Raw genomic sequence first — 72,089 nt, forward strand, 5'->3', positions numbered from 1 at the left:
AGACTGTTATAGAGACACAGAGGTCACCGAGAAGGTTTTTAGAGAACAATCGAAGAACAGAGTAAACAAAAGAGTTTACCGAGTTACTATATGGGTTAACGAGAATTTCTATAAGCAAGGTAATCTATTCTAAGCACATAGAATCTACTATAACATTTCAGATGTAAAGTTGCAGATATTTGTAATGATTTTATTGTAATATTGTGAAGTTGAAAGAGAAACCTTTAAGAGGGTAAAAGACTCTAATCAAGTCTATAAATTGTAAAGCCTCTAACCAGGTGCAACATTTAGATTAAGTGTTGTAAAATCCTTTAGCAAGGTAGATCTAATAGATCTTGTTACTCCTAATAGGGTAAGCTATCAGAAATAGCTAAACATGTAGCTCTAACTGAGCACTCTTTATTATTGCAGTAGTGAAGTTGTGGGTGCCATCCCCACCACAGTTTTTCTCTCTAACCAAGAGTTTCTGTGTAACCAAAATATATGTGTTATGGAGTGAATCATGTATGATTGTTATCTATTTGTTTTAACTTTATTTTATGTTACTGCACTATTTGGTTTATGCATAATAGTAAAGTTATTATTCAAGAAAAGTTTTGGAGTACCGATTCACCCCTCCCCTCTCAGTACATTAGCTTTCCATATTGGGCCTAACATTTGAATCTTATAAACATAATAATGAGTTATTACAATTATTAAGATCATAATTTATGACTTATAATGATGTGGGAGGTAATAATTTTGATTTCATTGCGAGATAATGATTGGGGAATATAAAGCATGAAAAACTATTGTCAACTAACCAAAAAAGTGAGTGAGAACTTGATTTGCTGAGAAAAATATAATTGGAAGCCTTAATTGGAAAGAAATTTTCCATATTTGAGTTGAATTTAACATTCGTACAGAGCTATCTTCCTACATAGATATGCCAAATCCTACAAGTGTGAATCATAATTAAAATTTGAATTCTTGTACTTTATTGCCTCTCATAATTAGATTTTTTGTTGAATGCCATGCTTGATCGATAGAAAATCATAGAATTGATTAGCCCTTTGAATGGTAGAAAAAGTGCTTTATATAGGGATCATGAGGTTAATTTCAAGTATGTGTTGATAAATAATAATCAAGTGCAAATATTGAAGCCGTATTTCAAATTGTAAAGGCCGACACTTGCAATCCAAGATTTTTATTAATATTTTAGATAGGACTAAGGAGTTAGGCATCCTAGTCCTCCCAAAATCACCTCTCAAAAAGAGATATGTGAATATCAAGATTTGTCATATTAGATTTGGTTCTAATTTTAGCATTTAATGATGATTAAGTCACAAGATTAATGATGAAGTTATAGGACTCTGAGCGATGGCAATCGTTTGTTTCTTAGAAGGACACAAGGATCCTAGGGAAGAAATAAGGTTTCAAAGGCCCATAAGGAAACCATGGCTATGGTCATGATGAACACAGGATTTTCAAGGAATTTGTGGTTTTGGTGAGCTAAGTGTTTGCATGATCTTCTAAAATGGGGGAGAAATTACCCCGTAGGAAATCTTAGAATCTCGAAAGATTTGCATAAATATTTCAAAGTAAAAGATACTTTTTACTATGAAACTCAAGGAACCTTAGAAGAAATGGACAACTAGAGAAAGAAAATGAACAAATAATTTCAAGGGATAATAGAATCATGAGGGTGGGTTTTGGAAAACCAGTGCAAGACTCGGGAGGGTATAAGGAGAAGCCTCAAATGATAATACGAGCTAACGATTGATCTGGAAGGAATAAATGTTGTGATCTAAGAACATTGAGATGGTGGGTCAATTAGTGTTCTATCAGAATGTATAGTTTTTAACTTTCTACACCATGCAAGTATGTATTGGTAAACAAATAAGCATATAACAAGAAGAAAATAAATCATGCACATAAATGAACACCATAACACATAGAATTTATACATGGAAAACCTTAGTGACGAAAAACCACGGTGGGATTTGTGACCCACAATATTAGTTTACTGGCCATATGAAAAGATATTACATAAACAAGGGCCTGCACTTGCAGGAAGTCATACTACCTAGAGCATACTGCTCATCACTAAAGAGCCTCACTGACTACAAGCTTTCTGCCAAAGTAAATTACTGAAAATGAACTCAAGAATGCATCTACTATGCAAAATAGAGTTCCTGTTATGCTTCTGCTCTGTACCAATTCACAATCTTGAACTATTACCGGTATTACTTCTCCACCAAGAGTTCTTTCCTAGCTATCTATAGATCATTGCATGATACAATGTTTGCATACAAAAATGATCCCATACATATATTTCACATCTCACAATTTTGCTATATGTTTATCTCTACATCATAAAAATACCATCATCAGTACTATATTTATATTGACCTAGCAGACTAACTTATATACCTATTACATATGATATGCCTTATTTCGGCTTACAATGCATTTACAAATAATATTGAATGTTGGCCTCGACAATAATTACAAAATGATTTACTACAATAAATCTTTCTTGATATCGGCTTCCTTGAAGTACTGATGTCGGGTGCTGGTGTCGGTGCCAGTGTATCCCTGAATGCTTCCAATGCTGGTATCTGCTAGTATATGTCTCCTAGTGTTGGTTTGTGACTTCTGTCAAGCCTTGTTGCCTTCTATTTGATCTTGTTGCCATCAATGACAATAAAATTAATCCAATGAGTGTCAATTGCCAACAATCTCCCCCTTTGGCATTGATGGCAACACTCACATGAAAAATGGATTCCTTGCCGGTGTGCTCCCCCGAAGCAACACACTTCAACTGATAACATATTCCTTGATATTTTTCACATATGTACATACTCCCCCTTTGACATTAATTCCAAAAACCGGTGAAGGAAAAAAAAATTAAAGAATATTGTTAGAGTCATTCAAGCTTAATCATCTTCAAAATTTCTGGGTATGCCTTTTGCAGCAACTAAAGATATGTGTCCCAACCTGATTTGAAAGTGTTTGATACCGATGCAAGTCCACTGAACAAGTGGGCAAGTGATTCCTTCTCTTAGGTATCTACCGGTGTGGGTTTGGCTAGCATGTCCATGCATTATCTCTTGTGAACACCCAAAGAGTCAAGTCTTGGACTCCCCAGTCCTCTTAAATTTCTTGCTCTCCTCAGTATTTTATCTATTTCTTTCTCAAAAGAAAAAACTTGGTTCTCCAAGGACAAAATTTGTCCATCAACAGATGTATTTAGTATAGTTTTCCCATCAAAAGAATTAGCAATAGTAGCCATTTTGTCATATAATTCTTTCAATCTGTCATTTACATTGGCTGTTAGACTTCCTAAATTACAACATACTTAGTAAATATTGGTGCATTTTTTCAAACAAACCTCAATAGAGATAAGTTTTCCCTCTATCTTCTTCTTCCTAGTTTCTATAAGCTAATCAAAAGTTTCTCTTTTAGTTGCAGAGAAATTGTCCAAAGCCTGTTGGTCTAAAATTTGTCTCAAGGATTGATAGTTATTTGATATGTGTTTTGTTAAAGATTTGAGCTTACCGAAAGGGCTTGCTCCATCCTCTATCTTACAGTCAGGCATTATTCTATGTAATATAGAGATCGATTGATCAATTAACACTTTGTCTATAGTTCGTTCCTTTAACAATTTATGAGTGGCCATCATCATTAGTTCTGTTGGACTTAACTCAGAAACTAATTTCTTCTCGACCTAAGAAGTGTCAATTGCCAGGACTCTTGCTGGTGAATATGTTTTGCCTGCTTGTATGGACTAAGCTAATTTAACCTTGTCCATCTCAATATTTTTTGCACCAGTGGCTTCGCCACTTGGTGCAGTGTCCGTTACCGCCGGTGGAGTATTATCCACAGTGTTTCCAGTGTCTTATACATTGTCTTGCTCAAAATTGGTTTGTCTCAGTATAAATTTTACACTCTCTATAACTGCTAGTTATGGATGTGTGCCTTTAGTTGCAACTAGTTGTGATTGTGTCAAAATTGGAGTAGAACTAACTAAAATACCTTTTTCTTTTGATTTGTCAGGAATTGTAGGGGATGTTGCCTTTGCAAATTATTTCTGAGATATGAGAAAGTCTGGGTTTTCTGAAAGAATTTTGTCCACTCCTTACTTGTCTCATTTACCACCTCATTCACTCTATCCATCATAAGACTTTTTTGCCAGTTTTTACTACTAAAAATTGTCCTATTAGTAGTATCTATACATCTTTTCATCTCTTCATTATTTATAGTGCCATATTGTTCCAAAAGTGCAACTTCCTTGATTTCCTTATCCCTCTTGATAGCATCAAGTCTCCTAGCTTCAAGTTTATTGTATAGAGATAAAGGTATTTCTTTCAAAATTTCAACTAATGCCTTCTTATAGATATCTACATACAATAAAATAGCTTCCTCTAGCTCCTTATGCTCTCTCTCTTCAAAAACTTCATAATATTTTGATATATTTTTTAATATCCCATCTTTCATTACTTCATCAATAATTTCAGCATAGGTCATTGTTGTCTTACCAGTTTCGATATCATCACCCTTCTTCTTTTTGCTTGTTTTTGTCAGTGTGACTAGTTTCCTCTTCTGCATAGGCTTCCTTAACGATGGTGGAGGTGCAGTAGGCTAAGCTTCCTTTCTGACAAGTCTCCTCCTTGGTTCTACCTTTTGTTGCTATACTAGTGGTTTTACCACATCCATCCTTTGCACCCTTCTGAAAGCTAGAGGCTCATTATCCTCAAGGTCAAAGTTAGAAGTGATTGGGGAAATGTGAACTTGTGGCTTCTTCACTTCTTCAGTAGCAACCTCTGTTGGTTTGACTACCTATTTAGATTTGGAACCTAGGTGAGCATCTATCCTGTAAATCACATTCTGCACATATGCAAACATTTTATCAATTTTCTTCTCTCTCCTTTTTCTATTGAAACCTGTTTTCACTTCAAGAGCCTTTTCTCCTACTATACCAAAGTGCTCTATCTTATCATCTAATGGGGCATCTAACAACATCTTTGCATAAAGATAAAAAATATTATCATCTACCTCATATCCAAGCTCAGTAATCCAGATTTTTCTGGGTTCAACTACTTCCATGAGTGTTTCATCAGTTTTCACCATGAAACATATGTCAGTGGAGTAATTCTTCACAATGTTCTTAGGGATTCTTTCCCTTTGCCTCATTTTATCCCAAAATTTATTGAAGTAACCCCAAAACTTCTCATCCCTGCCGGTACCAAGACCGGTGATAGCCATCTCAGTTTGCATACCTACCGGTATGTCATGAGCCCATTGCTTCTTTCCTAAACTGGGTAGCTCATTCAAGAAATAAAGAATTAAACAAACAATTAAGTTTCTATACCTGAATGTGTCTTTCTTGGTTCCTTTGATCTTAGTAAGGTTTAACATTAACTCACTCCTCATCTATTCACATAAGTCATATTTCACATTATTTCTTAACATTTGATATGCAACATAAATGCATGAACTTGCAACAGAATTCAAGCAATTTGATTGAGTTACCTTATATCCTATGATCATGCTTGCAAATTTTATGTCTGAGTCAGTTATTGTGCTTATCCTCATTGATATGTTATCTAGTGTGGAACCAATGAGTTTTTGAACCTCTGTGTTGGGAATTTTCTTACCGGGTTCTTGTCCAACCCTAGGTAAGCCGTTGACAACTTGAATAGCTTCCTTTGTGATCATGTAGGGTCTGTCTAACTAAATGAATTCATTATGAACCCTTCTTAGGATGTATCTGATAACTTCATCCTTGAATTCTGATAAATACAGAATACCGGTTAACCCTAGATCATCAATTGCCTTAAATTCTGGTTTAATGTTTTCGGTGTCTCCCAGTATCACTGATTGATACATGATTATTATGTCTTCGATGCCCAGATCCTCAAGAGTGCATTGGATGTATGCCCTCACATCTTCAACATACATTACTCCTTCAGGAACCCTAGAAAACGCTCTTTGCAATTTTGGGAACCTCCTTAAAGACTGGCCTTAACCTATCCTTAATTTTGACGATTGTCATATTTACAATAAAAGTAGGAGCAGAAGATCCAGATGCCATGTTGGAAAATACCTGAGTGAATGTCGGTCGGTGATTTGAGTGCTTCGGATAACTGCTTTAAATCCTTACTCAATGCTTTGCTTGCTCTTATTTCACCTTTACTTCGCTTTGATTGCTTGAATGCTCAGCGAGTGAAAATGAATTCACTTAGCTTCTTTTATCAGCGAATAAAACCCTATTTTTTTCTCATTAATGTTTCACCAACAACCCTATAGATTTCGGTTTCACAGTTAAGTGCCAAGGTAACCTTCATCGATGATAAACACAGTTCTCTAGATTTCTTTCTAGATCTCCTTAGATCTCTTTTGGGTTAATATGCAAAATTTAGCATTGACTTTGCCAACCCCTAAGGCTTTTGCCTTAGTTACTGGTGGAATTTCCTACCGGTGGAGGATTACCCCATTCTACCAGTGAATTTGTCGGTATAGATCCATCTCCACTTTGTTCTTTTGATTTTCTAACCCATCTCTTGGTATGATCTTGTTGTATTTCATCTACCTTATGCTTCCCTTTCTCATTTTCTTTATCATTATTGGTCGGTTGAGTCTTGCTTCTACAATACTTAGCAATATGACCTATTTTGTTGCATGCATAACATGTGACATTGTTCTTCTGAATTGCTTTGACATATATGGTATTATTATTATTTCTTGACCTAGAATGTTTAGCAAAATGTGCAAACTTTCCACATGCATGACATTTAACATTCATTCTCCTCTTGATTTATGACCATATTTCTATCAGTTTGTGCATTGATCGGAACAAAATTGTAGTTTTGATTAGCCTTATTTCTACATTGTTTAGCCATATGCCCAAATTTATTGCAAACAAACATCTACCATTGATTTTTTAAGCATTAGATTGCCTTGCCCATTTCCTGTGTTCTGATGAGCTCTACATACCAGTTGTCTGATCTTCATTAGCAGTACCGAAGTTTTCACCTTGTACAGATCGAAGTCCTCTAGAATCATCAATCTGTCTTTGTCTTTTCATTATGTCATCTAGTTGTGTAGCACTGATCCTAAACATTTTTTTATATTCACTTGTAGTAGTCAGATCATATCTCAAAGTAGTTATTTGCCTTTCAAGTTCTTATTCATTGTTATAGGAGTGTGCCAAATCAATTCTCAATAGATTATTCTCATGAGTCAATCTTCCACATTCATCAAATTTGTTCTTCAAAGATAAAACAAGATTATCTTCCTTCTTCTTTATTTCCTCAATATCTTTTGATAACCTCATGGTCAGATCTTGCATTTCATTCTTCATGAGCATATTTTCTTGAATTAGTTTCTAACATTGTTCCTTAAGAGCATTCTTCTCCTCATCATCCAATTGTTGCAAAAGTTCTTTTCTTTTGGCTTGAGAAGATGACAACCTTTCTTGTAGAATAGAAATCAATTTATTTGCAAAATTCAGCTCTTCTTCCAATTTCAAGTTCTTCATCCTTTTAGTATCATAATCCTTAAGATCCATCTCAAGTTGCTTTTCCATAGCCATATTCAAAGATTCTGGTTTCAGGATCTTCCTCAAGTTGTTAAACTTCTTCCAAGGTACCAAGATTTGATATCAATTGTTGGGATCTAAGAACACTAAGAGGGGGGGTGAATAAGTGTTCTACCAAAATGTATATTTTTTAACTTTCTACACCATGCAAGTATGTACCAGTAAACAAATAAGCATATAACCATGGTGGGATTTATAACCCACAATATCATTTCATTGGCCATATGAAAAGATATTATATAAATAGGGGCCTGCACTTGCAGGAAGGCATACTGCTCATCACTAAAGAGCCTCACTGACTACAAGCTTTCTGCCAAAGTAAATTACTAAAAATGAACTCAAGAATGCATCTTCTATGCCAAATAGAGTTTTGGTTCTGGTTCTATTCTATACTGGTTCACAAACTTGAACTATTACCGGTATTACTTCTCCTCCAAGAGTGCTTTCCTATCTATCTATAGATCATTGCATGATACAATGTTCGCATACAAACATGATCTCCATACATATATTTCGCATCTCACAATTCTTCTATATGTTTATCTCTACACCATAATAATACCATCATCACTACTATATTTATACTGACCTAGCAGACTGACTTATATACTTATTATATATGATATACCTTATGTCTGCTTACAATGCATTTACAAATAATATTCAATGTCGGCCTCGACAATAATTATAAAATGATTTACTAAAATAAATCTTTCTTGATGTTGGCTTCCTTGAAGTATTGATGCCAGGTGCTAGTTTTGGTGTCGGTGTATCTCTGAATGCTTCCAATGTTGGTATCTACCAATATATGCTTCCTAGTGTCCGTTTGTGACTTCCATCAAGTCTTGTTGCCTTCTATTTGATCTTGTTGCAATCAATGACAACAAAATGAATCCAATGAGTGTCAATTGCCAATAATAATCAAGGTCAATACAAAAGGAAAGGGTCTCCAATCCAGTTTATTCCACATAGGTGGAAGGGAGGAAAATAAGTTGATCTATATCCACAATAGGGGAGCAAGGAAAATGAGAACATGGGGTCAAATTTATTAAAAGATAACATGGAGATGACTATGAGACTCTAGAGGCTAGGGTTTAAATGGCCAAAGGAAAATATATCAACAAGACAAAAGTGGAAAGAACCTGCAACATGAATAAATAGGAAACCCATTGGAAAAAACCCTAGAATCTACAATCAGAGATTTAGTGTTAGATACTTGATCAATCCCAATGACACTGAGAGAGGGGGGGGGGGGGGGGGGGCGGGGGTCAATCAATGTCTAACCGGTAAATAAAATATTTAAACTTGTTTGCAACTTTACAACCCAAATTAATGTACTGATAAAAAAGAAATAGAACGATAAAGAAAAATAAGAGAGACAACATCAATGCACACCCTAACACAAGATATTTTGGCAAGGAAACCCGGTAGAGGAAAAACCTCAGTGGGATTTGTGACCCAAAATATTTACTCACTGGCCAATTTGAATAAATATTACTGATACAATAGGGCCTTGCACATGCAGAAAGGCAAATGCCTAGAGCTCACTATTGAATCACAAAAAGGAGTCACACTAACTACAAAATTGGATGATTAAATCCAATGACAATTTGCTGCTCAAAATAACATCTATAATACTTGATTGAGTACCTGTTTAAGCTCTATCAAATACCTCAACCACAAACCTTTCTTTTCTCTTCTCTACTCTTCTTCGCTCATCAAAATATTACATCAAAATGCATATACATATATTATCTCTCATAATCCACTTGCATTAATTACGTATGCATACCTATCAAACTTTTCACTTACCTATGTCACTTAAAAAATGACCTACAATATCTCATACATATGTGAGTCTTTACAATACATCATGTCAGCTATATAATATAATTATAATACAAAACAATATAATTTCCATGTCGATTGGGGTGCTGGTAAGATCTTCTATTGGTGTAGACTGGGTGCCGGTGTGAATAATCTTGTTGTGCCTGCCGATGTCGGTAGATTATGTTTGTTGCCGGTGTAAGCTCTAAACCATATTACCAGTTGATTGCCATCAATGACAACATCAACTATTCTCATCTGAGTGTAGAATGCCAAAAATCTCCCCCTTTGGAATTGATGCAACACTCATGAGAAAAATCCAAAAACAAATATCAAAAAATAAAGTCCAAAATTGATCCAAAAAATAGGAGTGCTCCCCCTGAGCAAATGATCTCATCTGTACATTTTTCTCTATACTACTACTCCCCATTTGACATCAATGACAAAGGATATTAAAAAGAATCAAAGAATTCAAAATTCTACCTCATAGGCTATATCCGGTTACGTACAATTTGAAAGATATCCGCCAAAATTAGATTAAGACTTTGCATGAATTTGGTGCTATCAGAGATAATAGTTTCAGTCTGCTAGATCATACTGGTCAAATAATGCATCTATTGCTCTGGTGATCTTTCTCCTTGAATTTTTGCTTTAGACAACTCAATCCATTGAGTTATAAGGTTGTCCAATATAGGACAAAGTTTTTTTTTCAGCTCATGTGCCTTCATCCTTATCCTTGGTTTTTCTTTTTCTAGTTTCTCAATATTTCTCTCAAAAACTGATGTAAGTTCTGAAGAACCTATCATATTGTCTGCTATATTATCAATCTCTTTTTGTGTTTTCTTTATCTCTTCCTCAATGTCTTCTGTCACATTGTGAGGTTTGCATGATTCCTTATACAATTCTTTATATTCCAGAATGGTGGAATTAAGTATCGGTGATAAGCAATCAATGTGCTCAGTGCAATCCTTGATAGTTTTATTTAAGAATTCATTTTTCTCCTTATTTACCATTTCCTTAATAGTCTCCTCATTAATCTTATCTACAGTTAGCATATTTGAAGTAATGAATTTGGACAATGTGTCCAATTTACCTAAAGATCCATCAATATGATCTATCTTACAAGCTGATGCAATCATCTTCAATATAGGTAATGTGTCATCAATGGCCTTAAATGCTAAGGTGTTGCAATCTGTGATCCTCTTAATTGAATCCAAAAGTACATCAATCACATTTGTAGGCCTAAAATTCATGGTGGAAGTGCTAGGCTCGGCTATAACTTTCTTTTCTTCAGATAATTGTCCAATGGCCTTAACCACTTCTTCCTTATTTCCATCATTGACCTCTTCTTTATTCATTGTTTCTACCTTTTTCTCATTATGTATTTCAATTTTTCTTTCAATCTTACTGTCATCCTTATTCTCTGTCTTGTTTATTGTTGGTTCAGCTATACCCTGTTCAGGTTCTTTCTCTGTTAGTTTCTCTACCTTTTGTTGATTGTCAACATTTGTAGGTTCAGTTTGTGCTTTTACCTCTGCTTCTACTTGTGATTCTGTCAGTTTCTCAATGTTAGGCTGAGTAGCATCTAGGATGGTATCAGGTTTCTCAACTTGTGCTGGTATCTCAATGTTCTGAGAGTCAACAATGTTGACCAGTGACTTAGAGATTTCAATATTTGTTGCATCAGTTTGTTTTACCTCTGCATTCTCTTTGTCCATGATAATGTTGAAGTCTTGTGTGTCCACATTCAAGGTAAAAAGATCTTCAGATTCTAGATTGGTGTCATCTCTTGTTATTTCCTCTTCCTTCTCTTCCTGTTGACTGTCAGTTTGTACTGGTGCCTTTGCAGTTATTGGTGGGGTGTCCTATGTCGGTGGAGGAAGGTTATCCTTGATCGTTATATTAGATACACTACCAATTTTACCTTTACCTTTATCCTTTTGATATACCTTTGAAAAAGACATCCATTTTCTATCTATCCTTTTCTTCTTTCTTTTCTCTTTCCACAAATAATATGTCCCACTTGTCTGTTGTTTCATCTACAATTTCCTTAACTCAGCCTGCCATAAGGCTAACCTGCCAGTGACCACTTACAAAAATTGATCGGTTGGCTTCTGCAATCAATTCATCAATCTCCTGTCGGGAATTGACAAGGTGAACCGCCAACAATACTTCAACTTTTAATCTCTTATCCAATTTCATAACTGACATCCATTTAGATTCTAACCTCAAATACAAATCATTGGGTAGATCATCTACAACCTTAATGAGAACTTTCTTGTAGATATCTAGGTGGAAAATAATGCTTTCCTCTATAGTGTTTTTATCTACATCCCTGAAAGAATGATACAGTTTATTTATATTTCTAAGGTTACCTTCTTGTGTGATTTCATTTATCAGTTCCTCCAGTGTAAGAGTGTCCGGTACCTTAGGTTCTGATTTCTTCTTGAGACCACTGGCCTCTCTTACATCCTATTGCTTCTTTCTTTGTTTCCTTGACTTCTTTGGAGATGGGGCAGGTGCGGGTGAAGGTTTTCTTTTCTTCCTTTTAACTCTTCTAAATTTAGCTGCTTTATCACTTTCTGTCTCAGAAGAAGAAACAATCGGGGAAAAATGAGCTACCGATTTCTACTCTGACTGACCTTCTTTTATACTAGCACCGATACCGCCAAGACTCATTATCCCTTCTATAACTTCTTTCACCATTTTAGAAGCATATTTCATGAATTTGACTCTTTTCTTTCTTTCCTTCATCATGGCTACATCACTTTCAATTGTTTCAGCACTACCAAATATTTTCTCTAATGGTTCCGGTAGAGCATCTAGGAGTATTTTTTCATATGATTCCAGGATATGAGAGTCCACCTCATATCCCATTTTAGTAATCCATAGTGTTCTGGGTCTAACTTCTTCCATCCATATTTCATCTCTCTTTACTACAAAGCATATTTGTTTATCATATTTGTCTACAATGCTTTGGGAAATCCTCTCTCTTTGTTTCATTTTGGTTTGGAAATTCTTGAAGTAATCTTTGACCAACTCATCACTATTAGCTCCCATACTAGTGATTGCCTCCTTTATCTATTTTCCAATAGAAATATCAGGCAAAATCCTTATTACCTATGTCAGGGATCTCCTTAGAAAAGTAAAGCATTAAACATACCAACAAATTTCTAAATTTGAATGTTCCTTTCTTGTCACCTTTTATCTTATCCAAATTTTTTAGCAATTCATCCTTCAACCATTCACAAATATCAATCTTTGCATTGTTTACAATAATCTCATGTGCACTGTGAACGCATGAACTTGACATAGAATTCAATCTATTTGTGTGACTAACTTTATGTAAAATTATCATGCTAGCAAATTTAGTATTTTTATCCCTTATGTCATTAACCCTAAGTGAATGGTTGTCATATGTAGCTCTGGTTAAGCTCATAATTTCCTTGTTAGGGATTTTCTTCTTCTTGTCAGGTATAGAACTGGTGGAGGGTAAACTAGTAACAGCTTTGACGGCTTCCTTGGTAATCTTGAATACCGAGTCCAACCACATAAATTCTCCATGAACTCTGCTAAGGACATAACGGATGACTTCATCGGAGAATTCTGGCATATGGAGGTGTTGGCAATATAGCATTATAATAGACAATGAAGGCTTGTTGACATTTTAATAAGGATATTGAGAAGGTTGTTGATGATTATGGATATAGCTAATTAAGGATGTTTACTGTCTTGATATTATTATTTTGTCATTGATGTCAAGAAATTGATTTTCTAATTTAGTATGATATTGCCATATCTTGAGAAGTATGATTTAAAGAGTATAAAGATGTCGGTAAAAGAAACAGGAAAGATTATGATGAATAAGAGGATGAATAAGGTATTCAATGGGCAACTATTACCAAGTCAGACAATGATGAGATCATGATGTTCAGATTGTTTTAACATCATACATATGTTGTAAATTGCAAGGTTAATACTATACTATGTTACCAAGCAAAGAACCTAGTTGGTAAACCCTAAGGAACCTAGTCGATAAACCCTAAGGTTATCGCTATCGGTTAATGAAGGCGGAATGTCTATCATGTGAATTTTAGTATTTACCAAGTTGTAACTGAGCCATAACAGAATGCATTAAATGGTTACAAGCATTAATTAATGAAGGAAGCTGATGAGTTAGAACTGATTAAATGATTGGTATGTCGTAAATATAGTTTGTTAATGAATTTCTGGCAAAGGAAAGTTGGCATGAAGATCTACAACACACATTGAACCGCAATACCCTAGCACAAGTTCCAAGAAATATATGCAAGTTCCTAGGCGAGGTAAAATATTTTCAGATCGAAAGATGCATTGAACCTGGATAAGATTGAAGATCTGATGGCTATGATTGATCATGGGAAATTTGATCAAGGAGATTAAGCGGTTAGCTGATTATTTATAAATAGGGAACTGTTGATAAACAATGAATGCGGGCAAGTGTATGAACAAGGATGCTACATAGTGATTACCAAGCACAAAAGCTTGAAGACATGTTTGAATAACAAAGTATAGAAGCCCAATAGATGGACAAGATTAGTTCTATGTCTAGATTGTATTGAACAAATAAGAATCTTCTTTAGTATTTTAGATGTGAAGTTGCAGATAGATTTTTATTAATGTTATTTTGTGAAAGTGAAAGAAAATCTCTTAATTGAGTGGACTTAACAGTCTTATTTGTAAAACCCTCTAGCAAGGTGACATTCTGATTCAGTGTTTGAAATCCTTTAACAAGGTCACTTCTAATAAGGTGAAGATCCTAACAGATCTGAGGGAAATCCCTTAACCGAGTCACATCTAGCAATGTGTTTGTAATCTTTAATAGGATTTGCTTTTAACCGAGCATACTCTAGATGAGTATATTTCTTAGTGGGTCCGAAATCCTACGGTGGTTTTTCCCTATTTGGGTTTCCATGTTAAATCTAGTGTTATGAGGTTTATGATGTTTATAAGCTTTTGAGTTTGCATGTTTAACAGTTCTGGTTATATTATTAAAGTATATGTTACCAAGGTTGAATCTGATGTTTTTATGGAAGATTAAGTTTGTATGATTTACCTCCCCCTCTCATCTTATTGGCTATTGGATCTATACTTACATTAAGTATCAAAACTATCAACTGGTATTAGAGCCTTGGACTCTAGAAGAAAAGTTTAAAGGCACTTGAGTTAAAGATCCAAAGATGTATAAGAGGGATGCACCGAAGCTGAACAAGTCAAGTTTCTCTACATGGCAGAAAAGGATGAAGCTGCATCTATGAGGAATTGGAGAATATGTTGTATACTATCGGGAGAATGATTTTGTTACACTGAGCACCTATCCATTGACTATGAAAGAGATAAAGGCAAAGCAAGAACATATCCAAGCAATGATTGAAATAACATCTGCATTGACCGATTCAGAGTTTAATGACCTAGAAGGCTGCAATGATGCAAAGGTAATGTGGGATAAGCTCATATCAGTATATGGAGGAGATGAACATGTTCAAAGAGAAAAAGTAGATAGTCTAAGAGGACAACTTGAATCCATGAGGATGAATGAAGGTGAGAACATAACTCAGTACAGTACAAGACTAAAGGAGATTGTCAATCAAATTAAAGGAGCAGGTGGAACTATTGAAGAAAAGGATATAACATGTAAGTTGTTAAGAACTCTTCTACCAGCTTATGCAATCCAAGTCTCTGCAATCAATGAATTGAGGTCTATACCTAATATGCCAGTTTCTTTAGATGCTACTATTGGTAAACTACATGCATTTGAGTTAAGTAACTTTGATAACAGTGGATCTTCGGTAAATAAAGTTGAATTTGCATTTAGTTCTTTTCATCTTGATGAATCTAATTATTTCAATGAAAGAAAGTATAAGTACTCTAAAGGAGATCACAGTGGAGCAAGCGAAAGATTTCTTAAGAACATGGAAGAAGTACACAAACTGTATGAGGAAATCAGAAAGCAAGAAGAGTTTGAAGCACTATTAGCCAAAAGGTTACTGAGAGGCAAAGGTAAGTATAAAGGAAAACTACCTTTGAAATGTTTCAATTGTGATAAAATAAGACATATGGCTTCTAACTGTCCTAACAAAGATTCTACTGAAAAGAAAGATTACTGAGATGACAGACAAAAAGATAATCATTACAGAGGACACTGAGACTTCAGAAGAAGAGATAGAAAGACATGTTTAATAGCTAATGAGAAATCTAACGATGATAAATTAGATGAAACCGATACAAAGGAAGTAGTTTATGTGGCTATCAAAGATTGATCAGATGAAGAAAGGTGTGAAGAAAAAGCCCTAATATCTCACATAAACACTAATGATTCTTGGATCATGGATAGTGGATGCTCACATCATATGACAGGAGATAAACACAAGTTTGTTATATTAGAAGATTATGATGGAGGCTATGTTAGATTTGGTAATGATGCACCATGTCCGGTGAAAGGTAAAGGATCTATAACACTTCTTGACAATGCAAGATGAAATGATGTTTATTGGGTTGAAGGTTTGAAATACAATTTGTTGAGTGTAGCACAACTAAACAACACAGGTTTCCGAATAGAATTTCAGAAAGGAATTGTCAAAGTTCATGACAAGAATGGAAAGTTAGCTGCTACCGGGACACAAACAAAAGGTAACACATTTCACCTTGACTCAACTCATAACAAGTGTTTGTATGCAAAGATAGATGATACCTGGTTATGGCATAAAAGGTTTTGTCATGTAAATTTTGATAATCTGATCAAAATAAGTAAGAAGCACAGAGTAAGAGGTCTATCGAGTCTTGAAAAACCTGAGAATGCTATGTACCGAGGATGCCAGATGGGTAAGATGACAAGATCAAGATTTACAAGTAAATATTACACTTCTAAGGGAATTTTAGATCTTGTGCACACTGATCTTTGTGGTCCTATGAAAGTTCAAAGTATTTATGGTGATAAATATTTCATATTATTTGTGGACGACTATTCAAGGATGATGTCAGTAATTTTTTTAAAAGAAAAATCAAAAGCTTTTCAAATGTTTAAATGGTACAAGGCAAGAGTTGAAAATGAAACAGGAAGACAACTGAAATGTCTTAGATCAAATAGAGGAGGAGAGTTCACATCTGATGAATTCAACTTATTCTGCAATGATCATGGTATTAAAAGACAAGTCTCTGCACCGAGAACTCCACAGGAGAATGGAATAGCTGAGAGAAGAAACATATCTATTGTGGATTGTGCTAGAACACTGATGATTGAAAAGAGAGTGCCACAAACATTTTGGAGAGAAGCAATAAGCACAACAATTTACACCCTAAACCAAGTACAATTGAAGAAAGGTACTTTGAAGACACCATATGAAATCTGGTATGATAAGAAACCTAATGTAAGTTATTTTAAAATCTTTGGAAGTAGATGCTATGTTCACAAAGATGATAGAAATGGCAAGTTTGATCAGAAAAGTGAAGAAGGAACATTTCTAAGTTATTCTTCTAGAAGAAAAGCATTTAAAAGCCTGATCAAATCATCTAACAAAATAGTAGAAAGTGCAAATGTGAAAATTGATGAATTTGCAGAAAGAAATGATGAAGGAAATTCCAAGGAACTAGAAGACTATGATGAATTTGTCTATGTTCAACTAACAAGTCTTACCGAGAAGACTGTTGAAGAAAATGAAGAGAATATCCAGTTACCGAGTGATGAAGAAGATCATATAAAGCCTACCGAGCCTGTATTAGCCAAGTATGTCAGAAGACATTATGCACCAAGTCAGATTATAGGAGATAAAAATGATCCAGTGATGACAAGGAACAAACTGAGACAGAACACATGTCTGATATCTAAACTTGAACCGAGAATAGCGAAAGAGGCATTTAATAGTGAAGAGTGGATAAATGCTATGACAGAAGAGATTGATCAAATCAAGAAGAATGACACATGGACACTAATCCCAAGAATAAAGGACAAAAAAGTAATCAGTACAAAGTGGATTTTCAGAAACAAGCTAAATGAAAAAGAAGAGGTCATTCGAAACAAAGCAAGACTAGTTTGCAAAGGTTATGCTCAAGAAGAAGGAATTGATTATGGTGAAACTTTTGCACTTGTTTCTAGACTTGAAGGAGTAAGAACATTGTTGGCATATGCTGCTTTCAAAAACTTCAAGGTATATCAAATGGATGTCAAATCTGCATTTCTGAATGGAATATTAGAAGAAGAAGTTTTTATTGAACAACCTGGAGGATTTGTTGAAGACAATAATAAAGATCAGGTATGTAAATTGAATAAAGGTTTATATGGTTTGAAACAAGCACCTAGAGAATGGTATGAAAGATTGCACTCTTATTTGATTAAGATTGGTTTTATATGGACAAGTGAGAACAACAATATGTACATGAAGAATGATGAAAATGGAATACTGATCTCAGCCATATTTGTTGATGATATTATATTTGTGGAAATGACTCTTTATGCAAGAACTTTGGAAATGAAATGAGAAAATAATTTGAGATGTCATTAATCGGTGAGATAAATTATTTTATAGGTTTACAGATACTGCAAATGAAAAATGAGATTTTCATTACTCAATCCAAGTACATAAAGGAAATCTTGAAGAAATTTGGAATGGAGGATTCAAAACTAGTAAGTACTCCTATGACTACCAACTGTAAATTATCAAATAATGATGAATCTGCATCTGTTGATGAGACACTTTACCGATCCATGATTGGAAAACTACAATATGTTGTTCACAACAGACTAGACATAGCACATGCAGTAGGTATAGTTGCAAGATTCTCTGCAGATCCTAAAGAAACACACATGACAACAATCAAAAGATTTTTTAGATACTTGAAAGGCACTGAAGATTATGGCTTAGTATATCAGAAAGGAAATGATTTTGATTTAAAAGTTTATACTGATGCTGATTGGGCAGGCAACATTGATGACAGAAATAGCAAAAGTGGAGGAGCTTTCTTTTTAGGAGAAAGACTAGTGAGTTGGCTTAGCAAGAAACAAGGATGTGTTTCACAGTCAACAACAGAAGCTGAATATGTTGTTGCAGCATTGAATTGTACCAACATTGCATGGATCAAACAACTGTTGGAAGGTATAAATGAGAAAGTTACCGAGCAAGTAACTATATTTTGTGACAATACTAGTGCCATTAATATTTCAAAGAATCCTGTTATGCACTCTAAGACAAAGCACATCTCTATCAAATATCATTATCTTAGAGAAGAAGCTCAAGAGAAGAAAGTGGTGTTGGAGTATGTTAGCACAAAGGAACAAATAGCAGATATCTTCACCAAGCCACTACCAAGGGACACTTTTGAATATCTCAAAAGTAAGTTAGGGGTCCTACCCCTATCTTCTACTCACTAACCAAGTTCGGTGAAAGCATCAATCCGATGACTCTATCGAATATCTTTTAGGAGTTGATGTTGCATTACACACTTTAGGATGTTTTCTAAAGGTGTATAGGAAATATTATAGGAAACGATATAGGGAACATGAATTGAAGACAAAATGCTCTGACCGAGACTGAATTGACACATTACAATAGAAAATCACTTCATACAGGAAGAAATTATGTTTTAGTTCTTTACTTTTTGGCATTGTTGTCAAAGGGGGAGAAAACTAAGAAAGGGGAGAAGACTGAGATTGGAAAGAAAACTGAAGAAAATAGGAGAAGTCTAATGTATGGGGCAGAAAATCTGTTGACAGTAGGAGAAGCATTTCAGCATTTCAGAATCACAGCAATCCGAATCTTTTAAGGTCAAATCAATTGGTTTTGCCATCAATGCCAAAGGGGGAGATTGTTGGCAATATAGCATTATAATAGACAATGAAGGATTGTTGACATTTTAATAAGGATATTGAGAAGGTTGTTGATGATTATGGATATAACTGATTAAGGATGTTTACTATCTTGATATTATTATTTTGTCATTGATGTCAAGAAATTGATTTTCTAATTCAGTATGATGTTGCCATATCTTGAGAAGTATGATTTAAAGAGTATAAAGATGTCGGTAAAAGACACAGGAAAGATTATGATGAATAAGTGGATGAATAAGGTATTCAATGGGCAACTATTATTGAGTCAGACAATGATGAGATCATGATGTTCAGATTGTTTTAACATCATACATATGTTGTAAATTGCAAGGTTAATACTATACTATGTTACCAAGCAAAGAACCTAGTCAGTAAACCCTAAGGAACCTAGTCGGTAAACCCTAAGGTTATCGCTATCAGTTAATGAAGGCGGAATGTCTACCGAGTGAATTTTAGTATTTACCGAGTGGTAACCAAGTTGTAACCGAGCTATAAAAGAATGCATTAAATGGTTACATGCATTATTTAATGAAGGAAGCTGATGAGGTGGAACTGATTAAATGATTGGTATGCCGTAAATATAGTTTGTTAATGAATCTATGGAAAAGGAAATTCGGCATGAAGATCTATAGCGTAGATTGAACCACAATACCCTAGCACAAGTTCCAAGAAATATATGCAAGTTCCTAGGCGAGGTAAAACATTTTCAGATCGAAAGATGCATTGAACCTGGACAAGATTGAAGATCTGATGGCTATGATTGATCATGGGAAATGTGATCAGGGAGATTAAGCGGTTAGCTAATTAAAAATAAATAGGGAACTATTGATAAACAATGTATGTGGGAAAGTGTATGCATAGGGATGCTACATAGTGATTACTGAGCACAGAAGCTTGAAGACCTATTTGAATAACATAGTATAGAAGCCCAATAGATGGACAAGATTAGTTCTATGTCTAGATTGTATTGAACAAATAAGAATTTGCTTTAGCATTTTAGATGTGAAGTTGTAGATAGATTTTTATTACTATTATTTTGTGAAAGTGACAGAAAATCTCTTAACCGAGTGGACTTAACAGTCTTATTTGTAAAACCCTCTAGCAAGGTGACATTCTGATTGAGTGTTTGAAATCCTTTAACAAGGTCACTTCTGACAAGGTGAAGATCCTAACAGATCTAAGGGAAATCCCTTAACCGAGTCACATCTAGCAATGTGTTTGTAATCTTTAATAGGATTTTCTTTTAACCGAGCATACTCTAGAAGAGTATATTTCTTAGTGGGTCCAAAATCCCATAGTGGTTTTTCCCTATTTAGGTTTCCACGTTAAATCTAGTGTTATGAGGTTTATCATGTTTATATGCTTTTGAGTTTGCATGTTTAACAATTTTGGTTATATTACTAAAGTATATATTACCGAGGTTGAATCTGATGTTTTTATGGAAGATTAAGTTTGTATGATTCATCCCCCCCTCTCATCTTGTTGGCTATTGGATCTGTACTTACATTAAGTATCAGAACTATTAGGAGGATGTCTATGAAACCTAAATCCTCAACTACCTTATGTTTCGATGTCACTATCCCATCCTTGCACTAGTACATTTGGGGCTGATATCCAATAGCTCATTGTCGGAAGTCCGATGATAGCACATCGGACTTCCAAAAAATGTAATCGTCAAAAACTCGTCGTCGGTCTTCCCAACGATGCCATTTTGTGTTGGCAGTCCAACAATGTTATAAAATCTTCTGACGTCTGCTATGTTTGCTCCTCCGACCAAAAATGTCATCGGATTACGATCAGAATTCCGATGCTCCCCCACTACCATGAATCGACGACTGTCCGACAAGGAAGGGACGTCTGACATACAATATCCTTGTTGGATGTTTCTTTGGTTGTCGTTAGAAATTATGACGATATCAGATGTTGTGGGTAAGATGGCCTGGTCGTCGATACATGAAAGCATTGAACGAGTTCTACTTATAAAAATTGCATAAAATATTTTTAATTTATTTCATTCAGTGTTATTTGCAAAAAAAGATTATCAATGATGTTTCCTTTCTCCAAGAATTGTCTAGGATCTTTCTGTCATATAATATGTAACATCCAATGACTAAATATTTTCTTTACAAATGCTTATTTTATTGAATTATCATCTGAGCGTGAATTATAATTTATATTTGTGTAGAAGCTACAAGCTGAAGACTCATGTCATGCAAGTAAATTTCATAAAATAAAGGAAGCAGAAATTATCTTGAATGACATGGAAACAAGCTCATCAGCTTCCTAGAAGAGAGCAATTGGAGAAAACCAGAGGAAGGTGTTAAAGTGTGATAAATACATAGAGACTATGCAATACAAACAAACAATGTCTAGAGTGTGTGATGTGACGTCTCTAATTTATGTCCAGAGGGACTAACTAGTTTTGGAGTTCCTAGGAAACCTATTGGGCCACATATGGAGGAAATCAATGTGTTCATGCAAGGGCCACCTTTTTCTATTATGAGAATGATTCTTTTGCACTGAAGGATATTTGGAAGGCAAAATCCAAAAATTTGTATAGTGTGGAACCAGAGTTGGTGGACTTGAAGTACTTTTTAGCTTCTAGAAGACCAAGATGTTATGTACACAATCTCCCAATAGAAGGGAGATTTCAAGCATTACCTCTCCCCCCCATGACTATTCAGGAAGCACTTCCTTAGACAAAGGACTATTGGCCTCCATGGGATCAAAGAAAAAAATTGAAGCATAGACTCTAAACGATGTGGTGGTGTCCTTTGTGAAGAACTCTACACTATAATTGAAAATTCATGAGGGAAACTGTAAGATAGTGAACAAAAATACATTCTTGAAAAGTGCGAAGAATGAAACTTGGTTTGGGTGGGGCCAAGTAAAGTGGCTCCTCTAGAGGTTGACGAGATAGAAATTATATTAGGATTTGAAAAAGATCACACTCGTGGAACTTCGTGAGTGACTAATCGATTGCACTGTTTGGGTAATGCAGTCCAAATAGATACAGTTGCATACCATTTATCTATCTTCCCCTTACGGATAGGACTAATCTTCCTCCTAAGGAATATCCTCAACCTATTCCTATGGATGTGATTATGCCTTCTCCTAAGAAGAACAACAATATTCCTACTAAGGTTAGATGTGTACCTCCTCCTCATGATGGACCTGGTCTCCTTCCTACACCTAATATTCCTCCTTTATATGGTGTAGTTCCACATCCTTCCTCTTATAGAGAGATGACGCCTACTTCTCCTCTTATCCAACCTAAAAGACCTAAACCTAAACCTTCAACTATCAAAGAGTAAAACATTCCTACTTTAACAAATGTTCTGCCTCCTTCTCAGCCTTCCACTAAGACTTGACGAAATTGTTGTGCGTGAGAATGTTGACGGAGACATCGTGCTTGAGCTCATGAAGTAGTCCCTCAAACTATTCAATCTCCTAAAACTCCAATAGTTGACATTATTCCCTTTTCTCCTAAGCAAGATGTTGAACCTAAATCTCCAAAGCATAAGTTGAAAAAAATATGTGATGGTTTTACTTCTATTCATGTGCGAGCTCCTCTTTCTATAAGTCTTGATGAGGAAATAAGTAATGATGTTATTCATGATGGAAATCTAACTCCTAATGCTTCTGATTATGATTATGTTGGTGTTGACATGCATTTATCAATTGAATTCTCAAAATCCCTAATCCTAGCTCCTAGAGCTGAACAAAGTGACTTACCACATGAGCATAGTCCTTTTTTGGATCTTGGAATAGCTCCATCTACTGTGCTCGATGTCACTCCTTTGGTATGTTTCCCATCTTCCCAAAATAGTGATAAGCTAGATTGGGAGGTGGATGTCATGCTAGATTAGTAACATTAGAACTGTAGATCTCTTCTCCCTCTTCTTTCTTGCCCTTTTGTGACCATTCTTCTATGTGTATCCCTATTCTTCTATTGTTCCCTTAATGTCTATTTGAGGATGATGCAAAGCATTGAGATGTCTTTTTGTCTCTTTCATGTTGACTCAAAGGACTCTTGTCTTTCCTTTTCTTTCAAGGGAGTTTCCTTTCTTTGGGGAATGATGATTATTATATGCATATACATATATCATATACATAAGTTATCATATAACATACTGACCCCAAGGAAGGTGAGACTACTTCGTGTTTTGTGTTCATTATCCTTGGGTTTATTCCTCTATTGGGGGCTAAGTCCTTGCGATAGCATGCTCCATCTCTTCTCTCTCACTTGGGTGTATCCTACCTTAAAGCAATCACTCTCGATAAGGCATGTGTGATCGCTTTAATATGGGGGGCATAAAATTTACTCATATTTTTCTTCTTGATACTTAGAGTTACTTAGTGAGCTTTGTTTCACTTTATAATCTTTGGTATCCTTGCTTTCATGACTCATAGTGAGGGGAACCTTGCTACTTGCAATCATGGTTTTCCCCTTATCGATCTTCCCTTTTACTTTGTCAATCAAAGTCGTGAGATTCTAAGTTCACTGGGGGATTGGTGCATCTTTCCTTCTTGATGTGGTAGAAGTCTTTCAATCTTGTTTCCTTGTACTTTACTGGCAATATTGGTGTATGCTCATACTCTTGCTAATGTGGAGGCAAAATGTAGTGTCATAAAATTGAGACCCTTGTAATTTTTGACAACATTAGGTTCCTCACACATGCGAATCTAATCCTTAAGCTTGATCAGAGATTGAAGACTTGCTTAGCACTTGAAAAAATGCATCTTCCTTGCCCTCTGCACTGTCCGAACTGTATTCTGTCCTAGAAAAAAGGGTAGTTTAAGGGCGTGGCACCCCTATCCCTGCTCTATTTTGGGCAAGAACCTTCAAATTGTAATTGGTGGTTGTTCATTGCGTTGTAAAACTCTCCCAATGTCAAATTGTGAGGGAAAATCAGATTAGTAACCCTAATTGACAAGTATATAAGTTGCATTCACTTCCCATTTGGCATAACAGTAAGTTTCATAAGCGAGAAGTTCAGGAGATCAACCATTCGAGAGAAATCAAGCATTCAAGCATTGAGCATCTCAAGTCTCCTTTCAAGGCTAGGTGTTGCATTGAAATCAAGGATTCAACCATTGAAGAGGAGATCTATTTCAACATTAAACTTCATACAAGAAATTCTATCAACATTTCTATCACAACCTCCCTTGAGCTGATTTACATTTCAATTTTTCGTTTACATTTACTGCAAGTACTTTCTTTCATCATTTGGTTAATTCAAAAACTGGGGTTTGACCTGAAGGCGAACCCCCAATCCCAACCCCTTTTCCTCTCTTTTATGTGTGCAGGATGTAGGTGGGCAACTATATTTTCAGATTTGGACTCCATTTGCAAAGGCAGAAAAACCCTTTTCATTTCACAGATTTTTTGGAGGACCCTGTAAACTTTCGCCAACGGTCCGGGAAACTTTTTCTCGAATTCGTAGGGCAGCGTCGTCTCGACATATTATTGTCGGATCCAAGTGTACAACTTCATCCCACGCTTCTATCTCGAGTTATAATCGGATCTTTGTCACTTTTTCACTTAGTCTTAATACCCAATTTAATCAATTTAATCCCATTAAAGAAGAGGGGATTTCCAATATCACTCAGAATTCAATCTCCTTCTTTGGAGGTTGAATCTAGTGCATTTTCCCCCCTCTTCTAATGTAATGCATGAAAAGTGTTTGAAGGGAAATCCGAAGTGAAAATTTCATCTCTCCTCGGAGGGAAGAAAAGCTTTCCTCTAGATCTCTCGTTCACCATTTTTCACCCACCATTACAATTCATTAAAGTCCTTTACTTTCAAATTAATTTTTGTTTGAAAGATTGAGTCATTTTAGCAATTAGAATGCATCAATTTGCCTAAGGAATATAACAGTTTGTTTTTGTTTCTCAATTAGCTTATAATTTATTACATTAGGTAATATGTGATTTTAATTACACTTAGCATATTACAAATAGATAAAAAAGTTTATTTAGAAAAAAATTCTCAAAAATAAAAAAACTTAAAAAATATAATCTAAGTTGAATGAAAAATCATATAAAAATAGTGCTGCGAGAATATAAGTAATTCGCACTTTATTTTAGACATAAGAAGAAAATAAATAAATTAGATTCTTTCTACACATAATAGTCTTAGTTACAATCTCACTACATTCAAGAAGAATGCAAAACAAAATTTTAGAAGCTATCAATTCCATCATGAGACATTGAACAAATATTCAAAAAAAAAAAAAATAAAACAAACATTATAAATTTTAAAAAGTAAATAACCATGCTAAAACTACCTTGCTTCAATTTTTTGATCCCATTCTATACTTATTTTATGTTAATTGTGTCTAAAAATTAACCTTTCATTAATTTGGTGTTCAATAAAATTAAAGAGAATATTATCCTTCTTAAGCACACCACAAAAGAACATGAATAAAAATGGACAAAAGAGAAGAATCTTCGATAAGAGAGAAACTTCTAAACATACACATTACACTTCTCAATGCTAAAATCATAACTATAACACTCCAATTAACCATTAGAAAATAACTAAATGCACTAACAGTTCTTCATCTTCTTCATCCAACTCTATTGAATAATACCATTAGACACTCCTCCATCAAGGAGTGAGTGGAATTATTGCGATCCTTGCTTCAAGACATCATATCATTATCACTTGCTATGCTTCACTTCCACACGAAGAGGATAGTTCATTTGATGTTTTCCCCTTTTTACTAGTTTTTATTGTGAAATAACAAATAATTTAGATTAATTTGGTGTTGAAACTTCAAATATTTTACTTATTCGTTTAAGACTAGCATGTCCGTGACACCACGAAGTACTAGCGTGCTTCTGACACAACCCACTCAAAGTCAAGGGACCAATAAAAGCCTCGCAATATGGAGTGTTTTGGCAACACTTCTTTGGTTAGTAGGTTATATAGAGGTTCCCCCAAGTTTAGAGACACCTCCAATGTTAATAACGAGAAAATTTGGTAGAGTTCCTTTTTGACTAGCAATAATTATTTTTGACAAGACCTTTGAATTTGGTAGTAGGTTTTCCAAATTTGGTAGTGATATCATCATGATATCAGCGAAGACCTTTTAACTTCCTTTTCTCCTCCACCATTATTAGTTTTTCTAAAATAATTTTGCTTGAAGAAATTGTGGTTAAAGTCTTTTCTATAATATATGTTATTTAAAGAATGAAAAATTTGATATTTAATCATTAAGACCATATATTGCTCAATATTTTTGTAATGAAATAAAAAATAATTTTACAAATGTAAATGATTACATAGAGCATTACTTAATTGGAAAGCATATCATAAATAATTTCATACATTGTAAATTGCCAAAGACTATTTTATAAACATGATTATGCCTAATCTAGAAGGCAAAATTGAAAGAGGACCTTTTTGTTTACAATGATTAGCAATTGTATTTGAAATTACTATTCAATTATGATCTTCAACAACTACAAAAATTGAATGGCTTTGAGAGTAACAAAGAACAACGAAGAGATCTCTCTTAAGGTTGGTGATCTTTGGTGGAGGCAATGCTTCGACTATGAAGGGATCCCTTCTCAGTGTCATTGTTGCTTTGTTATAGAGAACTTGGTTTCTTCCTACCCTTGGGGATCTTGTCTTTCGTCATCTCCCACATGGTGGAAGGATGCAGATAGGTGCCACCTCATTGTTTTTCTATCACTTTGGAACTCATATTCTTCTATTGCATAACTATCTTCATTGACTGCCCTTGCTTCTATTATTTGTATGTCAGCCCCTATGGTTCCTGCCTCATCACCCCTACTACTGTGGCTCACTCCTCGAGAGCCCTTGCCTCATCTAGAGCATGTGTTGTTCCAGTCTTGTGGTTGCCTTCGAAGGATCTCTAAAGCATGAAACTCGTCCCCTCTCTGGTTCAAGACTCTCTCTCCCTAAACTATTAGGTTCCTTTCAAAGGCTCTACAACCCCTCTCTTTGACTTTGTGGATGCTTTGATTGGTTTAGACTACTCTCAGATTTTTGTTCCTTCTATTAAGGATTCCTCTCGAATTGTGGTTCATAGAAAGAAAAAAGGTCATTCTTTGTTGAAGTCTCAATCTGTTCCTCTAGGCGCACTTCTTGGCCCTGGGTTGTATTTCTAGGTCTTTGATGTTTGCATGAAATATTGTTTTGTTGTAATGATTACCTTGTTGTAGCAATTCTATCTTCTTTGGGTTCAAATTGTAATTTATTAGATCTATAACAAGTTGGGGCCCTTCCCCACTTACTTTAATAAAAAGAAAATTACAAAGAAAATATTTAACATAATATCACTCAAAATAAATGTTACACACTATGAACGACTAGTAGGAACACAAATTATGTGATGAGTTCAAGCGTATTGTTCATGATCTACATCTTTGAATGTAAAATCAAGAAACAAGTCAAAGGAAATGTATAATACTTTCTAAATCAAATAAATAATTATAATAGTTGCTAAATATATAAAAAATATATCTTGCACATTTTATCAATTTGTAAGAAAACTATTTTAAAATTAGAATTAGAATTATATTTAATATTGACTCTTGTTTATAATGCGAACATAACACGACACAATGAGCTCATAAAACCTACCAATCACTAATAAAAAAGATTTATATTAGTTTCTAGAGAAGTTGATACATTTAAAAAACTACCCTATCACCATTAATTAAAGAACACAAATGAATACATGTGTTTTCAATGACGAAACTACAAACTTTTTTCCTAATAGTTTAACTTGTGACGCCGACGCGCCTAGCGTGCTAGTGACACCCCCAGTTCAAATTCAAGGAGCTGATAAAAGCCTCAGAATCATTGACTTAGCGGAGACTATGCGTTTACGTCAATCGAAAGAAGCGTGGGAAGGAAGCCTCCCAATGCACCTCATTAAAACGTATTCACAATGGTCACTCTGCACTATCCAATAAATTTTCCACAAGGCCAATTGTCTGCGTATTGCTAGCAAGATGGAAGCCTTAATTGCAAAAATATGGTCTTTTATTGCCCTTGTCACCGTGCTACGAAAGTATCTTCCCGCTCAATTGCATTAAATCTTAATGCAATGGTATTTATCTCTCCATGATTATTTCAATCCTCCTCTCTAATAGCTGGACGTTCCAGAAGTGAAAGACAATTCTGGACTGAGCAACAATGATCTTTAGGAGACTGTGCAGCGGTATCTGGAAAGTCTAGAAGGCATTGCTCCAAGGCAGACTGCATTTCGTGCCAAGAACTCCTGCAATATGAGTTTCTCCCCAGCCAATGACAAGGAAGAGGTGGACTTTTTCCAAGGACTCACACTACGGTGGAAGCACACAGCGCAGAGTGTTGAATGAGAGAAAGTCAGGCGGAGCTTCACTCTCAAACTGCCAAAGGCAGACAAAGCATTTGTCTCTACTTACATCAATCACATTACAGGACGGGTAGAGGATTTCAGTAGAGAGAATAAAGAACTCACACTCTACAACAATGCAGGTGATGCTGTCTACGGACATGGATGGACTGGCATTCCGTTCAAGCATTCTTCCACATTAGATACAATCGCTCTCGATCCTCCCCTCAAAAGCAAGATTCTGATGGATCTTGACTGTTTTAAGCGAGGAAAATAATTTTACAGTCGGATTGGGCATTTTTGGAAGTGAGGCTACCTTCTTCACGGTTCGCCTGGAACGGGAATGTCAAGCCTTATAGCCGCCATCGCCAATTACATGAAATACGATGTGTATGATCTGGAGCTCACGCGGATCAAGGACAACGTGGAGCTCCGTGCGCTTCTCATCCAAACCAAAGAAAAATTTGTGATTATCATTGAGGACATCGATTGTTCGCTGCATCTAACTGATAGGATTTCGAGGCCTTCTCACGCTGATGAAGACAAGGAGAAGAGAAGCAGCAAAGTCATTCTGTCTGGTTTGCTCAATTTCACAGACGAGTTGTGGTCCTACTGCGGAGAGGAGCGTATTATTATGTTTACGACCAACCACAAGGATACTCTTGATCCAGCCCTGCTCAGGTGTGGGAGGATGGGCATGCACATTCTGCTCTCTTTCTGCACTTTTCCTGCATTTAAATCTCTTGCTTTCAATTATTTGGAGATAGAAGATCACCGGCTCTTCTCCGTCGTGGAAGAGAAGATGGGATGCGGGGTTGAGATGACTACTGTAGAAATTATAGAAGTTCTGATGAATAAAATGGATGACCCAGATGAAGCTTTGCGTGATGTGATTTCTGCACTGGGTGGAAAGAAAAAAGTAAGGAATGCTCCCCTTACATCTTGATCTACACAATGTGAAGGGGAAAGTGAAGAAATACAAATAACGCAGACTGCGTAGAATGCAATTTGAGCGTTTATCTTCCATTCTTACTTTGATTAATGTGCGCTCTTTTAGTTCAACTGTGTAATCAAGCATTTGCCACCAAATTTATTTCAATATGATGTTATTGGGCTGGCTTAAACATCACACTCTAAGCTATTTTGACTACTTACGTGGCAGATGTGTGGGCCCATTTCTATGGTCAGTCTGTTTTCGTTCTCATTTGGGATGTGTCTATTCTGGTTCCAAAATGACAGTTGATTAACACGCGTGTTAGTCGAGCGTTTTACACCGTCGATTTTGCAATTAACGGTTGTGATTGACTAACCTGTCGCTAACAAGCTATACGAAAAGTCTGTTTTGAAACCAGAATAAAGTCAGCCTCCCATTTGCAATCCTCTCCGTTAGTTTCAAATTTGAACCGTTCGGTGCAGACATAAAACAAGACGGAGGAAGGCATCTGAAGCAGAACAGTTACACAAATGGTTGCTGCGAGAAATGTGGTCTCTGGAGTGCAACGATTGCCGGAAATGCCACAAAATACATTTGTTGAAACCTTTCAGTCAAATGCATAGGTGTAAGGCTAGACTTCGCAGCCGTCGCTAGCATCCTCTCAGCCTATGCCAAAGTGGGTATGGACATCTTTCGCTGATAGAGAGTATTTGTCAGATGCTATAGCTGCAACTTCCCTGGTAGACGTATATGCAAAATGGTGTAAGCATGGACAAGGCACGCTAACTGTTTGACAAATGCAATGATCGCAGGATGTGCAAAATCTGGAAGCATAGATAAGGAACTTGAACTGTTTGACAAAATGCCTAAATGAAATGTGTTCCCAAAGAATGCTGTCATTGTAGGATACTAACAAAATAAATTTGCTACAAAGGCTTTAGAAACATGCAACAAAATGCAATTGGTAGGTATAGGCATCCATCAAAGCATGAGAACAGGAAACAGGAATTTTCTTATAGGTAGTTGCAACTGCTCTGGGAGACACTTGATACGATAGGTATGTAGCTACAATTTACCATACAAACTAGTGAACAATATCAATATCTGAGTTTAATGGAGTTGAGGAAAGAATGATATAAGGTGTATGTTAGGTTGAAATTAGTAAGTAGTTATTTTGTGTATGTGTATTATGTTTGTGATTTGTGATGTTATTAAATTGTGATGATTTATGTCTAAATTAGAATTATTAGTTCAAAGTGTTAGAATAGTCTACTCATTTCTACCAGTTACCAACACCAACCTACAATTAATGCCCAGTCTAGAAACATCAAGTCTAAGCTAGAAGAGTCCAGAAAGGATGACCAACGAAGAATGAAAAATCTAGAAAGATCTTATGGCAGTAAATTCTGGATCATTCTGTAGACCTCTATAAATAGAGGCGATGTAACCCATTTCTTCAAGCAATGAAAAATATATGTTTGGTTTGTGTACAACAGTACACTTGCGTAATATATAGTTTTGTCTCATTAATGCCTCTGCCCACTTCATAGTTGTAGAATTTTAAACCTGACCTATTCTCTCTGAACCAACTAATTAGCAAACAATAACAACAAAAAGAAGAAAACACCAATATCTTTATTGAAGCTTAATTAAAAAATTACATAGAGGTTGTATATATAAAGAATTTGCAGTCTAGAAGAATAAATAATAACTATAGTTCTAAATATATTCCTAGCTTTGCATGGAAATCTACTAAGGCTCTCAAACTAAAAAAAACAAACTACTCCCTAAATTTAGAATACAATAAGTGCATGCACAACATGCTTTATTTACTAAAAACAAACTCATGCAAAAAGCAAAACTAAAAATAGTCCTAAGGATTCATGCATGCTGGAGTACATGCTTTATTTGCATGAATAAACAAAAAAAAACTATTAACTAAAAATAGCTTATGCATAGTGATGAATGGATAGCTTCATGTCCAAACTGGAGTTGCATGGAGCTGCATGCTAGAGCAGCATCACTTATCAACATACTCCCCCTTGATGCTGAGAGGGCTGACAATCTTATCTCGTAGTGCTGTAAACTGAGCTTTCGCAACCGCTTTGGTGAATATATCTGCTAGCTGATCCTGGGTGTTGATGTGCTTCAATTCGACATCCTTCTTTTGCACCAAATCTCGTATGAAGTGATATTTCAAATCAAAATGCTTAGTTCTGCTGTGATGAACCGAATTCTTAGCTAACTTGATGGCACTCACATTGTCACAATAAATTACTGTAGGCTGAATTTGTTTTTCTCCAATTTCTTCCAAAACTTTTCTGAGCCAAAGAGCTTGTGTACCTGCTGAGGTAATTGCAACATACTCTGCTTCTTTAGATGAGAGGGCAACAATACTTTTTTTTTTCGAGCTCCAGGTAATCAAACCAGAACCAAAAGAAAAACAATTTCCAGATGTAGATTTACGGTCATCCATACTACCTCCCCAATCTGAATCACTAAAGCGTACAAGATTGAACTTTTCAGAAGAGTAGTAATGAATACCAAAACTTGAATTCCCTTTCACATATCTCAAAATCCTCTTGGCTACCTTCATATGTATTTCAAATGGATTTGTCATATACCTTGAAACAAGTGAAACTGAATAGGCAATATCAGGCCTCATGTGGATTAGAAACATCAAGCTCACCACAATACTTCTATAAGTTGTCTCATCGACTAAATCAGCACCATCATCTCTACATAACAAATCTCCATGAGCACTTGGAGTGGAGGCAGGGTTACAATCAGTCATATTAAATTTCTTCAGCATATCCTGTGCATACTTTGTTTGACAAATGAAAATCTCATCCTTACTTTGATAAACCTCCATTCCTAGAATAAATTTCATTAGACCAAGATCTTTCATCTCAAATTCTTTCATCATAGCAGCTTTGAATTCATCTTTCATCTTAGAACTACTACCCATATACAAAAGATCATCAACATACAAACTTATGATGAGAATATCAGTACCTTCTTGTTTGTAGTAAAGGGTAGGATCACTCTTACTTCTCTGGAAGCCATTCTCCTAAAAATATCGATCAATCCTGGCATACCACGCTCTTGGTTCTTGCTTGAGGCCATACAAAGCCTTCTTCAACTTGTAGACATAATTATCTTTTCCTTCCACTTCAAAACCTTGTGGCTGCTCCACATACACTTCCTCTTCTAAGTACCCATTCAAGAAGGCACTTTTCACGTCCATATGATGTATGCTCCACTTCTTCTGAGCTGCTAATGAAATCAACATTCTTATGGTCTCTTGTCTTGCTACTGGTGCAAATGTCTCTTCATAATCAATTCCATACTTTTGTGTGAAGCCTTTAGCAACTAATCTTGCCTTGTGTCTTTCAACACTCCCATCACTGTTAAACTTGGTCTTGTAGACCCATTTGGTGTCAATCCTTTTTTTGTCATGTGGAAGTTCTGTTAACTCCCAAGTGTCATTCCTGTGAATGGAATCCATCTCTTTTTCCATGGCTTTCACCCAAACCTCATTAGTACATGCATCTTCAAAACATGATGGTTCAAAATCAGCCTTGGCTAATAAAGCAAAATTCACTATTTCACCTACTGGGTTTTCTTCATGTACTTGATTTCCACTCCTCTGGTAGATATCACTCAATCTCCTTACTTTCCTTGTAGAACTTGGAGAAGAAGCTCGACTTGAACTTGGTACTAAAGAACTTGATGAAGGGTTGCTTGGTGGAGTTAAACCACTGGATATAGAAACATTAGTTAGCTACTCATGATCAATATCAGCAATTATATCATCATTCAAAATAGATTTTGGCTTCTCAACATGGCCTTTTTTATGACCATAAACTCCCCCTTCATCAAAAATCACATCTCTTGAGACAATAAGCTTGTTAGTAAGGGGATTATACAATCTATAAGCCTTGCTTTTCTCACTATACCCAATAAAAATACATGACTCACTCTTTGCATCTAACTTCTATCTATTCTGATCGGGTACATGCACATAAGCCAAACAACCAAAAACTTTGAAATGATTAACATTAGGCCTTTTACCATACCAAGCTTCATAAGGAGTCATCTTTTCTAGTGTACTGGTGGGGCTACGGTTGAGGATGTACACCGCTGTAGCAACTCCATCTCCCCAATAAGAATTGCTCAATCCCTTGGTTTGTAACATGCACCTTGCCATTTCAACCACAGTATGATTCTTCCTTTTAGCTACTCCATTCTGTTGAGGTGTGTATGCAGTAGTAAGTTGCCTCTTGATGCCATTAAAATCACAATAATTTTGGAAAGCCTTTGAGCAAAATTCTCCTCCACGATCAGTCCTTAAACATTTGATCTTGCACCCTTTCTCATTTTCTACAAGGGCTTTAAACTTCTTGAATGTATCCAAGGCTTCATCTTTGGCCTTTAAAAAATATACCCAACAATTTCGTGAGTAATCATCAATAAAAGTGATGAAATATGATGACTTACCCAAACTCTTAGTCTGCATAGGACCACATATATATGAATGAACAAGCTGAAGTGGATGATGAGCCCTCCATGCATTGCCCTTTGGAAACTTTTCTCTTGCATGCTTTCCTTTAGCACAACCTTCACAAACCTCCTTGTGTTCCTCAACCTTGGGCAAACCAGAAACTAATGCATGTGAGGTTAGAAACTTCAAACTATGAAAATTTAAATGCCCATACCTGAGATGCCATAACCAACTTGAATCCTCATAAGCCATATTTGCCAAACTATTGTTATGTTCACCAAACCTCAAGGGGAACATCCTATTTCTTGTCATAGGAAAAACAGTGATCACCCTATTATCCTTATTCTTATCATAGATAGTACAAGTCTTATTCTCAAAGACTACTTTATAATTTTTCTCACATAGCTGCCCAACACTTAACAAATTGTGCTTCAATTGTGGAGTATAATAAATATCATGAATACTCTTTATACCTTCTTTTGTTTGGACCTCCATAGCTCCTTTGGCAGCAACCTCTAATGATTTATCATCACCAAGTTGGATCTTGGATTTGAAACTTCCATCCTTTGTTGAGAACAACTTCTCATTCCCTATCATATGGTTAGAGCATCCAGAATCTAGGTACCAAACATCTTTACTAGTATTTTCACCCTTGGCATAAGATAAAAATAAGTGATCAGGAGGATTGTCACTACTTTCTTGAGCATAGTTAGCACTTTTACCTTCTTTCAATCTGCATTCTCTTTCAAAGTGGCCATACCTATTACAGTGGTAACATTGAACATTTCTCTTATCAAATCTGCCTCTACCTCTTCCTCTGAAACCACCACTTCCTCTTGAGCCACTTCTTCCTCTACCTCTTGAAGAATTTTGGCTTTGCCCTTTACCTTGGCCTTGATTGATTTTGGCACTACTGCTGCTTGCATCTTCATTTTTTGTGATTAGCAATTTAGAGGAAAATGCTTTCTCTACACCTTCAAAAGATTCTTTCAATCTTTCTTCATGAGACATCAGGGATCCAACCAGTTGATCAAACTGTAGTTTTGTCAAATCCTTGCTTTCTTCTATGATTATTGCTACATGATTCCATCTGGGTGTCAAAGATCTCAACACCTTTTTAATCAAAACTTCATTGCTTACAATTTCTCCAAGTGTAGCCATTTTATTGACCACATCTTTGACTCTGACACAATAATCACTTATACTTTCAGCTTCTTGCATCTTCAAATTCTCGAACTCTCGCTTCAATGTCTGAAGCTTGACCACTTTAACTTGATCACTACCCTAGTAAGCTTCTTGTAGAGTCTTCCAGGCATCTTTGGTAGTTGTTGGTCCTGATATTCTTGGAAATAAGCTCTTATCAAGAGCTATCTGAATGTGAAACAAAGCTTGAGCATTCTTTTTCCTTGCTTCCTTTCTTGCTGTTCTTTCAGTGGCTGTAAGGGCATTCCAATCAGTTGGCTCTTCATAACCTGATTCAATAATCTCCCACAAATCTTTTCCAATAAAAAAGGTCAGCATCTTAATGCACCAATAATCATAATCATTCCCATCAAATTCTGGAATGGGCATATGGTTAGAATTCGACATGATTAACTTTGGCGAAATTCCAACAATAAAACTTTAACCCAAAACAATTTTACTTGCTCTGATACCACTTGTAGAATTTTAAACCTGGCCTATCCTCTCTGAACCAACTGATTAGCAAACAATAACAACAAAAAGAAGAAAACACCAATATCTTTATTGAAGCTTAATTAAAAAATTACATAGAGGTTGTATATATAAAGAATTTGCAGTCTAGAAGAATAAATAATAACTGTAGTTTTAAATATATTCCTAGCTTTGCATGGAAAGCTACTAAGGCTCTCAAACTAAAAAAAGCAAACTACTCCCTAAATTTAGAATACAATAAGTGCATGCACAACATGCTTTATTTACTGAAAACAAACTCATGCAAAAAGCAAAACTAAAAATAGTCCTAAGGATTCATGCATGCTGGAGTACATGCTTTATTTGCATGAATAAACAAAAAAAAACTATTAACTAAAAATAGCTTATGCATGGTGATGAATGGATAGCTTCATGTCCAAACTGGAGTTGCATGGAGCTGCATGCTAGAGCAGCATCACTTATCAACAATAGTGGTATCAGAGCATGGTTTGTTGCCCATTTCAGAATTACGACAAAGTTATTAAAGATAGGTGAATCAAGAAAGAGATCGCAGTTTGCCTGAAGACCGTTGCCCAAACAAAAGGTCTGTAAAAGCAATAATAATTGACAGAAAGGCTGTAGCCTTGGGAAACATCGGTTTGAGGAGATGCCCTAGTCATTGAAGAAGATCATACAACTAAGAGGAGACCGGTTTTGCAAGAAGATCAATCAGCTTTAATAACAAAGTTAAGAGCCAGGACCAAGAGTTGAAACCAGCACAGAAGATTTTGCAGAAGGAGCAGATCACACAGTGGTTTGGGAAAAAGCTTGTAGCTAAAGTTGTTAGAAGGTATGGCGTCAGGTATTAACTATTTGCAGCCCCTTACTCCACTTTTTACTGGTAAAAACTATCATACCTGGGCAATAAGAATGAAGACATTATTTTGTTCTCAAGAATTGTTGGATATAGTAGAGAAAGGGTAATGTAGAACCACAAAATGAGGCATCATTAACCCCAAATGAAAAGAATAAGCTTGAGGAGAATAGGAAGAAGGAAATAAGGGCCTTACAAATTATTCAACAAGGTATGGATGATATTGTTCTTGCTAGAACTAGTGGAGTTACTTCAGCCAAGAAAGCATGGGAAATATTAGAGACAACATACCAAGGAACAAGTAAGGTTAAACTAACAAAGTTGCAAGTACTTAGAAGGGATTTTGAAAATCTTCAAATGAAAGAATCTGATTCAATAGAACAATTTTCAGTTCAAGTTATGAATGTGGTTAATCAAATTAGATTAAATGGTGATGAGCTAATAGATCAAAAAGTTGTACAAAAGATTCTTAGAAGTTTGCCTAGCAAGTTTGATACTATTGTGGTTGCAATTGAAGAATCTAAAGACTTGTCAAAATTGTCTATAGATGAGTTGTTTGGATCATTATATAATCATGAATATAGGTTGAATAGGAATAGTAATTCTTCATTAGAGAATGCCTTCAAGTCACAAATGATGAGGAAGAGGCAATCTTCAAAGAGAGGAGAGAAGAAGTCCTGAACCAGGAGGAAGGAGAAATCAAAGTTCAACACAAGAGGATGTAGAAATAATCAATCATCACAAAGGTATGATAAGTCAAATATTCAATGTTACTACTGCAAAAAGTATGGACACTTTGCTAGTGAATGTCGAAAGAAACAAGTTGATATAGGAAAGCAAAATGCAATTTTTTCTGAAAATAGTTTAGAAACATTGTTCATTACATGTCATATAGCACAAGAAAGTCCATGTGATTCTTGGTTTCTAGATAGTGGGTGTAGCAATCACATGACAAGAAATAGAGATTTATTTGATTACTTGGATAGCTCAATTAAATCAGAAGTGAAATTAGGTAATAATGACATAGTGGAAGTAATGGGAAAAGGTACAATCAATGTGATGACAAATTTTGGTAAGAGGACTATTCCTGATGTTTACTATGTACCGGGTTTGAAACACAATCTCATAAGTGTGGGTCAACTTGTTCAGAAAGGTTATAAGGTTATCTTTGAGAATGATGTATGCACTATATTTGATAAATCTTCTAGTAACATGATAATTGCAAGGATTGAAATGACAAGGAATAGGATGTACCCACTTCGAATGAAGAGTGAAAAGGTTGGAGAAGCTGAAGTGAATTTCAAGGCAACTTGTTTGGATCAAGCATGGGTATGGCACTTGAGGTATGGTCATCTTCACTTCAAAGGATTATCTTTATTACAGCAAAAGAAAATGGTAAAAGGATTACCCCGAATTAAAGAGCCACTAAATTCATTTAATAGTTGTATTTTGGCTAAACAACATAGAGATAAATTTCCAAAAGGGATGTCATATAGAGCATGGAAACCTCTAGAGATTGTACATACGGATATATGTGGTCCAATGCAAACACCATCATTAGGGGGGAGCATTTATTTTCTAACTTTTATTGATGATTTTAGTAGAAAAATATGGGTTTATTTCCTTAAGTACAAATCAAAAGCATTTGGAAAATTCAAAGAGTTTAGAGCATTGGTTGAGAAGCAAAGTGGCCTACCCATTAAGGTATTGAGATCAGATAGAGGTGGAGAATACAAATAAAATAAGTTCTTAGATTGTTGCAAGTATCATGGAATAAAGAAACAATTCACTACAAGTTACACAGCTCAACAAAATGGTGTTGCAAAAAGAAAGAATAGAACAATAATGGAAATGACAAGGAGTATGCTAAAGGGAAAGAACTTACCAAATGATTATTGGGCTGAAGCAGTAGCTTGTGCAGTATATATCTTAAACAAAAGTCCAACAAAAAGTGTGAAAGACAAGGTTCCACAACAAGCATGGAGTGGTAACTCTCATTGTGTATCTCATTTTAGAATTTTAGGATGTGTTGCATTTGCACATGTGCCTAAGGAAATAAGAAGTAAGTTGGATGATAGAGGTGAGAAATGCATCTTTATTGGCTATTGCAAACAATCCAAAGCATATAAGTTGTTTGATCCCATCAATAGGAAGGTTATCATTAGTAAAGATGTTGTTTTTAAAGAAGAAGAAGCTTGGGATGGCAGTATAGACAAAGCAATCATAGGTATTGTAGCAATACCTTATGATGAAGAGGAAGGAAAAAAACAAGATCAAGAAGGAACTTCGTCAAGCAATCCACAAGGTGAAAACTCAACAAGAGATCTTGAACAAGATGAATCTTCAAGTCATTCCTCTCCTAACTCACAAGTAAGTAATGACTCTAATCCTACACTTGCATCATTAAGATCAAGGAATAGAAGTAAGAAAACTAGAAGTCTACAAGAAATTTATGATCAAGGAGATGGAATAGATTTCCAATCAAACTTTGATTTATTTGCTCATGATCCTACATATTTTGAAGATGCAATTAAAGAAGAATGTTGGGTTAAAGCAATGAATGAAGAAATAGAATCAATAGAAAAGAATGACACATGGGAGTTAGTAGATTTGCCAAAGGGAAAAGAATGCATAGGAGTAAAATGGGTTTACAAGACCAAATTTAATGCAAATGGAGATATAGAAAAACACAAGGCAAGGTTAGTAGCCAAGGGATTTACACAACAATATGGAGTAGATTATAATGAAACATTTGCACCCATCGCAAGACTTGATACAATTAGAATGGTATTACCAATAGCAACTCAAAACAAGTGGAATGTTTACCAAATGGATGTCAAATCAGCTTTCTTAAATGGTTTATAGAAGAAGTTTATGTACAACAACCACTAGGATATGAGAAAAATGGGCAAGAAGATAAGGTATGCAGGTTGAAAAAAGCACTCTATGGACTAAAGTAAGCACCTAGAGCATGGTACAGTTGGATTGATACATACATGATGAATAATGGATTCAATAGAAGCAGCAGTGAGCCTACACTATACACGAAGGACAACAAACAAGGTCAAATTCTAATTGTTTGTTTATATGTTGATGATTTGATCTCTACTGGAAGTTTATCTACTGATGAGTTTAAAATAGAAATGAAAAAGGAATTTGAGATGACAGATTTGGGATTAATTGGATATTTTCTTGGAATTGAAGTTATACAAAATAATAAAGGGATTTTCATTTGTCAAACAAAATATTCAAAGGATGTATTGAAGAAGTTTAGAATGATAAATTGCAAACGAGCATCTACTCCTATAGCAACAGGGACAAAGTTTAGTAAAGAAGATAAAGAGTACAAAATTTATTCAACCATATTTAGAAGACTTGTTGGAAGCTTGATGTATCTCACTGCAACTAGGCCATATATTATGTATGGAGTCAGTTTGATATCTAGATTTATGGATACACCTAAGAATTCGCATTGGCAAGTTGGAAAGAAAATATTGAGGTATATCGCATGAACAATAGACTATGGGATATTGTACTCCACAACAAATAATTTTGAATTGACAGGATATACAGATAGATCAAAAGAGTACTTCAGGTTATGCATTTCATCTTGGAACAAGAGTTGTTGCATGGGCATCAAATAAACAACCTATAGTGACTATTTCATCCGCAGAAGCAGAATATGTAGCAGGAACATCAGTGGCATGTCCAGCAGTATGGATGCGAAGGATCTTGATGGACTTAAAGCATGATCAAAACAAGTCAACAACAATCTACCATGATAATAAGTCAACAATTGCACTATCAAAAAATCATGTCTTTCACAAAAGAAGCAAGCACATTGACACGAGGTACCACTTCATCCGAGAATTGGTTAATAATGGAGAAATCAACTTGAAGTATTGTAGATCTGAAGAACAATTGGCAGACATATTCACAAAGGCATTAGCACAAGAACAATTTGAATATTTAAGAGAAAAGTTGAATATTGTAAATAGCAAAGTAATTAGTAGAAATTAGGGGGGAGTGTTAGAATAGTCTAGTAATTTCTACCAGTTACCAGCACAAACCTGCAATTAATGCCTAGTCTAGAAAAGTCAAGTCTAAGCTAGAAGAGTCCAGAAAGGATGACCAATGAAGAAGAATGAAAAATCTAGAAATATCTTATGGCAGTAAATTCTGGATCATTCTGCAGACCTCTATAAATAGAGGTGATGTAACCCATTTCTACAAGCAATGAAAAATATATGTTTGGTTTGTGTACAACAATACACTTGCGTAATATATAGTTTTGTCTCATTAATGCCTCTACCCACTTCACAAAGATGGTGTTTATTCATATTCATATAAATACTACCACTATTTCTTGTATTATTCTTTGTTATCATTCTTTGATAAGTCTACATTACGATTGTGATTTTCTCTTCTGCTACAATTGCACTCCCCCTTATCTTTCACTCTCTTTAGACATCCTCCTTTCTGCCCATGCTTCTCATACCACCACTATAAGTACTTATTAACCTTCAATACACTAGCGAAATACTCTAATCAACTTAAGAAGAAAGAGGATAATGTGTCTGTGTCTCTTACTTTATTACATATAATCCTCTATGTTGCACATATTTTGCATTTGAGGTTGTTACACACCCATTGCGCAATGGCTATTGTTAATGACTATGGAATTAGTTTCCCAATATCTATGTGGTAGAATTTGGGTGTGCATGAAAAAATATTGAACTCTAACTATTTGAATCTAATGGTTGGAATTGTGGGGCCTCCTTTACTTTCTTCAACCCTTCAAAATGCCAAAAGAATTATGCATTTCAAAAAGAAAATGACAAGAAATAATATATGGCTACTTCCAATCAGATGTTTATGACATCTAATTTTGTATCATTCAAACATCAAGGTCTAGAATTTACAAAGCTTAGTAAATCATTGAATAATGTTCTTCAATCCTTCCTAATAATTTGGTCATCCTTAATTCTATCAATCTACTGGGTTCCTCTAGAAGATTACCTTTAAGTGTTATAATTAATAATCCTATTACAATTTCCATAAAGTTAATGGACAACATGCATATACTTGTATGGTATTGGACAATAAAATTGTAGATCTCATTAATAAAAAAAATTAGTTGCTCCACTAAATATTTTTTGAAAAATTTGTTAGTATTTTTCTATTTCATACACAATATAATAATATTGAATGCTAATATTTATTTGAGAATCCTTCTTATTCTATGATGTATACACATAAGAATAAAGATCCTATTGATAAAATCATTCTTGTTGCTCTTCCCACAATTTGACAAAAATAGTTATGGCTATTAGTCATAAAATTTCACCTCCTTGCGTACCTCCAATTATTTCATTCTAGAGGTAATCCCAATGCACAATAATTATGGCCCATTTTATGGTAAACAATTTGAAGGTATTTACATTAATTTGGGGAATTAGTATAACATATGCATAGAAGAATTCGATATAATTAAAAATTTATTGCTCGAAATATAACCAATGGCATTCTTGTGGACACTCGAGGAGTAATTGTCTCTTCTTTTTACATGAGGCTTAAGGAGGTGGATGATTTTTTCCATATCATTCCTTCATTAGCTAGGTTTTATATTTTAATTGGGAGACATAGTTACAATAATTAAATTTGATATCCTCCATGATACAACCAAATATTGTTCTTGTTAATGTAAATAAATATTCATCATGGAAATTATTACACTTTACTTAAGTTAACTTAGGATAATGCATCTCTTCGTAGTTTGGATTTGAGACACTTAGGGAACTGTGCACATAGGGATATATCTTCTATGAGAAATTCCACCTTTTGTGGTCTTATTTTGCTGTTACACTCCACATTCGGTGGGTCATCCAACTCTTGTGGAATATTATATTATTTCTCCTACCTACCCCTAGTATTTCTTACATACCCTTGTTTCTCATTGAGCCACATGTCATGATTGTGTGCTCATACATCCATATGGCCTTGCCTATATAAGAAGGCCCATATTCATTGTATTGGTTAAGTTAGTTGATCATTTGCATATTGATGAGAATACAGTTTGTTCTTGTCATTCTTTTGTCTCTCTTTTATACTTTTCATTGTGCCCTTGATCTTGGCAAAATCTCACAGTTCTTTCCCCATGTTAGGTTCTCTGCAAACTCTTTGGATGTTCAATTTAAAGAGTCTTTGGAGGAAATGCATTTGAAGGAAATCCCATGCACTTTTGTTAACATTTATTCACATTTATTATAGTTGGTTTTTTATTAGTTCATGATCAATTATCCACTACATATGACACTTAAGACATACTTATAAATACTAAATATGTTTGGATATTTCATTCATTCATTTTATATCCCCCAAACGGGAGCATCGTTATTCAAGATTACATCAAGCTTACATCAGGTGATGGAAAGAGAAATTATAATGTGAGTTATCTTAGTTTTTTTCTGGATTCGATTCTAGACCTCAAATCTGCAACTCATTGTTTTTCATCTCCTTGGAATTTTTTTACATCTTGATGATGAACCACGAAGTGTGATTTGAAACATTGATGATTAAAAATACACACACAATCAAATCCAAAAAAAAAATAAGATAATGCAACATGGATTTTAGAAATCTCATACCATTATAATGTGAATGTTAACATTCAATTGAAAATGCGAGTGTTAGATGGTATATGTATAAATCTTTGCTTTTTAAAAAAAATTCATAGAAAATATGATGCTTTTATAGATATCTTGTTCATAAGACTTATTTTTGTTGATTAATGTAGTTAATTTGATTAGGTGATATTAAATTATGTTGAAGCATTTTAATAATCAATGTAATGGTAGGAATAATGCATTTAATACTAAGGAATTAATAGATGGTTTTGAATAGATGCATGCTCAAAATATATCAGAAATATATGATTTTGTTTTTCTTAATTGATGAGCCTTGAACTCTATTTTTATGGATACATACATTCAACATGTTAATGGATCAGTAAATTTGGGTATGGTGGTAAGATGGGCAGGAGAAGTCGCGAGAATGGGTAGGAGATGCAAGGTTTTGAATCTTTGAGCACTAGTGTTGGTCATGCTAGAGCAGGTTCTGAGGAAGCGTAGACTGATGCATTGTAGGGATCAAGTGGATATAAAGGTAAGGAAGAGTCAAAAGAGCTTGACCTGAGTAAAAATATTTAGGTGGACTTGTGGGGGAATGGTGACTCACATGATGAAAAGAATCAAGGGGTGAACATTAAGGAAAAGTCTAATAAGGAATCTTCCCTTGATCCTAAAGAATGTGACATTCTTGTTGGGATCACAAATGAGAAGAGTACCCATAAGGTGGGTGCTTCTAGAGGTGAAGGTGCTTTTCAAAAGCCATGGACGTCACTGTCCAAAGTGAAACCTAGCAGTAAATCTGTATTCCCTCCGGTCAATAATATCTCTGATATGGAAAAGGGTAAATTTTCTATCTATGTTCCTAACTGAGTTATTTATCACAATATATCTCGTATGGACAATACATTGGTGGGAAAATTTATGGGCCCTAGGCCAAATATTGAAGTTGTTAGTGATTTTGTCAAAAAGAAGTGGAGATTGAAGGACCAAGTTCTTGTCTCGGCTCTCCCTAAGGGTTACTTTTCTTTTGAATTCTCTTGTATAGAGGATATTATGGCCGTGAAGAGTGGGTGTTCCTAGGTTATAGGAAAATCCTCCTTGGCTCTAAAGAAATGGACTACAAATTTGGACCTTTCAGATTCCATTTTTGAGAAGGTCCCACTTTGGGTCAGGCTTCCTGGACTACCATTGGACTATTGGAATGAGGATGTCTTTAGCTGGTTGGCTAATTCATTTAGTGATTTTATGTGTATAGATCTGATGACAACATCTAGGAGAAGGCTAGTGTTTGCTAGAATATGTTTGGGTGTTTCCACGAACGCCGATCTTTTGTCTTCTATTGATATTTAGTCGAAGTTGGTAAATTGGGTTTAGGTTATTGAGTTTGAAACAATCCCCTTTGCTTGTTGGAGATACATAAAATTGAGGCACTGGGCAAATAAATGTCTACTTAATGACAACAAGGAGAAAGAGAAACTCCAACAAAAACTAAAGAAAATATGGAGAATGAAGTCAGGAGGGGATGGGAATGAAACTAAAACACAAAATAGAGAAAATGACAAGCCAGAGGGTTCCACAAATTCCCTTGAAAAGAAGGATGATCTGGGGACTCAGGTGCCACTTGTCGAAAGGCCAGTAATCGACTCTCGTGAGATGGTGGATGGTGAGATTGGTTTGAATACTATACGATTTAGGGTTCTATCGATCAATTAAGAGAGTTAAGATGGATGTGGTCCTAGAGGGTCCCAATAAGCCATTTGTTTGGGAAGGTAAGGGCCTTTCCAATAAGGATTCTACTCAAAGTCAGGCTCCAAAGGATTCATAGGAAATTGTTAAGGACACTTATGGAGATTCTAGTAAGAATTTGGAGGATCAAAGAGAGAATGTATCCCAAAATTATAATGGAAGAATGGATACCCTTTCGTAGTTTGAAAAGGGGCTCTCAAAAAAGGAATGGGAGTCAGAGAGAGAGAAATTTAGTCAAGAAGAAACTGATAGAGAGGAAGAGAAATCCAATTCTAGTAAGGAGAAGAATAAAAACAAACAACAAAGAACACCTTATGGGGTTTCTACCAAGACTAGAGCTAAGGCAGATTGTGGGGGCACAAAGGGAAGTCAATGAAGAAGATCTGCAAGATGGTATAAGGAATATGGAAGATTTTAGGATATAGTTGATGATCTTTAGAAAACCATACCTGAGATTTGTAGACTCCAATATCTGGGTAAGACATGAAGATAATGTCATGAAACATTAGGGGGTTGAATAGCCTCCACAAGTATAATATCTTGCACAATTTTGTTAGGGACCATAAATTGAATATTTTACTAGTTCAAGAATAAAAAATGCCTAAACATAGCTCATAAAGAAGATCAAAATGTTCAAATTTTATAGGGTTGATGATAATATTTATGAAGGTGCTTCATTAGGAATTGTTACCTTTTGAAACCTCAACCTTATCAAGGGCGAGCCACTCTTAGAGAATTCCAATCACGTGGCTACCAGATTTACTTATATTAGAGATATTTTTTGTTGGATCTAGTTCAACATCTCTTCCCCTAATGGAAAAGGGGATAGACAGATTTTTTGGTGGGAGTTAGCTTCATTTTGTAGGAAGTTTATTAATTAGAATTGGTTCGTTATGGAATAATGCAATACCCCTCTCTTGGATAATGAGAAATTTGGTGGATCCCAAATGATCATGGAAACCATAATAGACCTCTTGGACTTCATAAATAATCACAGGCTAGTTGATTTAGAGTTTCAAGGAGCTTCCTATACTTGGTCAAATAGAAGAACTATTAAGGACTTGATTCAAGTCAGATTGGACAAAATCTCATTTTTGATCAATGAATTTTAAATTATTTTTGTTCCCTTAAGGCTCTCTCTAGAGTGGGATTTGATCATTTCCCGATTAGTTTTGTGGCAGATCCTATATTGGCTAGGAGGAATTTCCCCTTTAGATTTGAACGTATGTGGATTTCCCACCCTCAAATCCTTGAGGAAGTTGGGAAATGGTGGAATATCTCTATCTTTGGGATTGCTATGTTTAGGGTTGCCAAGAAATTGAGGGAAGTTAAAAATATGGTTAGAAGATGGAATAAAGAAACTTTTGGCAAAATTTTTGGTATTAAGTTTGAATTACAGCTAGATCTTAAGGATATTTAGGAAAAAACATCTAGCTACAGGGATACATTGCTAACTACAAGATGCAAGAAAATGAGTTACTTGTGAAGATGCATGATATAATATCCAAAGAGAAGGAGTTTTAGAAGAAGAGATCAAGGGCCCTTTGTCTTTCAGCTAGAGATAAAAAATACTAGGTATTTTCACATAATTGTGCTTAAACACAGGGCTGCAAACATAATTTCCCACATAGAGCATAATGGTAAAAGGTTTGAGATGGATGAAGACATAAGAAGATAATTTATCCTTTTTTTCAGCAATCTTCTTTTGGTGAGTGATGGTGTTAATCTTGTTATACAAGATCATCTTTTAGAGGTTATTCATAAGATTGTTAAGGAAGAAGATAACAAGATGCTTACTACTATTCCATCGAGGCAAGAGATCAAAAAGGCTATTTTTTTCTTTTGAAGTTAACAAGGCCCCAAGACCTGATGGGTTCCTATGTTCTTCTTTCAATATTTTTTGGAGGTTGTGGCTGAAGATGTGGTGAACAATGCCAAGGATTTTTTTGGTTAAAGGAGTCTTCGTAAGGATTTGAATGCTACTTTCCTTGTCCTCATTCGTAAGTGCTCTGGAGTAGCAGACATGTCCTTCATCTATTTGGTCAACTCATTTCCACTATCTTCATCTCTATCATTACGAATGGGTCTCCTTCACACTTCTTTAATAATTCAAGAGGGTTAATGTAGGGTGACCCCATTTCTCCTATTCTTTTTACTATCATGGCATAATTCCTTGGTAGGAATCTTTTAAGGATAGTTGATCGGGGATCCCTTATGGGTTTGAGGCCCTCTTCAAGAATTTTTGTCTGCTCCCACCAACAATTTGTGGATGATGCCATTCTGATGCGAAGATCTAATGTGGCTGAAACCAACAATCTTAAAAAATCCTTGGATGATTATGAGAATATATCTGTGCAGATGGTCAACAAATAGAAAAGTTCTCTATTTTTCTACAACACTCTAGAACCTAGGTAGAATAAAATTGCTAGAATTATTGGTTGCAGCATTTTACCTTCAATTTATCTTTGTCTACCCTTGGGTATTAAACCTCATGATTCCTTTTGGAGTTCTTTTCTTGATAGGTTTAGTAAAAATCTAGCTAGATGGAAAGGTTCCCTTCTCAATCAAGCTTGTAAAATTCAACTTCTTAAAGCTACTCTTCAAAATCTTGCTATCTATGATTTAAGCATTTTTAAAATTCCATCTAAATATGCAGATGCAATTAAAAAAATATTCAAAAAGACTTTCTCTAGTCTGGTGTGGAAGAAAGAAAAAGAATGCCTCTTATTTCTTGGGAGGCAATCTGCAAACCCAAAAATCTGGGAGGTATGGGTCTTAGAAGGATTAAAACTATGAATAGAGCTCTCCTTGCCAAATAGACCTAGAGAAATTTCTCTTCGAATGGAGAATGGAATATTATTTTAAGGAGTAAATATATGGATAATATTGGATCTCTCTAGACCTTTCTTGCTTCTTCTAAACTGCCTCGAGCCTGGACTATATGGAATGCTATGGTTAGAGGGAGGAAAATAATAGAAATGGGAGTTGGATAGAGTATCAAAAAAGGGTATCAGGTTAGATTCTAGGAAGATAGATGTATTATGAAGGAACCCTTAATTTTCTATGAAAGATTTAATGGATGGGCTGAAACTTGTAAGGCTCTTTTTGGGAATCATGTTAAGGACTATTGGAGGAATGGTGGCTTGGTGGATCTTAGCCAAATTATCTTGGACCTTAGGTTGATTCAATGTTCTCTAATGGATGTTAATATACAATTGAATCAACATGATGATCTTCTTGTGTGGAAGACAAATCCCTCAAGTAGCTATTTGGTTTATTGGGTTGTCTCTTTGTTGTCTTTATCCTAGCCCCCCTCCCTTTTGGGCTAAAGATTGGATTAAACTCCTAACTCCAAAGATCAACATTTTCTTTTGGATTCTTCTTCAGATAAAAGTCCTCATGATTGACAATATTTGCAACCATTGCTTCTAGATCATGAAACGGTGCTATCTATGCAAGAAAGATGCATAAATGGTTAAGTATTTGTTCCTCCATTGTTACTTTGTGGCTTCTATATGGGGAAGATTCCTTTCTATTTGGAACCTCTCCTAGGTTTGTCCTTGCTCTATAGATGATCTTTTTATTTAGTGAAATGCTCCCTCTCTTAATCCTACTATCTGGAGGTTGTGGTCTTTTACCTTTCCCCATATTGCCTGGGGGGTGTTGAAGGAGCGGAACAATAGAGTTTTTAGGGACAAGGAGACTCTGAAGTATATTGTATATGAGAGAATATACAGGCTAATCATGGGAAATATAAATTGCATCCCTTGCAATGATAATAAGATGGAGGTTGCTATTTGTACCAAATATGACTTCAGCATGGCTAAAGAATGGCAAATCAAAGTTGATATTTCTAAGGCCTCTAAACATGTGAAGAATAATCGTAAAGGTGTTTGTTGGATTCACCTCCTTAGGGGTTGGATTAAAGATAATTTTGATCAGGCGGCCAAGCGAAATCCGAGACCAGCTGGGAGTTGGGGAGTGTTGAGAAATTCTTGTGGAAACTTTGTTTCAGCTATGACACTCTCCCTGGGCTCATAGACCAATCATCTGGCCAAAGTCATTGGAGATTTCTAGGTCATAGACCTAGCAAATAAATTGAAATTTAAAAACATTTGGATTGAAGGGGACTCCAAATACATCATTGATTTCCTTCTTAGTAAGTCCTCACCCTCTTGGACCATTAAAAGCTGGATAGAAGAAGAAAAATCTCTTTTATCTAACTTTGAAAAGGTTAGAATTTTCTTTGTTTATAGGGAAGCTAATAAGGTGGCTGAGTATTTTTCCAATGAGGGGGTCATGAAAAAGGCTTGAAAGATGTGGTAGGCCTATAATGATCTTGGAGCTGATTTGAGAGCCTTAATAGGCTATGATGTTATTTATGGTAAAAATGCCGCTTTTAAGTATGATTAAGAGGAGTACAACCTCGTACAGTGGTATCAATCATTATAATGATAGCATTTTAATTTTCACTTCAGGTTGTGAGGGCTGGCATTTATTATGGGTGCTTTGGTTCTACTACTGGCTTTTTGGCCTGTTCATCTACTTTGTGATTCATAGAAGAAAGGTGAATGCTACGATGGGGCCAAGAAGAAAGAGGATTGATCTGACTACTTGTGACAAGCAATAGAAAAATTAGGATGTGTGGAGGCATATTGAGAGGGGTGGGTTGAAAGCATTTATCAAGAAGCTCCATGGCCCTGATCCTGATATTACAAAGTATTTTGTCCAAAACTAAAAGGAAGGGGAAATTGTTCTCTCGGGAAGGAGGGTCAAGGTTGATGACAACCTCATTGGGGAAATCATAGGGCTTTCTACTGAGGGAGTCAAGTTCTTCCATGACAAAAAGTTTTCTAATGAGGTAGTCATTCGTTTTCCCAAATCAGATGATGAAAGGGATGTGTTAGTTAAAATTTCTAATATCTACTTTGATGCTAGTACGATCAAGAAGATTTGGAGGGAGCTTCTCAAAATTATTATGGAATACATAAGTATAGATGGTAGGTTTACTAGAGTCTACGGCTACCATCTTGCCCTCCTCAATCATTTTCGACACATGGAAAGGGTTTCATTTCCCCACTACTTTCTTAATTACTTGAATCATAGTATTAAGGAATACAGGAGAAGCCCTAGGAAGAGCCCTATCCTCCATGCTAGCCTTATCTGGCTTATCCATGAGCATTCTAGTAACATGTCGACCCCGTCTAACCCCATCTCGACTTTGACCTTAAAAGGTTACAATACTAATGTTAGCATTTCTGAAGATGAAGAGGATTGGGAAATTGAGTGGCAAGAGGAAGATTATCTCTGTCTCAAGAAGGGTCCTAAGAGAACTCGACAGAGTAAGGCTTCAACCAAAAATGTTTTGTCTAAGAAAGTCCCCATTGGAACTTCTCAAAATGTGAAAGTTAAGAAGAAGGTCCCCCATGAGAAACTATTGGTTTCTTACTCTGGGGATTCTCCAAATGATAGTTATAATGCCCCAAAAAGATATAGATAGATCCTATACTTCTTACCCATCTAAATATACTAGAGAGAATAGACCTAGATTCCCTGGAGACCTAAAACCTGAAGACCAATACTTCAAACCTAATCAAGAATTTCTTTATGGCATACTAGCAATAGCCAAAAATAGGGGTAATAATTTTTTCAAGATCACTAAATTGGTCTTTTATGAGATAAAGGATCTTAGTATAAAGAAAAGGGCTCCTACAAGTAAGATGGATGAGATGGAAGCTAAAGGTGTGCCTCATAATGCTGAAGGGGTGCTATGGACTAAGAAAGAAAAAATGTCTATGGTCGACTTCCTTCAAAGTACTGTTGAGCTCATGGACAAGATTAAACAGGATAATGAGAAGAAGATCAAGTACCTAGAAGGGAAAATTAGAAAAATCAAGGAAAAAATGAATACCATCATGGGGCACAGTAACAAAGTTGTTAAAAAATTGTTATTACTTTGAGCACTATGGTGGAAAAGTTAGAAAAAGCCCAACAGGAGACACTGATGGTGGATTTGGAAGTTGATAAAGACAAAGGTAAGAAAGAGGATCTAGGCCCTTTGAGGAGAACTAGAGCCAATCTGAAGTGAAAAGAAGATTCTTTTCCCAAGGAGATCCAAGAGTTGAAAAGGGTGGCCAAGGAGATGTGTACTCTAGAAGTTGAGGTAGCTAAAACTCTTAAGTCCTTAGGTTAGTTTTGTCTGTGTCTTGTGCTGGCTTTTGCTCTCATATTGTTGTCTTTTCTGCTTATATACAATTGTCTTGTCCATGTGTTCTTTGTTTGAATATCTTTATCTATCTTGTAACTCTATAGTTTCGGGTCCCTATAAAACTCGTTTTTCCCTTAATCAAAAACATGTTAATGGATCAATACTTGAGAAAATAACTATCATTATACTTTGTTGCGTAGTAGTATAAATTTTTTACATATCTATATTTAGAATTGACATGCATCATTTCAAACATGTATACAAATGGACAATACATTTTATGTTACATGTGTCACAATTTTAATGAAGATTTAAAAGGAATTCAATTATCTTCATCTAATTTCAAAAGAAAATATAGATTCATTGAATATTTCAAGAATAAACAATAATTGGTTCCATTGTGTTGAATATGAGAATATTACATTTCAAGTTATGAAGTAAAATTTTTAAAAAAAAGATGCATTTAAAATAATATTTAATTAAAAGTGATAGTTTTTCAAGTTATGACATAAAATATAAAAAAGAGATGCATTTAAAATAACATTTAATTAAAAGTGATAGTTTTTTAACATTAAATTTTACAATTTAATTGAACCTAACTTGATCATACCTCCATACATTTCAAGATTATACATATTAGACTATTTTTATCATTATTTAAAGAGCATTGTAGGATATCATTACATCATTAGCTAACATCAAGGTCATAGTGATATATTAAGAATATTGCACGGTTATTTGACATATATTCAACCATTGTTCAAAATATTATTTCAAATATAGGGAATTGACATAAGAAGAAGATCATCATGTAACAAGGTTCCAAAGATGTTTATCACCAATACTTTCTTTTAAATTCATGTTTTAGATATTAAAGTAAATATATTTCAAACATCTATTTGCAAACCATTTATATCACCAAATCTTGAATATATCAAGTTTTATCTAAAAAATAAAATAAAATATCTTATACTTTATTAGAACATAATAATATCAAATATAATGGCTATGGATTGGAATGACATCCATGTGTCAAGTGATTCAAAACATCGGCCCTCAGAGGATGAGGGTCCCCCTTAGAAGCCAACTACCAACACCACTAGTAGTAGGAAAAGAAAAAATCCGCCTAGATGGGCAAAGAAAAAGTTGAAAATCCCCATTCCTCAACCCCAAAATTTGGGCCCTCAAAGTTTGAAAAAGAAGAAAATTAGGAAAAGGGTTGAGACACAAAGTAAATAGGATGAAGAAATCAAACTTTATATCCCCCTCAATGTGGACCTAGAGGAGTGTCAAAAGGACAAGATGGATATTGACATGCTCCTAATGAAGTCGACCTCCAACCAAGAGAAATGTTTCCGCTGGGTGATTAGTGAAATTCACCTCCTTAAATAGGGTATCAAGGATATCATCAACATCTTTACTAAGAATCCTATGCCAGACAAAACTGACAAGCTCCTAAAGATGACTCAGAAAATAATAGAGGATATCAGGGTTAAGAAAACCGAGCACAAGTCAACGATTGCCCATCTAGAAAAAAGCATAGAGGAATTAAAGGGTAACATCGGGGGACTGGTGGAGATTAGCAAAGAAGCAATGTACAATAGTGCGAAAAGCCATAAAAGGGTAAATGAAAAAAATGCCATACAAAAGCCCATCCAGTCAGTTCTAATCCGTCTCCAGCTATCAAATGGAACAAGAAGAACTTGGAGATTAATTCTCAGGATATGCAGACTTTTGTAGGTCCATCTACTAGGACTAGAATCAAAATACAGGAAAGAGGCAGGTCGAGATTCATTATGGAGGAGCTTGAAGATATTAATAGAAAAATGATTCATAAGAATACTGAGCTCATGAAAGCTCTTAGCTTTTTCCTTTTGCTTTTTTTCTCTAGCTTCGTTTATTTTTGTTAGGTGATGTGGGGTGTATCCCCTATTTTTGTAGCCATTTGGCAATTGTTTAGACTCTGATTTGATACTGGTTTCCGTTTTGTTGGATTTGGATTTTGGGTCCCTATAAAACCCATTTATCTTAATAAAAAATAATATCAAATATAATTTTGCAGAGGCCAACGCTACCTATATTGGGCTACTCATGGCGAGAAAGCAGCGGTACAAGTGGGTCTGGTTGGAGAGTGATTCACTTAATATCATCAAATGCACGGTTCCTAGCTGAACTATCCCAAACTTAATCAAAGACTGTCTTGAAATGATAGCCAACCAGGAGGATTTCAAAATTTCACATGTTTTTTGAGAAGGAAACAAATAGGCAGATCATTTGGCCAACTTGGTAGTGGGTAACGTGGTGGTTAAATGGTGGAGAGGAGAGGAAACTTTCCCAAAAACCTTGTGCAACCTGGCAAGAAATGGTGCCAAGATCTAGGACCTTTCCAATGAAATTGATGATAAAATATTATGATGGGATGGGAGCCGTTGGGGTGGTATTTCAAATTATTACCACTTTGAGAAGTGTAAGAACTTTTAGTTTGCCCTGTTTATAGTTTTCTTTCCTCATAGTTTTTTTGGAATCTTTGTTTTGCTCAAGCTTCAGAATGGGAGGTGAGAAGAATAGGTTTGAACCCATAACCTATGATAAATGGTAGAAGAACAAGGAGGTTTGGGAGAAAATATCTGATGGTGGGATGGTTCCTTTTAGGGAAAGACTGCATGGTCATTCAACCATTATGGAAATCTTTGTCAAAGGGTGGAATAAGGGTGTGCTGACTACCTTTGGTGTGGAGTTTCAAGTTGATGAAAATATGGTCGCCACTGTTACAGGCCTAGATATGAAAGACAAAAAATTATGTATAGAGGAAGTCAGGTGAGGAGGCTATTGTTGCCTTTTATGATAAGGAGAAGGAAATACTAAGGGTTACGAAGATGACAGATGGTGGCTATAATAGGAAAGTGTTGATTTCCCTAGGGGTTGATATGGCAGAATTTATCATGAGGTACATCACCCTCGATGGTAGATATGCTAGTATTTTTTCCCATCATTATACTATCTTAAACCATTTTAGGCATGATAGATTGATTTCCATTCTCTTTTATCCGGTTTCATCATTGGAGAATAGTCTAGTTAACCACTCTTAAAATCAAGATAACCCTATGATTTATGAAGGGCTTATCTTGTTGATTATGGAATATGCCCAGGCCCATGATTTAAAATCCTCCCCCAAGGATAAAACCCACATTTCCTCTTCTAACTGTAATGTGCAGTTGGTTTCTAATATGGGAATGGAGGAGGATGACAGTGGTATGGCCATGGACTAGCGAGATATCAAGGATATGGAGGACCCTGAGTATAAACAAAAAATTGAAGGGGAGTTTATGGTGACCTTGGGAACTCACAACAGCAGGAAAACCAATCCTCCAAGGTGGGCGGCTAGTAAGTTTAAATCTAGCAGCAGGAAAATGCATTACGTGGATCCTCCCACCAAAAAGAAATTAAAACTTACCCAATTTAGTGGGTCCGAAGCCATGGACCATGAGATTAAGTTAGACATACCTATCAAGGTGGATGATGAGAAACAGGGGAGTGCGATTAAGGAAAATAAAGGTGATATAAAGGAGGAGAGGTTGATGGGGAATTTTCTATTGGAGGCTACTAGAAGTTAGGAGCAATGTTGGAAGTGGCTGGAGAACGAGATTGGATCCCTAAAATATGGGATTAAAGAAATTGTTGATAGGTTCATGGAATCCCCTAGGCCCAACAAGTCTAAGATGATCATGAGTATGATCCAAAAAATTTCACAGGATGTGGAAACCATGAAGGTTAGCCAAGAGCGCAAAATTGAGAAGTTGGAAGAGGATGTAAGTGAGATCAAGGAAAACTTGAACAATCTAGTGGAAATTAGTAGGAAGATGATGAACAATAGCATTAATAGTTTGGAAAAGATTAATTCCATGATGATTGATTATAGAACCAGGATCATCTCCAGTGACCCTCCTATGGGTGAAAAACAAAAAAAGATTGCTTCAAAGGCTGGAGAGAGTCTTGTTGTCGGAAAGATTAGTTCGGTTTGTGTACTAGAACTAGAAGCCCGAGCTAGGACCAGAGAACCTCCAAATTCATCATGGAGGACTTGGAGAAGATTAATAGGAGTATTATTCAAAAAAACACTGATTTGATGCACTCTCTTAGTTGAGTGCTTGGTCCTATTTTTGGTTCTGCTTTTACTTTTTGTTGTCAGTCTTTGTGGGGCTCATCCCCTGTTCTTCTTAATTTTTGGTCTGGTTGGCTACTGGCCTTGGTCTGTAATACTTTAGGTTTCAGGTCCCTATAAAACCTGTTTATCTTTATCAAAAACAATATTGAAAATATACTTTTAAATTACAGAACACAATCTTCAATAAAAAACTCCATTATAAGTACTAATTTTTTATTTATTTTTCCATTTCAAACATAGTTAGTATTGTCTCAACCATAATTGCAACCTTTGCTAACATCCTCCCTACCTATGTCAAAATGAAAGCTTTCAAAATAGGGTATGAACATCCATAAAGCCTAGGCAAAACATGACACTATTCTTGGAAGATAATGTGGTTTCATGGCTTGCAATGATTGTAGGATATGCACAAAAAGGATTTGTTAAAAATCTTTAGAAATTTTCAAGCCCATGTAATTGGTAGGTGTAAAGATAAATTCAATAAAATTTGCCAACACCCTCCCTACCTATGTTAAAATGGGAGTTGTGGAATAGGGTATGGACATCCCTCAAAGCATGATGAAGGAGGGATTTTGTCAATTATTATTGTTGGAAATGTTTTTGTAGATATGTATGCTAAATGTGGAAGCACAAATAAGACACGTGAACTACTTGACAAAATTCCTTAGAGATATTTTGTCTCATGGAATGCAATGGTCAAAAGATGTGCAGGATGCCTCAAAGAGATGTTGTCTCATGGAATGCAATGGTCACAATATTTGCCAGAAATGTATGTAAAACTTTAGAGAATTTCAAACAAATGCAACTAATAAGTTTAAAACCAAATTTTTTGGTAATGTCCTCCCTACCCCTACCAAAATGGAAGTAGCTTTGGAATGGATATGGAAATTCATCAGAGCATAATGGCAAGAAGATTTTGATCACATATTATAGTTGGAAATCTCTAATAGACATGCATGCAAAATGTGGAATAATAGACAATGCATTGCATAATAGACAATGCACCTTAATTATTTGATAGAATGCCTCAAAGAGATGTCATGTTAAGGATGAAATGAAATGATTGCAGAATGTGCAGCAAAATGGTTTTTGCAAGGAAGCTCTCAAAATATTTGAATTAATGAAGCATTCTCAAACACATTCTAACATTAGCGAAAAATAACAGAAAATAAGAATAAATATGGCTCATGGCTAGCAACCTCCTTTTGAAAGCCATAATGACCTGGAAGTAATCTCATACAAGGTAACTTGTCAAAATCCTAATTAGCTGGGCTTAGAGACATCCAAACTCAAGATATAACATCTATTGATTCTTCTTGTTGTCTTGTTACTTATATGCTAAGAGACATCCAAACTCGAGATATAACATTGATTGATTCTTCTTGTTGTCTTGCTACTTATATGCTATAATATTAGGGTGAAAAGAGAGCTAGAGGGGAAGGAGGGAGTGTTGGATGTGGTTGGGAAACTGTACCATATTTTCATCTACAATTTTCCTTCATGAACTTGATCACTGCAAATCCCAGTTCCATGCACCTTACTGATTGTATAATAAAAATTTTGATGTAGCTCATAGTATCATGTCAGAAGGCTCCTTGTTGCAACAAGTTGTCTACTTGTTTATAAACCTTCTAAACATTCACCATAAATTTGATTTCCTAGGGACAACCAATATCTCGCTTAGCATGTGTTCCTACTCTGGTTGAGATTTCAGAGCATCCCCCAACTCCACATTAGAGTAGAACTAAAAAGATACCATGAAGTAGTGGGATTGAAGGTCATAAGATAGTACATGCTTTTAGTGTAGGAGACAAATTACATCCATAGACACAAGATCTAGTGTGACAAGGAGACTCATACCGAGGCCTTTGGAAACAAAATCATCAAGCTCTTGGGTGATCTCATGATCTTAAAATTATCGTCAATTGCAACCATCTATGGCCATGCTTGCACAATTGTATTCATATCACCCTAGCAAAGTCGAACATTTAATGATTTAAATCCATTCATCTTAGTCTTCAACATGCTCTTTTCAATGTTTTAGGCCTACTAAGAAAATTCATTCATTGGAGGAGGATCCACCATTGTGTCTGTGGAGTTTTCGAAGGACTACTTCTAGATGATGACATCAACATTTCCCAGTGATAACAACAAACTTTTCAGCATGAGACATGATGCAACTTCAACGAAGTTCTCCTACAATAATAGCCTATGGATTAATAACTAATAATGTGAAGGTTATAAGGTCTCAAACTACATGCTTCAAGTGAGAATGTAAAGTATATGTGAATGTGTAGATGTCATATGACTAGTATACAAAATGCATACCTCGAATATTGATCGTACTTAAGATTTTGAATCTCATAACCATAATATCCAGTTGTTATAGTCATCAAGATCGTAATATATGACTTGAATGACGTGTGAGGTAATAATGTCATTTTGATTGCAAGATAGCGATTGGAGTCTATAAAACATGAAAAACTATTGTCATCTAATGAAAACAATGAGCGAGCACTTAATTTAAAGATAAAGATGGAATTAGAAGCCTTAATCAGAAAGACATTTTCCATAATCAGGTTTTTGTCATTCATACAGAGCTATCTTCCCCCACAGGTATGCCAAATCATGAGGCAATGGGTGATGCACATATTTTACTGCATAAATTTGTGTTGTTGTTTGAGCCTCCTAGAATTCAAAGGAAAGCATGGAATGAACAAGAACAAGTTGTTCATAGATACAAAAGAGTATGTGAAAACTCTGGAAAGTGAATTGGAAGCTCGCAATCTAATGGCGTATCGACGCATGAATGCGAGAGAGTTGGGCATCTCTCTCGACACAAACCAACTCATCCATGACTCTTTCCATACAGAAAGTGGTTGACAAAGAAATAGTTCAAAGTCACACCTATACTCTCAAAATGAACAAACTAGACCAGAACCTCCTCAAGGCCTATTTGAACCGCGTATCCAAAAAGGCAGCAGAGTATAAACTGGGCAAAAGGGAGCTCAAATTATATACCAACAGCAAAATGTGCACCTTGAACGGACAAGGATGGAATAGCATGCCTTTTAAGAACCCCTCGACTTTCCACAGGCTCACACTTGATCCTTTCATGTTATTTTTAAAATTCTTACTTTCAATTATTTGAGAATTGAAGCTCACGACCTTTATCATTTGGTGGAGGAGAAGATTGCTTCCGAGGATGAGATGACTCCTGCTAAAATTATAGAAATTATGATGAGTAAAATAGACACTCATGACGAAGAAGTGAGCAATATGATTAGTTCCTTGGATAGCAAGATTAACGAAAAAGAGTCTCAAAGTCAGTCCCAAATGGAGGAGGAAGAAAAATGCATGACGAAGGCAAGGATAAATCTTGAAAATGATCCCGTAGAGAACTCTTAAAAGTTGGGTTTCCCACTTTACCAAATCATATGTTATAGCTTTAAAAATTGAATATGTTAGCATTTCTCCCTTTTACGTTATAAAATAATATTGGATTTAACAATTACAAGTGTACAAAAAAATTATTTTTTAATAAATTTTTGCCATATTAAAAATAAAAAATTTCCATGAGACATTCTGATTATAAGTGAATAATAATATATAAATTTAAATAATTTGTAAACCTTAATATTTAATTTTTATGATTATTATTTGAATGTGTTTTAAGTCTTAAGAAAAAAATTCACATTAAAAAATAAAGTGCACAGAAAATAAAAAATAACATAAAATTATAAAACAAGCATCTAAATATAATTATGTAATATATAATTAAACTATTTTTTTTTTGTTTTGATTAAAGTGGCAAAGCCGTTGAATACTACTTAAATGTTAAAAGAAGCTTATTTTATATAATAAATTAATATTTAAAGTAGATTAACAATTTAACATTTAATTTGAACATGTAGATTGGAATTTTTCTTTCTTTTGTATTTAGATAGTGAAGTATTGTATGGTAAAAGAAATGGGAAATCTAATAAATCGATTATTGATGGAATATTAAAATGATTAATATTAATAAAAGTATGAAATTCTAAAACTAAAAAAATCAATTTAAGTTACGAAATAAGAATGTAATAGGTCACATCTAATAGATTATAATATGATTGAGTTGTAATTTGTAAGTTGTGTTGCTCAATATTTTGAGAAAAATGAAGAGACTAGCTTGTATTCACAATATCTTATTAAAATTCACATCATGGCGTATCATGTATGTGGCTAATCTAGCTCCAAAATGACTAACTAAACTTCATGTTATACACAGTCAAGAAATAAAAGACATAGCTAGTTCTGTCAAGCGTGGCTGAGATCTGTAATTTTTGACTTACCCTTGTGTTATGCAGAAATCATTACATTTTTGGAGCCAGATTAGCTACAACTAGTGTAACATACTAATTTTATAATTTATTAAAAAAAATATTACAATTAAGTTGAATTTATTTATTATAACCTAGGCCTATATTTCACTTTCTTGAAAAAATTTCAATAATTTTGTTGATTTGTAGCCTCAAATATGAATTTTGTATAAACCTTAAAATTTGTAGTATGTTAAAATAAATTCAAATAATGAAAAAATGAAAAGTACATATCTATTAACATAAATAATTTCAATAAATTTTATTTCTATTATAACATATTCCTAGATTTATTTCTCTTGAAATTTCCTAAGAATTTCCTTGATTTGTAGCCTTATCAATAAATTTTGTGGTCTCATAGAAATCTAGGATAAGTAGGTAGTGTACAAAGCCAACACAAAGTGAAATTGATTTTTGCCTAGATGTCAAAAACCTATGAGTGCACACATCACAATTTTCTAAGTTGTTTGTGACTTATTATTAAATCTTAATTATCGAAATGAAAGGTTTAAAAAAAATATAATATAAGGTGACTCGTTGAATGTGATTAATCTTTTGAATGATAGGGCCAAGCCTAGCTTGTTGGCATTATACACTCAAATGAGAATAGTTGATGTTGTCATTGATGGAAAATAATTGGTAACATGGTTCACAGGTTACACCGGCAACAAACATCATTTACCAACACTGGCAGGCACAACAAGGTTATTCTCACCGGCATCCATTCTACACTGACAAAAGATCTTATCGACACTCTGAGCCAATATGGAAACTATATTATTTTGTTTTGTATTTATATTGTATAGCCGACATGATGTATTGTAAGGACTCATATATGTATGAGATCTTTTAGGTCATTTTGTAAGTAAGTGAAATGTAATTAGGTAATGAATATAAGTGGTATATGAGAGTGAATATCTGTATATGTATTATGTTGCAATTATTTAATGAGTGAATAAGAGAAAAGAAGAGCGAAGAAATGTTAATGACAGAGGTATTTGATAGAGCTTAAACCGATACTGAATCAAGCATTGCAGATGCTATTTTGAGCAGTACATTGTCATTGGATTTAATCATCAAATTGTGTAGTTTGTCTGACTCCTATTTTTTGATTGAGCAATGAGCTCTACGTTGTTGGCCTTCCTGCATGTGCAGGCCCTTATTGTATAAGTAATATTTATTCATATTTTCCAGTGAGTAAATATTATAGGTCACAAATCCCATTGAGGGTTTTCCCCTACCGGGTTTCCTCGCCAAAAATATATGTGTTATAGTGTGGATTTATGGTTATACTGTTATTTCTCTTTATTGCATTATTACTTGTTTACTGGTATATTAATCTGGGTTATAAAGTTGCAAACAAGTTTATATATTTTGTTAACCGGTAAGACACTAGTTCATCCCCCCCTCTCAGTGTCTTTGGGACTATTCAAGCATCTAACAATTGGTATCAGAGCCTAGTCCTCTATTTGCAGAAGCTTAATAGCTTGAGGAAGATTTTGAAACTGGTATCGATGGAAAGTTTGAGACAATAGTTGGAAGGGCTCTTGAAGATTTTGATGCAGAAAAAATGAAGAATATCAAAATGGAAGATGAACTGAGGACTTCTCAGTAATTTATCAAAGTACTTCAAGATAACTTGTTTATATTAAAGGATAAGAGAAAAGAACTACATGTGCAAATGAAAAATCAAGATGATGAAGAGAAAGAAACTCTCAGAGATATTGCAGAAAAATTTAGACAAGAGAATAGTAACATGAAGAATGAGATGTAAGATTTAACCATGAGACTATGTAAGGATATTGAAGATAGAAAGAGGAATGAGGAAGATTTGGCCAGAAGACTAAATGAAAGATCAAATGAATCTCAAAGGCTTAGTTATGAAAATGATATGTTGAAAACTGATTTGATTCACATGGAAAATGACAAAGAGGAACTTTTTCAGACAAGTTAGCACTTTGGAAAGTGATTTGGTCACTTCAAATGAATACAAAGACAAATTCAAGAAGAGTTCAGATAATCTCGATGATATCTTGAAAAGTCAGAAACCTGATGGAGAAACAATTGGACTTGGATTTGAACATGGAGAAAGTTCTAGGACTACAAACAATCATGATCACAACAAACCAGTAAGGAAAACTAATGCTTATAAATTTAATGGGAAATGTTCTAATTGCAACAAATTTTATCATAGAGCAAATCAGTGCAGATTTAGGAATAACTAGAATACAAACTTACCCATCGATCAATGTTCCAAATGCAATAAAAATGGTCATAACTTAGACAATTGTAGAATGAATGTGAAATGCTATGTTTGTGGTAGATTTGGACATTTATCTAATCAATGTAGAACTCAAATTGGTCAAGGTTATGGAAAGGCTATTCAGAGAAACAATGTAACTTGTTATGCATGTAACAAGATTGGGCATATTGCAAAATTTTGTAGAAGTAAGAATGTATAGGTGAACAATAAAGGATCAAATAACAAAGGCAAAGAAAAGGTAACTGAAATCAAGCAAGAAGGTTATAAACAATGGATTAGGAAGAGAGATCAGAGAAGTGATGAATCTGTCACTGCACAGGCAGAACAAGGTATTCCTACATGGCAGGAGATTCTCATCTAACTAAGGAATAATCCTTAGGGGTAAGGCAACAAATTGAAAATCATGTATTTACCCTCAGTTGGTGGTAAGAAGTTATCTTTCTTCTTTACCGGCGGATATGTGGAGTTTTCACTTCACTGACGAAGCATTTATTGCGGTTGTAAGTCAATTTCTAGTTATAAAGGCATTGTAACCTATCATTTCAATTCACCAAGCATCCAAGCATTTGAAGAGAGAAAAATTGAGCAAAGGCATTCTAAAGGCAAAGCAGCAAAGGTCTTTTCAGAGCATTCAAGGATTTCACAGTTAAAAGGTATTTATCTTTCGCAATGGCATCTTCATCTTTTGTTCTTGAATTCGTAGCAAACCCTACCATTGTGGAAAACATTAAATGACCTAGACCCTTTTTCAAAATCATTCCTAAGATAGCAAAACTGAATGACTCTATTGGTGCATTTTCTAAAATCCTGAAGGGAGATGCGTTTGCTGAAGACCCTAGGGCATACATACATTACTACATAGAAAGTTTAGGGTCTGTAGATTTGATGAACATGTACATGAATGTAATCACCGACAAGAATGGGGTAGTGAAACCAGAACATAAGGTAGTTGAGTATTTAGGTTTCATAGATATCCTCCATATGCCAGAATTCTCAGATGAAGCCATCCGTTATGTCCTTAGTAGGGTTCATAGAGAATTTACGTGGTTGGACTCAGTATTGAAGATTACCAAGGAAGCTATTAGGGTTGTTACTGGTTTACCCTCCACCAGTTCTAGAACTAACAAGAAGAAGAAAATCCCTAACAAAGAGGTTATGAGCTTAACCAGATCCACATTTGACAACCGGTCACTTAGGGTCAATGATATAAAGGATATGTTAAATTTGCTACCATGGTCATTGGTTATAAAGCTTGTAATACAAATAGGTTGAATTCTGTATCTAGTTCATGCATTCACAGTGAACACGAGATGAAATTGAACAATGCAAAGATTGATATTTATGAATGGTTAAAGGATGAACTGTTAGAGAATTTGCATAAGATCAAAGGTGATAATAAAGGAACCTTCAACGTTGGAAGTCTATTAATGTGTTTAATGCTTTACTTTTCAAAAGAGATCCCCGGTATGGGACACAAGGATTTTGGCTATGATATTTCTATTGTAAAATAGATAAAGGAGGCAATTATCGGTATGGGAGCTAACAGTGATGACTTGGTGAAAGAGTATTTCAAGAATTTCCAAACTAAAATGAAAAAGAGGGAAACGATTCCACAAAGAATCATAGATAAATATGACAAACAAATATGCTTTGTAGTGAAGAGAGATGAAATATGGATGGAAGTAGTTAGACCTAGAACTATGTGGATTATTGAAATGGGATATGAGGTAGACTCTCGCATCTTGGACTCATATGCTAAAATACTCCTAGATTCTCCACCAGAACCAACAGAGAAAATATTTGGTAATGCTGAAACCATTGAAAGTGATGTTGCTATGATGAAGTAGAGGAAGAAAAGAGATAAATTTATGAAAGATGCTTCTAAAATGGTAAAAGATGTTATAGAAGGGTTGATGAATCTTAATGGTATTGCTGCTAGTGTTACAAAAAGTCAATCAGAGCAGATACCGATAGCTCACATTTCCCTTGTGGCTACTTCATCTAATTCTGATGATGATAGGGCAACTGTATTCAAGAGAGTGGACAGGAAGAAAAGAAAACCCTCACCAACACTTGCTCCATCTCCCAAGAAGTCAAGGACACAAAGGAAGAAACAACAGGTTGTAAGAGAGCCCATTGGTCAGAAGAAGAATGTGACTCCAAAGAAGAATCAAGAACCTAAGGCACCAGATACTCTTACATCAGAACAGTTGATCAATGAAATCACACAAGAAGGTAACCTTAGTAATGTGAATAAACTTTATCATTCTTTCAAAGATTCAGATAAGGATACCATAGAGGAAAGCATTATTTTGTACCTTGATATCTACAAGAAAGTTCTTATTGAAGTTGTAGATGATCTACCTAATGATTTATACTTGATGTTAGAGGCTAAGAGAATGTCGGTGATGGAATTAGACAAGAAATTGAAAGTAGAGGCTCTACTTGTTGTGCATCCTATTAATTCCAAATAGGAAATTGATGACTTAATATCAGAGGCAAATAGAACAGTTTTTGTGACTAGTCACCGGCAGGTTAGCCTTATGGTAGGAACAATAAAATAAATAGCAGATGAAACGACAGATAAATGGGATATATTTTTTGTGGAAACAGAGAAGAAAGTGTTACTATATATGGTGAAAATGGATAACAATAATAATGATATTGAAAGGCTAAATGAATTCAACCACAAAACCCTAGCCTAACAACAACAAAGATCCACCATAACATATGAAGATTACCTAAGACAATGTAAATCAAATGAAATCACAAAGATTATACCATCACATGTCCAATAGGGTTTGGATCTCCATTCTTCCTATCTCCATTGATCTTGCTTGATATATTTGCTCTCAGATTTTATGTGCACAAGAGCTCAACAAGGAATGGAATGTGGTTGCAAGTATGATTGCCTATGTTCAAAAGCATAGTGTAGTCAAGTAGTCAACGGGGGGGGGTTTGATAATGAAGGAAGCATCTCCTTATATAGAAGACACTATATGAAATGGAGGGATAAGATTGAGAGGTGTAAAAGGGGGTCAGCTATGATTAGAGGGTAGGTAAAAGAAATAATAAAATAATGAAAGGGGTAGGTAGTGTATGAATTAAGAGATGAATGACATGTGTCATGGGCAGAAAAGGTTAATGAATTAATTAAATAAATAAAGATTTATTTAATTAATAGAAGAAGTGAGATCAATTAAATAAATAAAATATTTATTTAATTTAGGAAAAGGATAATTTAAATAAATAAAGGTATTTATTTAAATGAGAAATAAGGCTAGAAGAGGATAAATGAATTAATTAAATAAATAAAGATTTATTTAATTAATAGAAGAATTAGGCTTAAATAATTAAATAAATAAAATATTTATTTAATTAGACATGACAATTTTAGGTGTCTACATTTTGCCCCTCTTTGAGACCATGTGGCTTGTCGCGTTGTTTCAAAGAATATAATATGAACTGATACAAAGTTGCCCCAAGATGGGAATGATATGCCCCCTTGAGAGATTGGATGAAAATGTTTGGAAAGATCACAGACAATCTCTCGATAAGAAAGAAAGGTGAGAAAGGAATGACAAGATAGGATAGAGTGACAGAGTCACAGGATAATGAAGACTGACTCGGGGAATGAGGGCTAGGGCAGTCTATAAATAGATGACGAGGGGAAAGAATCCTCATTGTCATCTACACCTCCAAGAGATTAGAGTGCAAAGCGAGATAGAGCAGCAACAGTCAGCAGCGATGGCAATGGCTCGCAGATTTGATCACGTTCACCAATTTCAGAGGCCAGCAGAGGCAAGAGAGCTAGTAAGTACCACAAAACTTCCTTGTACTTTGATGCATTTATTTTTGTCATTAATGCATGCTAGGTAATGTAATAAATGAACGTTTATGTCAGGAAAGTGCATTTGTGTCCAAAAATGTGAATTTGTGTCTTCTAGGTCAAATCGATAGTTCTGTGATGAACATACGTTGTTGATTGGATAAGCTACTGAGAGGATACACTCAAGCAGGTCCTCTAGGGAAGACTAGGATAACAAATAGGGCTAGGATTGACAATTCTGTGATAGAACATACGTTGCCAATTAGGAAACTTCTCAAGAGGATTCACTCAAGCAGAGGCCCTAGGATATGATAGATCAAGGCACTTTGTGATGAATAGTGAGTACCAAGATATAGTACTTTGTGATGAATAGTGAGTGCAAATGTGAGCAGCACTTTGTGATGAATAGGGAGTGCCAAACACGTAGTACTTTGTGATGAACAGGGAGTACCACTAGGATAGAAGCAACACTTTGTGATGAACAATGAGTGTCACTAGGACTGAGATGATTGATTTGTGTGACTGCAGGAGTATTTACCTATGCTAGAGTCATGGGAGAGATTCCCATCGACTCAGAGGTTGTGACTTGAGTTGACAGCTAAGGACCAAGCTGTGATTAAGGCTATGGGATTGAGACATATTCTGTATGTGCCTGAGTTTCGGGCGAACATGGGATTGCTGACTGCACTAGTGGAGAGGTGGCACTCTGAGACTTGCACTTTTCATTTGCCGATGGGGGAGATGATAGTCACCCTGGAGGATGTATATAGGATTCTGCGGATATCAATCAATGGGGAGCTGACTCCGTACGATCGAGATGGAGATAGGGAGGCCCTGAGATGAGTGTTTCAGGATCTAGGAATAGAGATGAGGGATGGACACTTGGCATGGGACACGATGACACAGATAGGATTAGCACTACCAGCGATGTTGGGAGGAGTGATCAATGGGTTCCTCTGTCCGGATAGGGCGACACAAGGATTAGCTGTAGCCATATGTATTTTGACATCATTGTATCATGACACTTATGATTTTGATATATATATGAGATGATTCATCTTTGCGGCAGCTATATGCATGTGTACCTATGTGATGAGATGTTTCATGATGTATGTTTCTATGTGATGGTTATGAAAGGGATGCAAATATGTACATAATGAAATGCAATATTTTTGTTCTTTTATGTTTTTATATGTTATGCATATGTGAATGTGAATGTGAATGTGAATGTATGAAATTGCAGATGAATATGATAATGCAAATGTAAATTGTGCTAACAGGTGTTGTGTGCAGGATGTGAAGCAATTGTGATATCTATATGTATGTAGGAAATGCTTATATGTGGTAATGCAAGTGCAACTACATGAAATAAAAATGTTTTTGGTGTGTCATTATAGTCAGTCATGTGATAGCAGGCTACGTGGACTCGAGAAGGATGATAGAAGTCAATCAAGAAAGGGGGATGGAAGATAGAAGATATGAAAGTGAAAGAGCTTCTTGTGCATTATCATCATTGAGCTTTATTATGGCAAGTAGGTTATGACAATCGAGGCATATGTTCGACCCAGAAAGTCATTGTACCCATTTGCATGGAGATAAGACAGTCACAAACAAGGAATGCCCCAGTTCATACTAGACTCACAGTGTCATCATATCCTTGGACAAGTCATAGCATTACTAAGAGACAATCCATAGACAGCAAAAGAAAAATAGGTGACGATATCCCTTCCTCGCCTTTCTAGTCAAAGACATCCTGGAGATAAAATCTCTAGTTAGAGACATCCCAGAAAAGATAAAATCAAAATAACACCAAGACTCGACACCAACATCCACTGTAGTCCTCAAGTTTAGTGTCTCTTGTCACTTGTATAAATTATTTGATTATGGTCACAATGTTTACTTTCACTAAAAGGATAGATAGCATTGAACCATATGTTGTCTGAGTCTGTTGAAAGATTTGATTTGTTGAAGCCCATTGTTGCTGATGTGTGTCATCTGAAACTGACTGAATCCATGAAACTGATACTTTATTGCAGAGAAGATGAAACTTTATTGCGGATCTGTGATACAAATGTTGCTTTATTGCGAATTGTGAGCGGATAGACTGAAGGAAGCTGGAAGAAACTATACTCCTTGAAACATGTGATGTTCTTAGTTCCACACCCATCACTAGACGTAGGATTTGCCTTAGCCACAGATAGGATCTAATTTATTATGGATGGAAAGGGAGGTGAAAAGGGAGGTTTATTATGAATGGCTAACCAATCTTGTGTAGATCAATAACAAGCCATGATGGGAATGGGTAAGTTTATTATGAATGAATAGGTTGTGAGTGTGTGCAAAGTGAAAGGATGAAAGTGAATCCTGAAGGAGGGAGGAGCAATGTCTCTACACATGGCGCTGATGACCCAGTTTTCACCATGGTACTTGCCCAGGGCGCCACCAAAGTGGTTTTCACCATGGGACGAAATGTTTTTCTTTACTTTTTTCAAATTTTTCAATCTTTTTTGTGTCACAAGGCGCCTGTTTGCCAGGTTTTCACCAAGTAATGATTTTTTTTTGTTTTATAATTTTTTTTGTATTTTTGAAATTTTTGAATTTTTTTGTATTTTTTGAATTAGGATACTCTGAAGAGCTATGTGTAGAACTTGCGAAGGTGCATGCTGTTGATAGGATCCTCCAAAGGTTCACCTTTTGTAGTTGAGAGTTGATATACACCAGATCCATATGCTACTGTGATGATGTAAGGACCAAACCAGTTTGGTTCGAACTTGCCCTTCTTCTCTATGTCTTGCTGATTTTTAGGATTTTCTCTGAGAACCAAGGCACCCACCTCAAATGTGTGAGGCTTGACTTTATGATTGTAGCTACGATGTTCCTTGATAGAATGATGTGTATCTTGAGTGACTGTCTTCCTTGATGAAGAAACTGAGATAGAATTACTAGTGTGTGGACTACACAGGCCTGTATGTGTGTCACCTGAAGAAGTTTGGGCATCCTTGATAACAAAGTCCTTCAAGGAAGCTCCATTAAAGGTCCATGATGTATCGCTAAAAGGAGATGTATGTGCGGAACAAGTGGATGAGTGATGGAGGCTTATGATTGTGAAAACAAGTGAAAGTAGGATAGCATGATGGAGACTTAGGATCATCAAGTATGCTTTTTGACTTAAAATTGTAGAACTTTTGCCCCCAGTTATTTTGGTATTAGGGGATATCATCTCTTTCTCTTTTTCTTTCATAGGATTTTTATCCTTGACTTTTATTCTTGCAGAGTCCTTTAGCTTTTGATTTTGATTTGGACTAAAGGAATTTTCTTTATTTTTGACTTTTAAATTTTTCTTTTCAAAGTTTGATTTTTGATCCCCAATGAGTAAGGGCTTTTGTAATTCTTGTTGATCCAAGTTAGGAAGTGGAGTGGAAATGGAATGAGTGGGTGAAATGGTAAGGCTATGTGAGTTCTCAAGAGGGTTGGTGATGCGCTCAATAGATTCTTTGTTGGAACCACTCTTAGGACTATTGATATCAAGAGTTGCTTGCACCACTAGAGGAGATTTGCATTCAGACTTAGTAGCCACAACACTAGGTGGTTCACACCCAATTCCTTGCAAATTGTAATTTTTTTGTAGACTATTCCTGTTGACTGAATGTCTTAGGAGATAGTGGGAGTTGATCAACATGAAAAATATACTCACCACATCCCATGTCTTTAATCTTGAACTTGTCTTTGAGCTCTGCTTGTTTGGATGTAGAAGCTTTCAATGATTCTGGATCCACATATGCTAATGAAGGAATAGCTTGTCAATTGACTGGAATTGTTATTTCTGATCTAGATCGCAAATTGTTGCAATATATGAATGGGTTAGGATCATCTTTGACGGTCACTTCAACTCCATTGTGTGGAAACTTGATGCATCGATGATATGTTGATGGTACTGTGCTCATCTCATGAATCCATGGGCGTCCCAAGAGTATGTTGTATGTGAGCTCTAGATCAAGGACTTGACAAACCACATCCTTGGTAACTCGCCCAACTCTGAGAGGTAAGGTGACTATGCCTTTTGATGAACGCTCTTCATCATCATATGCTTTGATGGTAATTTTGTTTGTAGAATTCACAACTTTATATGAATATCCCAATTGTTTAATAGTGCTCAATGTACAAATGTTTAGACCTCCTCCATCTATTAGGACTCGTTTTATTCGATGTTTGTGTATGAAGGCTTCAATGTCTAGTGGTGCATTATGTGGCTGACTTACGGAGGCATCATCGGCTTTTGTGAATGTAAGGGAGTGTGGAATGGAAAGGTATCCCAGCATGGCTTGAAACTGGTCCATGTTCAGATCGGTAGGGACAGAAGTGTCTCTCAAGATTTTGTCAAGAATGGCTTTATGTGTGGGGGATATACATAAGAGCTCAAGGATGTAGATTAGTGCGGGTGTCTTCCCTAACTGTTCTACAAGGTCATACTCAGGCTTGGTTGATGAGGAAGCGGTGTTTTTAGCTGGAGCACCTTGCAAAGTGAATTTACCTCGACGGGTTGTAACATGACATTCAGAGGTAGGTTTGGAAGAAGATCCAACACCTTTTAGAATGATCTTGGGTCTCTGGGTAGAATTCTCAGGGGTTTTGTCCTTGATGATAATGGTAGAGACATAATTGTCCATCGAGATATGATTGATGGTTGAATCATAGTTATAAGATGCTCTGGTATAGTTGGTTTGGTCATCTATGGCTACAACGTTTCCTTTGTCATTCTTTGGGAATAGTTCCTTAAACATTTCATGTTCTTGATTGGATGAGTGTCCTTCAATCTCAATGTCACCTCTATCAATGAGATCTTGTATGATGTTCTTCAGTCGATGACAATTTCCTATCTTATGACCCTTGCTCATATGAAATTCACAATATTCATCATCATTCCACCAATTTGGTTTAACCTGTGGTTCATATGGAGGAAAATCTGGATTAGCGATTACCTTGTTTGCCACTAGCTTTTTGAAAATTGACTCAAGTGGTTCTCCCAATGGAGTGTACTTCCTTCATGATTTAGAAGTTGTTTGAGTATTCACCTGATTTGATCCAAAAAAAATGAATTTGGATTGCACTGTATTGGCATCAACAACACCATGATTGACTGTGTTCTTGTTTTTATTCCAAAATCTTGGCTTGTCTTTTCCTTTAAAGTCATCTTTGTTTTCCTTGAATATCTTAATGACTCCTTGTTCAATTAGGACCTTCTCTGTTGCTAAGCCTTTTTCAATGATGTCCTTGAAGGTGGACAAACAAGCTTTCCTTAAGTCATAACCAATCTCTTTGTTAACATTTTGGGTGAACATTTCTACCATTTGTTTTTGTGGGATTTCACAAGAGCATCTGTTGGCTAGATTCCTCCATCTTTGTAAAAATGATGCAAAAGACTCTCCCTCTTTTTGCCTGGTGTTGCACAAAGTAGTGACTGATATGTCTATCTCTATGTTGTATGAGAAATGTTGGATAAATGCCTCTACTAAGTCACCCCATGACTTAATTCTAGGTGGAAGTTGGGAGAACCATTCCATAGCTTGATCGCCTAGGCTCTGTGGGAATAATCTCATCAAATATGTCTCTTTTGCTGCTATCTCAATGCAAGCTATGAAAAACTATCTTATGTGTGCCTTAGGATCCCCTTTTCCTCTATACTTATCAAATTTAGGCATCACAAAGTGTATAGGAAAAGGAGGCATTGGAATGCTCTTGTCAAATGGATAAGGACATATGTCTCTCATTGTGTATGTTGGCTTCGGTGTATTTATGTCCTCCATTTCTTCTGTAAGTCCTTGATTTGTTGCTCCAAATTGCTCTTAGGTGGAGATCGACTTCTTGGACCATACCCCATGCTTGAGGCACCAATTAGAGGAGAAGCATGTTGCATATATGGATGATATTGATCATACACATGTTCATATGGAGGGGGTCTATAATGATGCTGCGTATATGGACCACTTGGTATAGAGTCATGTTGAGGAATGAAATATGTGCTTTGTCCATGTATACCATACTCTACAGGCATGTCATGAGTTTGTTCTAGTGTTTTACCCCCAAATTTGACACTGGGTTTCCTTGTGTCCAAATTTTGAGCATGCCTTTGAATATCCAATTGCTTTGGTGGTTGATCCTTAGCATTGATATGTGATTGAGCATATTTCTCTGCATAAGACTTCCATAATGGTCTGCGAAGGTGAGTATCATATGCTTGACCATGTGTATATGGGACCTCTGGTTTTTGAAACAAAGATGATGGTGATTTAGGCACAAGA

The 72,089-nt window shown here is 35.4% G+C and overlaps 1 protein-coding gene across 1 annotated transcript; it reads left to right on the forward strand.

The window, feature by feature from the left end:
- Positions 1-28,967: 28,967 nt before the first annotated feature.
- On the forward strand, positions 28,968-29,570 carry LOC131035420 (protein HYPER-SENSITIVITY-RELATED 4-like). Its single transcript, XM_057967121.2, has one exon. It carries the CDS (start codon positions 28,968-28,970, stop codon positions 29,568-29,570), a length of 603 nt encoding a protein of 200 aa, XP_057823104.2.
- The last annotated feature ends 42,519 nt before the right edge of the window (positions 29,571-72,089 follow it).

Source organism: Cryptomeria japonica, chromosome 5 (genome assembly GCF_030272615.1).
Source record: "Cryptomeria japonica chromosome 5, Sugi_1.0, whole genome shotgun sequence".
NCBI classification, from domain to species: domain Eukaryota; kingdom Viridiplantae; phylum Streptophyta; class Pinopsida; order Cupressales; family Cupressaceae; genus Cryptomeria; species Cryptomeria japonica.

Coding starts and splice junctions, on each gene's coding strand:
- LOC131035420 (XM_057967121.2), top strand. CDS start 28,968: ATGTCAAGCCTTATAGCCGCCATCGCCAATTACATGAAATACGATGTG.